At 29.0% G+C, this 72089-nt stretch overlaps 1 protein-coding gene across 1 annotated transcript; it reads right to left on the bottom strand.

Annotated features, from left to right (window-relative positions):
* Positions 1-4100: 4100 nt before the first annotated feature.
* Positions 4101-47429, bottom strand: LOC142332744 (multiple inositol polyphosphate phosphatase 1-like). The gene is made up of 9 exons (XM_075379356.1): positions 47213-47429; positions 30260-30379; positions 25987-26165; positions 20901-21020; positions 15923-16079; positions 12185-12285; positions 10342-10451; positions 8512-8718; positions 4101-5152 (listed from the first exon to the last, which is right to left on the bottom strand). Exons 1-9 carry the CDS (start codon positions 47427-47429, stop codon positions 4834-4836), a joined length of 1530 nt encoding a protein of 509 aa, XP_075235471.1. The 3' UTR covers positions 4101-4833.
* Positions 47430-72089: the final 24660 nt, after the last annotated feature.

Consider the following 72089-nt stretch of genomic DNA (forward strand, 5'->3'; position numbering starts at 1 on the left):
TTTTATAAATATTGATTTCACAGTGATTATCCATTTATTGGTAAATAAATTGTACGGTTTGTCTAAATTGTATGTTTCTAAAAAACGTGACATATTGCACAAATTCTGATAAGTTTTGAATTCAGCACCCCAAAATTAGTTAAAAACACCATGTTTGATTCCAGATACATGATTTTTTTTTTGTTGACTATGTTATCATTATTACAAGAGATTAAATGTTTCAATGTAGAGGCATATGTCAAAAGTAAAAACTAAAGAGTTAGCTAGCTAAAGAGATAGCCTCATCATTTAATTATTGATGTGCATGAATTGATAACAAGATTCTTGCTGCCCCTATCTACTATCTAGCAAAACCACTACCAAAGAAAGGGGCATGGAAAAATTAGTGAGGAAATAAGACCTTGTCGAGTTGATTATATTGCGAAAATTAAAAGCTGGTTGCTTAAATAAAGCCAACAGTGAACCAAATTATGTATGGAATGTAGTTTTAAATGATTAATTATTAGCTATCAACTACTTTATAAGAAGTCAGTTGCAAATTACAATTTGTGATTCAATTCTTCAATGCAATCAATATTCATCATAAATTGACTCATGGCCTGTAAAAGTGAAGTCATACATATGCTGTAAAATAGAGATTCTACAGCATACATTTCTTGTATGCTGTAGAATCTCTATTTCATATTTTTATTTACAAATTTCAAGTAATCTGGTGAATCGCCAACTAAAAAAAAAAATATATATATATATTATTTCAATAGTAATATAATATATAAGGGCAGAATTAGTGATTTCTTATGGTTTTTGACCTGAAAAATTGTATAATGTAAATAAATTCAAATCATTAGCCCAATAAATTTCATAGCTTGTTTTTATTTTACTATATTCTAACAGTAATAAATAAATCTGTATTTAAAAAAAAAGTAGTTTAAGGTGACAAAATAATGTTTATTTGAAATAAATAAGTAAATTATATTTACAATATTAAATTAAATTATACAATAAATGCAAAAATATTATTTAAATATTACTTATTTCTAAATATAAAATATTTAATATCTTTGTTTAATTTATAATTATTTAAAAAATAAATATATATATATATATATATTAATGATAAAGTAATAGGTTTGACAAAAATTAAACAATATTAAGTATAAGAGGAACAAAATACAATTAAACGAGAAAAAAATTACATACAATAATATTAATTTTTAAAACTAATTTAATAAAAGTCATTTACTATAGAAAGAAGTTAGGTTAAAGTAGATTAGATAAGAATAAAATTCTTTTTTTTTTTGTAGAAAAAAAAATTATTTATATTAAATTTTATACTGATATCTGACATACTTAATTTAAAATTTATGCAAGCTCTAGCATGCATACGTGATAATAACGAATAAGGAATGCCGTAGATTAATTATTAACTTTATTTACTTATTTACCTAAAAAGAAAGCACTATAAGGAAAATTCTTACCCAATGGGCTTCTTATTAATTTAATTATAATTAAAAGTGACCTAATTCAAGATAAGACTTATACCCAGACTTCACATAATTATCTCAACAAAAACCATCATCCTTTATAAAAATACAATTAAAGCAGTTATTCAGCCGCTATAAATGATATTTTTTTCTGTTTATGAGAGGGACTGACTTTATAGTGATAATTGATACTATTAGAGAAGTAACTATGATCAGCTCAAGTTACTTGTGTCAAAAATCATTATATTTGATAAACTTTTAAAATAATTCTCAACTGTTGGCAACATCTGCAATAATCAGTAAATGTTGATTGGCAGCCTGATTGTTATGTAAAAATTCCAGTAGCAATTAAAATATATGCAAATATGTCTGCTGTGTGTAGTAGAAACACAGTTTTTCTCTTTACAGTGGTCGTATTTCAACTCACCTTCTCATTATCACAATTCATAAATTAAAAATAGTATCAAGAAAGAATAAGTACCACTGAAATATAAACAAAATATAATAGTAGTCATATTTTTCATATTTTCATTCTTCAAAAATGTTATGGATTGTTTACAAGATGACTTGAAAATTATTTTTTTATTTTATTATGGAAGATAATTCAAATTTAATCATTTTTACTTATGCTAAATAAGAGTCATCTGAACTGAGTTGATCTTGGAACTACAGTTTTCCTAATAATTTATCATTTTTTTCTTCAGTTTTTAAAAAAAAAGATGTAAAGATGTAGCTTATTTATAATTTTCAAGCTGCTGCACTCAGGAATAGAATCCCAACTGTAGACTTTTTTTAATATTACATGAATGCTGGAATGTATCAATTCTTGCTTTTACTGCCTTTCTAGTGAACAATTTTTATAATCCTTAGTGGTGCATTAGAGTACATGCATAGTACAAGCAAGAAGTCAGATTCTGACAGCTGGTGCTGATTAGTTGAGAAATTTCCAGTTTTTAAACGAGAACGCTCTTAACACCAGTGACCAGTGAGTTGATCATCTGTGTCTGATGATTTGTCTAAGTTCCTGGATGATATTGTGGTCACCCGGAGCTTTCTGTAAATTCATCTCCTACCACACGCAACAACTCATTGTTGGATGTCACCTTGTTTGAACGAAATATTAACAATGATATTTTTTATACCTGGTTAACAGAAACTTTACTTCCCCAAAGTAAGCCGTTATCGTGATGGATAAGTTCCTTTGCACTCAGCACTATTTGAAAATATGAAAAATGATTACCATTCTACTGATGTAGTATATCATTCTGGTTTTAGATATCAAAGGGTTTACTTACTCTTAACAATATTTAAAAGGTTAATTTATACATTAAAGATAATTTTTTGAGGTTTTTTTTTGTATTTTTATGACCAATTACTGTTTTTGCATTATACTGTTTTGTGTTTTATTTCTTAATAATGAATACAGAAAATCTTGTATAAAAACATTTATAAAAGCTAAATCTTCAATTGAGAAAAAAAATGGTGTCACTGTAAGAAGACCCTTTAAACTTATCAATATGATGAACACTGCTTCTATTTTTTATTTGTTTTATTTTTTTTTTATTTTATAATTTTAATGTACTTTCTGTAACTATTCATTAAAAATAACTTCATCACTTAACTCCATTACAGATAATAAAGCTATTGATAACCCCATTACTGACAATCTGCCTGCATTATGCAACCTGCAACAACATTCTGCTCTTGTTGACAGTAATGTGACTTCCTGCCTGTACTATGTACATACTCTTAGCCTTTCTAATGGATTTGTTTTCTTTGAGTTGAAATAAATATATCTCAATACAGATGGAGTAATCTACAACCCATCAATCTTTATCATATAACTATTCTAAAAAATATTTCCTTTCTCAGTTTACTTAATTGATACTTGTTTAAGAAAATTTTTTTAAAATTTATTATTTATGTAAGTCTAAAAACAAGTGAGATATTAATAAACGATTACACCCTGATGAGGTAGATGCTTGTTGTAATAGTAAAGATGAATGTACAGAGTAATTCAGATCTTAAATTTTAACAAGAAGAGCTACGTCAATTACAGATCCAAATTTATATTATATTTATAATTTAACAAAAACAAATATTGAAATTTAAAAATTTTCATGGACAAATAAAACTTTAAAAGATGTAACTAAAGAAGTTTAATCCAATAATATTGTAATTATCAAAAAATTGTTATTTACAGTGGAAAACACTTAAGTTTAATTATTCCAGACTGAAAGAAATTTTAAAAGTAAAAAAGTCAGAATGTTTTACATTTGATGGAAACGCTTAATTTAATTAGCGTTAAAGGTGAAAATTACACTAATATATTACACTTGTGAACAAAGAATTTTTAGTTATAAAAAGTTTTATTTTGCTAAGGATGTATAAGACCTGATGAAAAAGTCTAAAAAGTTTTAACCACAAATAAACTGGTAGTAATTTGATAATTTCTAGTAAATCTATGAAAAATTATACAGAATAGAATGTTACTGAATGTGATACAATTTTTTTTTTTACATTTTTTCAATATACTTAAGTAAATTAAAAACTTAAACCATTCTAAAGACAGTGTAGTTTTATCCAAAATACATCTTCTAGATATTATCTTACACATAAGTTTTTTCAAACAATTTTCGTAAACTTTGTATTTTAATTTAAAAAATACTCTATTATGAAAATAAAAAATATATATCTCCATGGGTTAGTGGTTGCTAGAAACTCCCCTGCTGTTTCTCACATATATATGTGTGTGTGAGTGTGAGTGTGTGTGTGTGTGTGTGTGTGTGTGTGTGTGTGTGTGTATGTGTTAATTGTATGAAGTTTGACATGGTTATTGGGCCTAGCAATTGATGCGAACAAAAGGTAAATAATGAAAAACAGGATGCTGGATTAAGGATTTTGGAAAACAAATGTTATAGTTATATAAATATGTAATATTAATTTGATTAAATCTATATTAAAAATTATTATTTTCATTATTTTTAAAGTAGTGGATGGAATCTTTTGTTAAACATTTAGGACAAACTACCTCAGCTGACCATCCACATTATTGATATAACAGTAGATATATGCAACAAAACATGTTGAGAATATTTTCATAATAGTTCAGTAATAAAAATTAAATAATATCAGCATGATTATTTTGAAAATTTTTACAAGAGGAGTCCATAATAAACAGGTATATAAAAAATTACTAAGCAATTGATGGATATTACATTAAATGTAGTTTTAACTAACAATAATACAATAAGACACCCTTTCAGAGAGTTCCTTATAGTGTGTGATACATAATTATATGGCTAAAATTAATTTCTTAATTTAAAAAAAAATTAAATTAATTTTTTAGTTAATAACCAGAAGATATTAAATAAAAATAAATTAAAAAAATAATTATTGATATACTTTTTACATATGATAATGATAAAAATGAATGTGAGATTAAAGAAGTTGAAGACGATTTTAACAAAGATGTATGTGGATGTTTATTTTCTTTCAATTCATCTTCATGGCAGAATTCAGTATTACAATTTTCATATGCTACTTCAGGATTCCATCTTTTTATTAACATATCCCAAGGACAAACACCATTCATTTCACAATAATCAAAATGCCACACTCTTTCGTTAACATAGAAAACAACTTGATATTTATTATTATTATTACATCTGAAACAAAAAAAGGAGGTTGGTTAAAATATTAATAGCGCATCTTGTCATGTATCCTTCAGAGGCTGTCAAAGTATGAAACAATATCCACAGGTTTAACATATATTAACCACTACACGCTTTAAAACAAACACATAAAAATATTAGTTTGAACATTTGTTAAATTTTACAAACGTCTCGATGAAGAATTTAGTAAACGTTTTACTGAATATATTCATAAACAGGCAAAATCTAAAAAAATTGTTCCATAACTGGGATAGTATGTTACATAATTAATCAATTAAATAGACAGATAATTGTATGTTATTATATTACTATTATTATCTTTATTATTATTGTTATATGTATTGTTAGAAACACCCTTAGGAATAGATGGGTACATGTGCTCACTTCATGGATACATAGATGATACAACATACATGATTCCGTAATTCATTTTTACAAATCAAAGGAAATTATAGTAAAATGTTGATCAGAGAATCACAAAATACCCAATTGATTATATTGTAAAAAAACCAATAAAATGTATAAAATTCATAATATACTCATATACAGATAGTAAATATGAGTATATATATATATATATATATATATATATATATATATAATCTTTTACTTATCTATTTATCTATATATATTTAAGAAGAATGTTTGTGTGTCTTTGTCTATTATACAGATCTACAGTTTTATTCCAATCATGATGAGATTTTGCACATGAATTTCAAACAAGACGAAAATGCTTTTCTACATTTCATTTTGGAAAAACAACCCTCCCACCTTTTTTCAGTCACTTGAGTAGCCTCTAACCAACCTCAAATGTTTTAATTTTAAATTTGCCAACACATACCAAGAAAATAGTCGCACAATAAAAATTGATGATTACTGATTTTCAAATACTACGATAGGTAAAAGTGAAAAAATAAAAATATTATGAAAATAATTATGTTGGAAAATTAATAATTTTGGAAATTTTACATTAGAACTTTTGCCTCCATATTCTTTAAAATTATTGAAATCCCACCGAAGAAAAGAAAGAGTATTGGTCAGATAGTTCCTGCAACCAAAAAAAAGCCATCTATACATTGGAAACACTTGAACGATGGAAGCTTAATCTACAGCAAGAATGTATCAAAGCTTTTAAGTTAAGACTCTATTGTAATCATGACATGGATGACATCAAATTCACAAAGTCTTTGGGATAGATATAAATAAGATTTAAGTGAAGATATTCTCAGGGTGCACAAATAGCTAACCCACTATTAACTTAGACTACAGTGCAGAGATATTTAGCAAACACTCATACATCTTGAGGATAATCTCTATCAATGGCAAAACCTCTCCTGCAGCTTAGCCTACAGGCGCCAAATTAGAATGGTCAAGAAGCCCTAGGTAGGGATATTTGGAGGGAAAGGGACTATAAAATTAATGCTCTCAAAATGTTTCTTGAAGATAATAAACCCCTATTGGTCACAGACCAGAGGCAAGCTTATGGCACTGTTCTAAGGTCAGGCTAAAAATGGTGGGCTCTGTTTCCTGGACACTCCTGGGAGAACGAGGAAAACGTTAATTTTGTTGCTAAGATCCATCAAAGAAATGAAATTGCTTTGGCTATGGCATCCTCTGGAATACAATCTATTATGTTAGTTGGTGACTGAAAAGGCGCCTTCACCTCTGAAACTACCATTGAATATGCAGGTTTCAGAACAACCCATTTGCAACATCACCAAAGGATCCAATGAAGCAGTGCAAACTAATCGTTTGGAATGAATGCATAATAGCTCACAAAAGGGCATTAGAAGCGCTTGATTGCATTTTGCAAGATGTACGGAGTAATAAATGAATTATGGGCAGTGTTGTTGTCTGTTCTGTTGTGTGTTCTGGCAGGAGATTTTCAACACACCCTGCCATAATTCTGCACTCTTTGCCAGCTGATTAACTTAACGCGTGTCTTAAGTCATCAGCCTTATAGATATGTGCATAAAATGAATCTCGAGACAAACATGTAGGTTCACTTACGAAGAGAAACAAATGCAGAGCAGTTTGCATAATAATTGCTGTTACTTGGCAATGGAGAATTTCCTGTAGTCTCCACTACAAGTCTAATTTCATTTCCTTCAAATTTCTGCAACATAGTCTCTTCACAACATAACTAAAATGTTTCTGGATATACATGAAAATTACAACTTGCACCAATTGCTGTTCATAAGCACCATTATATTTCCCAAAAAGACAGCATATATTAACGATCTCATACAGAATATGCTTCCCAGCAATTCTACTATCTATTAATCCATTGATACAATAACGAATACTGAACAAGCTGTTTATTACTCTACAGAGTTTTTAAATTCCTGGAACCCCTGGGAATGCCTTACACAAGTTGACTTGAAAAAAGATCCCCTATCATTCTGTTATGCAACACAAATATGCCTTTTGAGTTTAAATGATTGCAGTTTCTCATCCAGCTTGTATTCACTATGAATCATTTTGTGTGGTGGGCATTAACTTGGAAAGTCCGTGTTTTTTGTTCAGCCAGTTATATGTAGCTTGCTCAAGAGTTGGCAGCCTAAATACTTTATTAGCCTGTGCTCAGAACAAATAAAAAAAAATATATAGTGTACTGTCAAGCCTTATAATAGAAGCTTTGAGATAAACAAAACTGTTGTCAGTATAGCATATATTAATCCCCTTTTCCTTTTATGTACACCCAAGAAATAAAAGAGATACACACTATTTTTTTTAAGCCTCCATGACCACTGTTAGGTATAGCTTCAAAGGATGAGATGAAATGTCTATTGTAGCATGTGAAACTGCATTACCTGACTGGGTTTTGAAGCCGGGACCTCCAGATGAAAGCCGAGACACTACTACTCATGTCATGGAGCCTGGCATATATAATAAATAAATTATATATATATATAAAGTTATTACTCAAGGTATTGCACAAAGAAACTGGATGAATTTCAGGAGATGTTATGCAAGTAAAAATAAAGAAAACGTTCACATAAATGTGGGTCCAGAAAAATATAGTTTTCCAGTTATAACTTGTGAAAAATCACCATGATTTCTGCTTCTAGGGTAAAATGAAACCATACATAAATTCTTGAAACTAAAATTAAGGGACAAATTTATTGGTTTACCATAGTTAATGACCTGAAAAATTTAATAAAACAGATATCAGAATTGTATCGAATAATTTTTGAAGAAAGTTATTTAAGAAACAAAAAATTTGTGTTGCAAAACACAGTCATCTACAAAAAAAAAGTTTGATCATAAATAAAACATTTAGTAAAACATAGTAACATAACAGGAAATACTCATTACAGTTCAATTATAATTAAAATTTTATTATTACTTACTTATAAAGGAAAGCAGAAAAACTGGAACCAAATGGATCAATAAATGAAGATCTCCATTTTCTAGTTTTGTTAATGTAGCTAGTTTGAATTATTGGGTATGGATCTTTAAACATTCCTAACTTAGCTGTCATCCTTTGAAACAATCCAGAATGGCTAAAATAAAAGTACGCTTTCTTTTCTGGAATACCGCCTCTATTTACTGTATCACTGTAACATAGAACAAGAAAAACATTCTTTGATTATAACTTTAAAAAATGCATTCTACCTCTGTAATTTCATTAAAATATAGCTGAAAGTGTTTCTAATAATATTGGGTATCCCAAATATTACTAAAACAAATGTATACACTTAAACAAAAGCATCTGGATCTCAATAGGTAAAATATAATTTAACTCATTTCATGATATTATCAGCAGTGAAAAATAGCAGTTCAGAGCTGATTTCCATGTTTGATTATTGATAATTTTACTTCCATAATCATTGAAACCTTTGTTCACTCTTTTATTTTCAGTGAGTGACAATGGTTTAACACTTGAAGTTTGCTCTTTTTATTGAAAATGTGTTTTGTTGTTATGATGAGTACGCAGAATGTGCAAAGAAAATGTTTCATTAAAATTTTCGAGGCATCAGTGTTCTGCATCACAAGCTGTGCAAAATAAGTTGATCAATAAGAAACTGAATTTATCAAAAATGCACCTTGTTTTAAAGAGCATCCAACCGGACAGAGAAAAAGTCAGATGATATTTCTGATCACATAGCACAAAGTCCAAAAAATTTAACAAAAAATTGATGTAACAAGCAGAAGTCTCAAGGAGTAATACACTCAAAAATTAACATTTAAAACTACACCTGTACAAAATAATTGCAGTCCATTAGTTACACAATATTGGTTTTCTGAATCGTCTTGAATACTGTCAGTGGTTTTTGGATTTTATAAATGAAAAGAAGAAAACATTCTTGATGAACAAGTAACATTTTTAAAAAAATGAAATGTGATTTCATTTTCTGAGCCATATCAACAGTCAGGATAATAAAATGTGATCTGTGAGTGGCCCTTATGAGATCTTGAAACAATTACTGCACAATGAAAAAATGAGTGTTTGGGGTGCTGTACATAAGCACATTCAGTTACTCCAGAAGACAGTAAACTAAGTACACGTTATTGGAATGAAATCATTTACCCTTTCTTTGGGCAAATGGGGAAAAAATTAATGGAGTGTACTTCCAAGAAGATAGAGCAATGAGATTCACTGCTGATGTTTCACTAAATTTGCTGTGTGAAGTTTTTGGAGGTAGGCTCATTTCAAAGCAAATTTGGGCAGCAAGATTCCAAGATCTTGCACCTATAAATTTTCCTAAGATTCTTCAAAACATAATCTTAATATGAGCATTACATCCGATGAGCTCAATACTCAACACTTTAAGCAGCAATCTTTAAAGAAACATGATTACCAATGAGAGTTTGCTCAGACTTAAATAAATTTAAACCTATAATTAAAATCTTTTGTACACTTTTTAAACATGTTATGTCATAGATACAAAAGTTAAAAACTTTTAGCATTATTATATTATGAATTAAATGAAAACCATTATGTTTCAAAGAAGCACAGAAGGAGCAAAAAAAGAAGTTGACACTAATCATTTTTAAATTTTTTCATAAATTAATTTGCTTGCTTGTGAATGAATATTGAATGAAAATTTCATTTTTAGCATATAAAAGATGTCATGCCTGACTGGTATTCAAACCTGAGATGCTATCAGTCCACCATTGAGGCTAAACTAAATAAAAAACTTAATTTTATAAGTAGAAATATTAAAAAATAAACTTACTTTAATTTCATAAACATATCACGTATTGGTGGACAACCTAATCTCTGATTCATATCCATTCCGTAGCCAAGTTTATAATAATAATACAAATCTTCACTGAATTCTAGAATCTGGAAGAAAGAAAAAAATAATATTAAATGACAAGAAATTTCATATTTGTAACCATTTTTTAATATAGATTATATTTTATTTTATCACGAGTATCAAATACAATTTTGTTTTGTTACCACCCAAATGACTGATAACAAGCATGAAGGTGATGGCCAAACTTAACTTATTCAGAACATCAAAATAAACAAAAATGTTCATTTGGATAAATACCCTATCTTGCTTCATTTTGTTTTTTCAATAAAAATTTATATCTTAAGAATGAACTGAAATATTTTAATGAAAATTTATTGTAAAGAAAGACACAAGTCCATCTCTTCCAAACAAATCATAAAGACACATTTGGTTTGCTTCATGAGATCTAGCACCATCATGCTGAAACAACAGGTTAAGCCTGGTTTCCAGTAAAATATCCTTGAAACTGTTAGGTGCAACTAATTTTTGCGACTCACTATAACAATTTCAGCTTTTTATCTACTGATTTGAACAAATGAGTTGTCATTTTATTCACAATAAATGCTTAATTTTTTTTTTTTAATAAAATATAATGTAATGAGAAATTATAAAATTATTAATGATTAAAATGTTATAATAAAATGGCTGCAATTTTGGATCTTTCAAAGGTTATACTTCAAACTTATTTATTTTGTAGAAGATGTTGTTGGACACAATGTACACCAAATTTCATTGTCCTTGATCCTGTCTTCCTGATAATTAATTTTGTGGGTATAGATCTGACCCTGATAGATCCTCCGTGCTGAGGTATAACTCAGCCCCTGGACCAATTAAGGTGTCAAGTTTCCATCTGGTGGATGCATAAAGTGACTGTCATGTTAAGACAGATTTCATAACCCTTAAAAAAGGGATTTCATAGTTCCTATTTATTTTATTTTATAAATATGATAGCTAGAAATAAATTTTGATATTACTTCATCTGAAAAAAATCAGGGCTTTGCTTTTAACCACTTAAAAAAAGATAAATAGGATATTTAGTATAGTTTCCTAATTCTTGTGTATTATGTTCCTAACTTGTTTAATATAAATTCAAAACCAGCTGTAAAAAATTTCAGAAATTTCAAATTTTTTTGTAATTTCAAATTTCAGAAATTTCCCATTAAATTATCATTAACTGAATGCATTTATAGGAAGGAGTTTTGTATTTCTATATATTCTAAACGTTTATAAACATTTAAATGAGTAACGATGATTTAAATACTAAGGAATAAATTTATTCTTGGTACAAATCGGAAACCACTTAAAGATTCACTCACCACTAATTTTCCCATTTCTTGAGTAAGAAGAAATGATTCTTAGGAAAACTAAGCAAAATCTAGTTATATTAACGATCCTAAAGGGGTTTCAAAGCTTACAAACTATAAAATTATAAATATACTTTTAAAGTAATGAAACTATTTTTTAAAGATTTTTTTAGTTAATTATTGGCACCTTCTCAATGGAATTTCTGGTAGGATATATTTTGTACATAAAGAACTATGCTATCAGGAACTTTCTTGAGAAAGGTAGGAAAATTAATTATTTATAAATTTTAATAATTGTAAAATATTATCATATTTCATCATGCTGTTTAATAAACTTAAAATTTTAATGTTTATCCATGTAAAGAACAGGTACTTCAGCTAATATTACAGTAAAAATTTAAAAAAATGGGTTTGCTACTCACAATTATATAACGGTAAAATAATTTTTAACAACTTTTAAATGAAAAACAACATACCTTAAGATGTTCTTTTGTAAAGACTGCACACCATGGAGAAATTTTATCAACTGTCCATGAATTGTCATAAGCACACATAAAATATATATACTGTAGAATAGCTGAAATTAATGAACATTAATAATAAATAGTTTGTTATTAAATTAAATCTTTATTTCAGAAAAAGTAATTAAATAAAAAGAAAGTTATAAAGTTATGGCTGTTGAGGGTTCACTCTCAAACAGTTTACTATTTAAGAAAAAAATTAAAAATAACATCAAAGTATGCACAAGTAGTATGCTATTAAAGAATTATTTAGACAAATTATTCTACATTTTAAGTAACATTTTGAGGTATGGGACACTTGGTGACAAAATCTCCCCGGCCCTTTAACTAATTATAAAAAATAAATAAATAGCACCAAGGATTTAAATTCAGAAATAACTCTCAAAAATTTCAAAAAGTATGGTTTATTCAGTATGAAGTTATAAAGTAAAATAATAAATGATGAAAAAAGCAAAAGATAGGCTTATTTCACCTCACACCTGAATGAAATTAATCAAATATATGAGGGACATTCAACAATTAAAGAGACAAATTGATGTAGAAAAAAATTGTGTATTTTTACGAAATGAGACTTTTCTACTTCTCAACATAATCCCCACCAATATTATTAATACACTTGTCCCAACAATGAATTAGTTTTTTTATACCTGATGCAAAGAAGTTTTTGTCTTGTTGTTTGAGCCACTTTCCTACAAATTCTTTGACCTCCTTGTTGTTGCTGAACTTTTTCCATATAATGCCTCCTTGAGTGGACCAAACAAATGAAAATCCAAGGGACCCAAATCTGGAATGTAGGGAGGATGTAATAGTATCTTCCAAACCATTTTTCCAATGACTTCTTGGGTCAGCTGGGCAGTGTGAGGGTGAGCATTGTCATGTAGCAATATCATGCCTTTTCTTTGAGATCCGCAGTGTTTTTCTCTCATTGCTGGCTTAACTTTTTTCATCAGTATGTCTGACAAGAAGACACTGTTTCTTGCATTCTGATTTTCCAAATAATCACAAAAGACGACATGCTTGCATTCTGAATTTCTTTCGGACTGGTGAGCTGGTGTTCCATTCCATGCTTTGTCTTTTGGACTCTGGTTCAAAATGGTGAACCCAAGTTTCATCACACGTTAAAATCTTGTTTAGAAAACCTTCCCCCCCTTTCATAGCATTCTTTCAAGCGTGTACACAATTTGAGTCTTATTTTGGAGTTATTTTACCCTTTTATTAATAAAATTCCGGGCGATGATAACGCCCAGGTGTTTTGCGCCCACAAGAAAAAAAAACCAATTTGAGTCTTGTTTCCTTGTGTTGTTGCATTAACTCTTTCGGGACCCACCTTGCACATGTTTTGCTGTACTTGATCTTGTTATTGATAATGTTATGAACTGTGCCAACACTTACTGCAACTCTTTTTTCTATATGTTCAACTGTAATACATCAGTCTTCATGAATAATGTTGTCAATGCTGGTTTCAAATGAAGGAATTGACATTTCAACTGGCCGGCCAGGACATTGCTCGTCAGTCACTGAGGTTCAACCGTTTTTAAACTGTTCTACCCACTTATAAAAATATCTATAGTTCATACAACTTTCACCATACTGTAAAATCATTCGAGAAAAGATTTTAGCCGGATTTTCACTGAACGTTGTTCAACTGATGTGGAAACTTCAAGCGAACACGCTATTGTCAAATGCAATATTGAGGTTATAAACAACACAATTTTTATCAATCAGCTGTTCTCAGCTCATCCCAGTGATGCTAACCTAAAGTCATGAAAGTACAAAACTCCTACAAACTGTTTCATTTCTACATCAATTTGTCTCTTTAATTATTGAGTGTTCCTTGTACAACCAAACTGACATACTAATGTAAGATAAAAGATCATTCATAATCTTGATTAGAATTATTTAATTAGTATAAGAATTATCTAATTAGTTCAGAAAAAAAGGAAAACGATTTTTTCCTTTTTTCCCAACCCCTTTTACAGGTTTAAATAACAGCTCGAACACCATTAGAAAGTATCTTGGCTACCTTAGGGTTAGTAAATTATTTAAAAAAATTTATCAACCATTTGAGTACAATTTTGAGTTACAATATCAATAAGATCTGTATCTCCATATTATCTTCACTAGTTGTAACCAAAACTAAATGGCATAAATGATTTATATTCAGAAGATACTGTAAAAATTTGGAAAAATCAGTTGATTCAGTCTGAAGATATTAAGTAATATTATAACAAGCAAAAAAATAGGTTTATTATATCTTCACTCCTGAATGGAATTTCCTAAATAAATAACCAAGTTGACATGCTAATGTTGCTGAACCATCTAATTAATACATGAGTGTGACTTCAAGTCCAGAAATTATAAAAAATGAAAAAATTGTTCTTTGTCTCCTTTCATCTATGGGGGTTTGAGTAAAACCAAACACCATCAGAAAGTATCTTAGTTACCTTGGTCACTTAGTATCTTAGTCACTTAAGTAACTAAGTGGCTAAATTGTGCAAAAAAATTTACCTACCCATCAAGTACAATTTTGAGATATAGGATCAAAAAGGTATTTCCACACCCCCTTGACCAATTAAATGACATCAATAGCCCACATTCAGAGATCATCTTACAAAATTTTACAGAAATCATTTTATCCAGTATCAAGCAAAACAACAAATAATAAAAAAGTAACAAAAAAAAATAGTTTTCTTATCCAATCAATCCTGAACGAAATATCCCAAATAAAAATCAAAGGACATACTAATATAACTAGTACAAGAATGTGACTTCAGTCCAGAAACAACAAAAAAAGGTGTATTTTTTGCCCTCTCTTCTTTCTGGGGGTTTTAATAAAACCTAACATCAACAGATATCTTAACTTAAAGGGCATGAAATTATATTAAAAAAATATTAAAATGATGTAAACTTTGAGTAAAATTTCAAGATATAGGACCCATAAGCTCCATATCTCTCTACCTTCTGAGCAATTTTAAACAAAATTAAATGGCATCATTTCCCTTGTATACAGAAATCATTGTACCAAATTTCACCTGATCACTTCATCCAGTAATATAATCCAGTCAATACACACATTCCTGAATGAAATACACAATACTCTGAATAGCAATCCAGTCTAGTTCATATTAAGCAACAACATTCATACACATAGCCTTCTGAAATTTTTAAATGCTAAAATTGTATTTTTTGGTTAGAACTGATCACAAAATGTGAAGAGTTGCAGAAATCCCATTACGCATACTTCAACCCCAGTAGCATAGTCCCCATGTATAGAATACTGTATAATATACAGTATAATTATAGAACTGTTGAAATAAAGACAATAATTCTGTAAAATTTAGTTTTTAAATGCATAAAAAACGCTTTCTATTACAGCAATAATTTGCTCTTGATGAACAGAGACGTTGCTTTCATGTAAAGCACTCTCTATGTTTTACTGAAACACTGTTGTATTTAATATTCTTTGTTCACAGTTGATTAATACATTAAGTTGTGTACAATATTCAAATTGATCCATAAACTAATTCCATTTAAGAATTACTTTCCCTCCATTGTAATAATTAAGGTTTGACTATGGGTTTGGATTAATTCCAACTTTTACCTCATCTTATAACATCATCTAGTAATAGTATTTTTCTTTAAATTTACATTTAATTCGTATTAAATCAAATATTAATACAATATAATACCCACAAAATTCAAGATCATAATGTAATCCAATCCGAACACTGACTTCATGTATTAATTTTTTCATAATATCACTGTTAATAAATTTGACATATTCTTTTTGTGATTCTTTTGGGTTATCATCACTGAATGCTTTTTCAAACTTAGGACAATGTTTATAACCCTAAAATAAAAAAAAAGCAACATATAATTATTGTTTAAAAATATATGTAATATTATTATTGAGTATTGAGTTACGACAATTTAACATGAGATAATACCAGAGATCCTGAAAATAGCATAGCCAATCTCACAAATAACATGTATCCTATTCCAGGCTTACTAGGTAAGCAAGAAGAAAAGTAGTTCCTTGTTCGCTTCTATAACCAATTATTCTGTGGCATATTCCACTCCACAATTGTCACACTCTTTTTATCACAAAGTTTAACAATACAAATAAGATCATAAACATCAATGATAACAATTAAGAATGTGAAAAATGCCAAGCCTAACTGAAATTCAAACCTAGATTGAAGTAATAAGTAGATTGATTTAATTCCATTTCTTTATTCTAACTATAAAATTTAAGCTCAACTCATTGTTATCATAAGTCAATAGTTTTATAATATTAATAAATCTTTAACCACATTTAAAACAAAAAGAGCCACTAATTGGTTTTTATATTTCCCATCGCAGCTTTCCTCGCAAAATACATAATCAGAATTACAAACATAAATTACCACCACAATGTTATAAAACCTAATAAACATTGAGTCAATAGCAAGCGGTAGAATAAAATGGCAAAAATGTAAAAAGTAATTTCTGTTTTATATCTCTTAAAATATAAAAACTCAAATCTGTTTTATATCTCTTAAAATATAAAAACTCAAAAAATCTTTATTTTTAGATATTCACATGAAGGTTACACACACCAAAAATCAAGTTGTATTCATGTTACAGAGAAATTAAAAAAATAGCCGTTTCAAATAAAATTCAAAAATCGATTTTAACCCTTTAAACTCGGAATTTCAAAAATTTGGAAATTGATTTTTAGATATTCATATAAAGATTATACACAAAAAAAATCAAGTTGGTATCTTCATTTGTTACCAAGAAAATAGTAAATTTTATTGTTACTCCAATTTAACTCTTTAAATTCAGAATTTCAAAAAAATCTTTTCTTAATCTGCACTTACAGCATAAGAAGAATGTGTATACAAATTTTCATCAATTTATCTTCAGTAGTTTTTGCTGGGGGGTGATGAATCAGTCAGTCAGTCAGGGCAAGTTGTTTTACAGATGCATATAAATAGATATCTTATTGCTAGTGGTGTTTTTATACAGGTGAGCAACATAAAACTGAACCCATAACGTAACCGCTGCAGAATCGGTAGGTTATGTTGGAATGCAATTTTATGAATGATACGGATAAATTAAATAAGAAATACATAAAACGTTATTTAAATGTAGCATCTATTTATCTTATTGTTATAAAAGATGTCAAAATGACCACCCTGGGCATCGATGCACTTTTGTGCTCGACATCATATGGAGAGTCGTCTAACGCAAAACGTTGTTGTCAATTGCGTTGATTTTTCGTTGAATGTTCACCTTCAGTTAATCAATATTGTGGGGATTAGAAGCATAAATTCTCTCCTTTAAGTAGCCCCAAGTAAAAAATCGCAAGTAGAAACTTTGGTGAACGTGAACGTCACCGTCCTTTGCTGACAGCTCATTCATTTGTGAAAGCTGCATGAACGCGATTCAGTGAAACGTTTGATGTGTGACACGTTGCTCCGTCTTGATGAAAGAAACTGTACTATTTTTCATTATCGTTTAATTGAGCATAGAATTCTTCGAAAATTGTGAGGTTAACTTGGGTATTGATAGTCCGGTCAAAAAATATTGGTCCCACTATACGATTATCGGAAATGGCACACCAAATTTCTCGTAGTGAAGTGGACGCTCGAATATCTCGTGAGAATTCCTCGCCATCCAATACCTGGTATTCGCAGAATACCAGGTATTGATAAATGAAACCATGCCTCGTCGGACATGAAATACGAGATCGGGCCTATCTGTCCACCAACAATGTTTTTGAAAAGCCAGTTGCAATAATCCAGTCCTTTCGGTTTGTCTATCTCCTTCAATTGCACAATTGTAACACGGTACGGTTTAATTTTAATTCATGAAGAATTTAACGACAAGATGTGTATTTAACTCCAGGTTGTTGAGATAACTTTTTGGACTGACAGTAATTTTCCTTTCTATATCGGCAATGGCCTGTGGAGTACTAACGGAAGATTGCTTATTTCGTTTTACATTTGAAATCGAACCTGTTGTACGCTACTGTTTAACTAAATCGTGTATGCTACTCTTCGCGGGGATACAGGCGTTCGGAAACGTTTCTAAAAATATTTGACGTGATTCTTCAAACGATTCAGAAGGAATATAGACCTCAGTTATAGCTATCCTCTCCTGGACTGAATAAGGTATTTTACACAAACACAATTGCACTCACAACACTGCAGTGCAACAAAACGTATACTACACTAATACGAAACAATCAGACAAATTGTAGCAACAATGAGTAGTAACATATACATTCGTTAGTAGCGCTAGTTGTGTGAGAGTCTTTCATAGTGTTGGGTAGCGGTTTCATTATGGGTTTATTTTATGTTGCTCACTCTGTAATAAGGCTATTGTGATTAAAAAAAAAGAAAGTGTATTGGAATTGAATTACGATTACTTAAGTCTATTAAAAACGAAAAATTAATAAAATTTCAATTAAAAGTTATTTAAACAAACCTGGATTCATATTTCCTGGTTGTTTAGAAAGTGAGAATATTAATATGAATTAATCAACTAGTTTTACTGTTGATGTTGAATTTTTAAAAAATATTTTTATTTACTGCCCAGAATCTTAATAAAACTAGTTAAAAGATTTCCTAAAGCTGATGATGATTTGGAGGATAAAATAATTCATAAATGACAGAGTGACATTTTGTATTTATACAATCATTCTTGGACTTTCATCATATCATCATTGAATATTGTGCTCCAGTTAATAATAATAATAATAATAAAGTCCTTTATTTACCATATTTCATTTTTAAATGTTTATAAAACATAGTTACATAAGATAATTCACAATGTATGCACACATTCTACAGATTTTTAATTCTTAATACAGATTCTATGATGATTTTTAATTTAAAAATCATCAGCTGGAAAGTAGGAGTATTAAGATAAGATAAAATAATATACTATCAATGAAACAAGAACACTACTTAGTAGTCTTAGCAGAATGATAAACAGAGAGGTAATACATTATTAAATACAAAATTAATACTATTATTACTGCTAATAATATTACGCTAAAATTATCTTTGTAGGAAGAAAAAATTGCCTTTAATTAAAAAAAGATTAAATTTATTATAAATTACACAATGCAATTTAAAAAAAAAACCAAACAAAATTAGACAAAGTTAAATAAATTTCAAAGAATGACATGATGTATTGTAAAGGTAAATTTACTTAACAGCTATTCATATTTAACATAATTTACTTGGAAATGAGTACATACAAAAAAACTAAGAGATTACATTTAGTTTTGCTTTATGTTTACAATTTATCAATTACATTTACTTTTGAAGTAAATACCTTCAATAAAGCCAAGTTCATCCACCTTAACAAAGTAAAGCAGAACTTGGGCAGAATGTAATGTGAAACTTCAACATTAATATTGAAACTAAAAACTGAAATATTGCTACACTACCATACAAAGCATTAAAATCACTTTAATTTGAACTCCTTATCAGTTAATCATTGAACTCCCTTACCAGTTTCCATCTATAATGCCACTCATCTCTGCAACGCTGCCAGTTTATCCTATTCCTTTCCATTCAAAAAGTCTATAAATAAATCACCTGACAGCTTATTGATCCCAGCCAGCAACCTTTTTACAAGGATAGGATATCAAGAAACAAAATGAAAAATATCCTTTTGCTCTTCTATTTTATGTACGGAACAGTATATTCTTATTTTTTATTTAATTTATTTTTATTGAAAATGATATTGATATAATAATTAAAATTTATATTATTTGCAATTACTCCTGATAAGAATTTATTTACCTGCATAAGATAACTATTTCCCTCCAGGTTCAAATTCAGCGATTTATATTGAGTAAGATACAATGAAGGCCCTGTTAAAAATCAGATCTCCTCTGTACTTTTGTCTAAATGTAGTACATCGTGTACAGAATAATTGAATTATGAAAATTATTAGTGGTAAAAGTTTTTTATATTTCTACAAAACAGCTCTTGGTTCTGGTTTACACACCCCTACCACCCCATTGGAGTCAAAATGCCTGAAAAACTTTGTCAAAAAGATTTCCAAATCAAACTTGCCTATTAATGAAATCAGAAGTAAGCAGATAGGTATTTGATTGAGATATTAGAAAGATGTTTTCAAATGTGTAGCACACTTAGGTGGAAATTAAGTGTAGGAAACTGAACGTAGAAGATAGAGCTGAGCTTGAAACAGTATTTGTTTATTGAAATCCTCTGAGTATTCATTCAGCTACATCAGTAGCAATAGAATGGTTAAAGCATCTTGCTGTTAAGCTTTAGCATAACAATTATAAATTTTGCTAAATGACAGCTGATATTGTCATCATATTAAAATCGGCACATCTAAAAATCATATAATAAATCTGTGAATGTGGCATAACTATCGTAAATCACAATGTAATGGAGCTACATCAATTCTAAAATAATTCTAGTTGGAAAAGGAACTAACATCTGCCCTAAAATTCTTTTTTTATAACATCTCTCCAGTATGTCTATGCTTTATATAGCAAGTACTAGCACCATTAATAACATTAAATCATAAATTACTAAATTTAAATCAATTATAAACTGACTGGAATTAGATTAGAAATAAATTTTCACCAGATAAAATTATTTAAAAAAAAAAAAATTAATTTTAGTCATGTACTTACCGATAACACAGGATCATATTCATCAGGTTGTGGGAAATATATATCCACATCTTCCCCAAACATTCCATCAACAAATGCGTAACCACTATGTACAGCTCTTCTAGCGAGTGATGATGAAAACTAAAATTCAGTATCATTTATACCTTTAATGTAATGAAAGAAATTTTACAGAATACTAAAATGTACATATATTTAGCTGAATAACAAAATCTATTGTATTTTACATCTGTTATTGAAAAAAAAATAAAATTATCTTACTATAATAAATACAGGATAGCCATTCTTGATTCATCTATTTTATGTCTAGTTTATAGAAAAATGAAAACTATTGTTGTTAAAACTATAACATCTCATTTTGGCTAGTCTTTCTTTTTTATTATTTTTTTTTTTTTATATATAATTCTACTTCTGTTTTTGATTTATTTCAGTAATATTTTAACCTTTGAACACTAAATGAAAAATATTATTTTCTTCAATAAAAATTACTGAAATATTTTTTTCTATTATTTTTAAAATGCCTATAACTGTTGAACCCATAATTTTCAAAATTCAAGTTTCGTCCTTTTTATAAGGCTGCTGCACTTGTTCATTATGCAGTTACATTTTTGAATTTTTTATTTTTTAGGGTTTTTAAATTCTGTATAGGGGTATACTGAAATAAAATGACTGATAGTATCTTGGAGAGCTGCATCAAACCAGTCAAGTGACTGAAGACAAAAAAAAACATTTGTATGAGGAAAAAAAGAAGAGATAATGGTTAATTTCTAACTGCTACCTTACCATGCAAAAAAATATATTTTTGTAAGTAAATTTTAAACCATATATCTCTTCAAAATATTATTATCAATTAAGATTTTATTTAATTCTTCAAATTTTCTATCTCAAATATTTCAATAATTACTGTATACATTTTTAAAATCCAAATTTGATTGTCTTCAGAATTTTCTGAAGATTTGTTTGATGTTTTTCTGTTAAGTAATTTTAATCTTTTTAAATGTTATATTATGGTAAATGAAAATGTTTTTTGGATAGAAAGACTATTAATGTATGTTTTAACTTTCACATCAATTTTTATGTCAGTAATTAAGACGTCAGTAAAATACCTGAAAATTCCAAATTTCTGAATTATCAATTAGTATAAAATGTTATATCTTACTATTATTATCATTATAATACTTTAACTTCATCAGTTTTACTAAAAAGTTGACTATCCTTTAACTTTAGATATTGTATTTTCTCTTTATGCAATATAATTTTACTTTTTTGCAAATATATCTAGAATAGCTATATAAATTAAAGGGGAAGTATGGTGATCATGTTAAAAATAAGGTAACAAGTTGTTTTTAAATCTTTACATTTAAGATCCAACTAATTCATCTAGATCAAAAGAAAAACTGCTTTTTGGATTTACATGGTCACACTACTTTTGGCTTTATAACTCAAGATTAACCATAATGATTTTCTTCAAATTTGACTCAAATATTTCTAAATATGAGGCATTGATTGTATTCATTTTTTTAAAAATTTTTTAAGGAGGTAGGGAATACTGCGAAAAAACAAATTTCAGACATTCTTCAGTGTGTGTTTTAGAGAAAAGTTTATCAAAGCAAATTTGTTACCTATAAGATACATATAAATAATTAAAAAAACTTTTTTCAAAAAATCAACTTTCAGCTCTTAAAATTGGAATATATGTTTTTGTTATTTTCCTCAACTCCCTTTGGTTTCAATATTTTTCAAAAAATTGTTGAAAGTTTATACAATATATATGTGTATATTTCTAAAATCAATTTTTTTTTTAAGAATCATTTTCCTGTGTACTGATATACAAGATTATACATACTTAATCAACCTAAGTATATCAAAACAATAAATAAAGTAGGATAACACTTACTTTATTTTATCATATATTCAAAAATGTTTTCGCGAATTTCTTGCATCGTCAGTTGCAATACATTTTTTTTTTCAAATTGTTCACATCAAATTATATACTACACATAAATATTATAAAATATTCTTTTACTTTTTATAAAAAAACAATAAAAACTTTGTTAAAATTTCATTATTAGATTTTTTAAATATTAATAAAAATTAATGATTCAAAGTTAAAAATTGAAAATAAAATTAATAATTAAACATAAAAAGTTAAAATTACATATATAGAAATATATATGTAATTTATATACATATAAATGTATATAAAAAATGTATATACATATAAAATATATATATTTTTATATAATTGACGGTCAGTTGATAAAAATTAAAATAAAAATTAACTAAAAAAATAAATGCTTTAAATAAAATATACATGTGTGGTCTAGCTAGCCATTGTTACATTATTGTACAGACATGAAATAGAATTATGAATTACAATATCTGAATAAGTGCTGCCATCTGCTGCAGCTTTTACAATCATGTCATCCTCATACTATGTTTGAAGATTGATAAAATTAAATCTGCTCTTACATTTATATATATATAGAATCTTTCTAAAATGTCTAAACCCCTATTATTTGTATTCATATTATATTTTTTATTTCTAGTATTTCCAAATCTGTTTGAATATTAGATATTGAATGTGTATTATTAAAAAGATGGTCAGGAACATTAGAGAAAGCCAATTTTCCATTTTTATAATAACTAAAATGTTCAGAGCAGTGGTGGTTTGCATATAGGCACTGTGGAACTGCAGCATCCCATATTTCCACTTGTTTTTATTGATAACATTTGAGTCCTTTTTTCTTTAATTCTTTCTTTATACTTGTACAATATATAATCCTTAAGCTTAATGTCAGTAGCAATCTCCCATTTTATGAAAAAGATACAAAAATCTTTGTATGGAACTGCGGGCTTCACAGTTACAGTGGCATGGTGTTTGGCTGTTATGTGCATGCGCACATAGGAAGCTGCATTAAAGGTTCTGAGGGAGAGAGAGCACTGTTGCTTTCTCAGTGCCAACCCTGGCATGCTGGTGGAAGGTAGGTTTTTACTCTATGTGTGTATGGAATGTTCCTTGTCCATTCCCTTTTTTAGTTTAGTCGGTGGAAGGAATATGAAAGTAGTTTAGTTGTTTTTTCAGTAGTGATTAGAAGATGGAGGAAAGCAAGGATTCTTTGATTGGCAAATCTGTCCAAAAACACACTGGAAGGGCTAAAGAGAAGGTAATTAGTAAAAACTAATTATGTATTTGTTTCTGTGTACAGAGAAATTTAAATTAAGCACCATTGGACTACAGTGTTTTTAAGCAAACATTTTATTAAGTTATTATCTAATAATACTAAAAAATATTATCTGTATTGACATTTTCTTACTTATTTGGTTAAACTGAATATGATTTTTAAGCACAATGAGCTTAAAAACCGTGTACCATATTTTTGAATGTGATAAAATGTATAATTAGATTGTTATCCTGGTTCCAGCTATTCTATTTGATTCATTTTTTTCTGTTCTTTTATTTTACAGAAAACTTTAACCATGGCCTTGTAAAGACCCAGAAAATTTTTTTTTGGAGCAGTATCCGTATTAATTTTAGCTACGAACTACCACTGGTTCAGAGAATCTAGTTTTGAAAGATCTAATGGTTTTGTATATATGTGTGGTCACAATCAAAGTGTAAAATGTTTATAATATGTGAAATCAAAGTATAGTGTTTAGAAAAAAATAGTAGAAAGTGCCAAATTTCTAAAATTGCAAAGAAAATAATGCTACATGTAGTTTGATGCAATCAGTATAACTTAAAGTCTATCATAATAAATAAAATAAATTATATTCTTCCTTTCTGAAATGTATGTTTCTATAGTTAAAATAACTAAATTAAAAATAAAGACAAAAATATCAACACCAACAAATACTGACAAATAGTATTAACACAAAAACAAGTAATAAAAGCGATATGTTTTAAATATATAAAAATCAACTGATTCAAAATACACTAATGTTCAGTTCTCATATTTTTCTAAATAGACATACAAAATTGATTACTTAATCCTTCTAAAATCATGATGTATCGTGTATAAGGAGGATGTGTGTATTAAAATGTAATTGTATATCTGGATATTAATTTTAATATGTTCACCCCACTAGTGTGGTAAATATTTTTAATAATGATGTCGCTTAGGTGGGTAGTCTTCAGCAAGTGCATCATGTCTTTCGGCCGGTGGACCTCAATGGTCTTGCTGTGGGGACATATCTGCACAACATGACTCATCCATTGTACCCTTAGCCCCTTCATAATGTGCACCTCTTTCATATGTTTCCATGAAAGCCTTGGGATCTGGTGGAATGGCAACACTTCCTGCAACAGCAGCAGCTTCCATCGCATCATAATCTCTAATAAGTTTTAATTTTAATTTAAATTTTTAACTTTGAATCATTGGTTTTTATAACTCATATTTAAAAAATCTAATAATGAAATTTAAACAAAGTTTTTATTGTTTTTTACAAAACTTAAAATTTATTTTATAATATTTATGTGTAACGTGTAATTTGATGTGAACAATTTGAAAAAAAAAATTGTAACTGATGATGTGAGAAATTTGTGAAAATGTTTTTGCATATACGATAAAATAAGGTGAGTGTCATCCTACTTTATTTATTGTTCTGTACTTAGGTTGATCAAATAAATATAATTTTATATATATATAAAACTGAAATTCTACATTGAAGGTTGTCATAAACATTTAGCTATAATAAAATAACCTTAGTACACTGACTGTGTTATCAGTTACATGTATTTTGTATGAGCATTTGAATTAAGTTTCAACTCTGTGTGCTTTTTTGTTTAGTAAATAAATATTTATGCCAATAATAGTTTTAGCAACTTTGTTGTAATTATTTTTCTGAATTTTAACTGGTGAATTCCTATCTTTTCCACATAGTAATAAAGTTTGGATATTTTGGTTATTATATTTTAATTTTAATAACTCTTAATCAACCTTATAAAGACATGCTAGAGTATACACTAAAAATAAAATTAGTATTTTATGCCAAATAGCATGACATTTTGCTGACAAATTTTTTATTTTTATAAAGTATAGTATATATTTAACAGCAGATATAATTAAATTTAAGTATATCAGCTTACATGATACTGATCACGACTATAATTCCCATAGTAAAATTCTGAAAATCTCTGACGAAACCGTTGTCCCAATTTTTTAACTTCTTCATAACCCTGTGGCATGAGTATATTATGCATATCAGGAGTACCGTAAAAATCCCACGCTCTTAAATTATCCTGGTCCCTTTTACACATTTTATTACCTGTAAAATAATTAAATTTAGTTTTACAAAAGATGTCACTATTCACTGCAAAATATTAATTTATCTAAAATTAAATTAAAAAATCATTACATTACTGACACTTCTTAAATTTGACTTGTAAGGATTGACGGTTAAATCAAAATTAAGAGCTGTCAGTGAGATTTCCGATTTACTCTTTTTAAGTAAACGAATGAAAATAATGTTCGTAATTGAATAGAAGAAGTTGAACACGATATAATGTTTGATTTTAATATTCGTTATTACATTATATTCGTTATACGACTAGGTGGAAAATTATTAATAGTAACCGACAACAAAAACTTCTGATTTATATAGTACACTAAACATTTCTAAAAAATGTAAATGTAACAGAATTGATTAATAAAACGATAATGTTAATTAAATCATACCCGAGATTTACAATGTGTTTGTAATCAAAAACATTGTTTTATGATTTTTTAAATTGTTATTTATTTATTTGCTACAGTATTGTAATGCAGTTTCATTTAGCTTCTGAAATAATATGAACAAATGAATGAATTGGTTTTCATATTTCAATCATGGAATTAAAAACTGCATTGCATCTATAATTATTGTTTATAAATGTTCAACATGATTGTGAAATGTATCTTATTTGAATGTTGTGATCCAAGCAGTCTTAGATACATTTTTGGGTGAATTAACATTTCTTACTACAGGTTGACAACACTGTTTTCCAAATATAATTGCTCTTGAAAGTTGTTATCAATGCATGCTGATTACGGTTGTGGTACAGGTAGGTAGATTTTTTTATTTATAAATCTGTTCAAGTGATGAGTATTTTTAATTAGTTTATCATTAATCTACCAGATGAAGTAGCACAGAAATGTATGTAAAAATTGTTTATTTCCTACAAGTGGTGATCCGATTTTCTTTTAACATAGGTTACGGAAACCCACCGGGTTGGTATAGTGGTGAACGCATCTTCGCAAATTAGCTGATATCGAAGTCTAGAGTTTCAACGCTTAAATCCTAGTAAAGGCAAGTACTTTTATGCGGATTTGAATACTAGATCGTGGATACCGGTGTTCTTTGGTGGTTGGATTTCAATTAACCACACATCTCTGAAATGGTCTACCTGAGACTGTACAAGACTACACACACTTCACTTACACTCATACATATCATCCTCTAAGTAATTCCCGGAGACTACGGTCTCCCGGAACGGTGATTCTGGAGGCTAAACAGGAAAAAAAAGGTTACGGAAGTCTGGCTATGAAAAGCGGAAAATGTATTACGTCAATCAATAAACAAATCTGCTTCTAAAAATAGCCTATCCTTATTGACGTCTTAAATTACCTGTAACGTTTACTAGACGAGCGAGTCGAGTCTTTAGTAAAATCCATTGATCCTAAGTTTTGTGATTGGTATTTTTCAAAACTACATGGAATTAGATGAAATTTGGGAACCATGGTTGTATCCTAATAAAGATTTATAGAAACTTAATGTTTATGTAACTGGTAATGAGTCTTCTGTTGTTAAAGCGTGATAGTATAGACTTGGTTAAATAGTTCACCAGCAGTTGTCTCAAAGTAGTTTGAATGAACATTGCTTGACAGTGTGTATTCAGAAACATGCTTGGCCCAATTGATAGTATTAAAATGTGTGCAACATTAAATACATCATTGTATAAACCCGTCGGGTTAGTCTACTTGTTAAACTCATCATCACAAAATTATCTTATTTTTGAACATGAGAGTTCTAAGGGTTGAGTCTCTGTAAACGCAGTTGCTTTTATATACACTTGAATGCTAGACTGTGGATACCGGTGTTCTTTGCTTGTTGGGTTTCAATTAACCACATATCTCAGGAGTGGTCGGTCCCTTAGTCTATTCAAGACTACATGTTTACTGGTACATTTACAATTACACACCAGACTGCGCACAGATGCCTTAGCATCTCTGTAGAGTACTGTTGACATAATGTCACTGTACTGTTACTCTTAACCTGATGTACAGTAATAAGTAAATAATATGATAAAAAAATTACCCGTAAATTGTTTGTTACTGTATAAAATACGTGTATGTATATATATATTTTTAATATGTTTATGACAAATCTGTAAAAATAACAAATTAATTAAAATATTTTTGAATATATTTGTTGTTTTTCAATATGTTTTTCAATATATTTTACAAAACTCAGGTTATGTCAACATACATTACTGCACAAAAATTGAGGTACAACTGAGCGAGTTCATTCGAAGCCCAACGTTTTGCTTGTATTTTCTAGTTAATTAAACGCTCATGTCTGTATTTAGTTAGTGTTGTTTAGCTACAATTTTTTATTAAATTGTGAATTACTCTGGTCACTGAAGCGTGCGAACAGTTTTTAGTTGCAGAGCATTGGTTAACTTTGGTAATGTGTAGAAACTGGTTTATTTAATTTTGCTTGCTTCAACTGTTTTAATTTATTTTTTCATCCATAATAATAATAAAAAGATAGTAATAAGCAAACAATTATGCTTGGTGTTATTTAAATTTAATATTTATATTGAAACACAGCTATGGTAAGTTAATAAAAAGGGCTAAGGAAGTTGATGAGAATTTAAGCACTGAAATTGTATGTTACTTTTAGATCTATTAAGAAGAAGTATCTGATATTGCTTGTACTGATTAATATATATGATATTTTTAATAATTAATATTCTCTAAACATGAAATGATTCTAAGCACTCATAAAAAACAAATTACATTAATTTCTCTCTAAGAAAATCTCAAGACTCTTTTAACTTTGTTACTTATAGGTGTTTGCAGTGTCTCATTTCACACAGTGCATTCCAAACATGTTCCCCCATACTTAGATAATTTTCTACGAAATATTTGGTTATTCTCATAGATGAACAAATCTCCTGGAAACTCCACATAGACAGCTTAACAAAAATGTTAAATAAAATCACAAGAATGTTTTACTCCCTAACTAATCTCTGCTCTCAAGAGATCAGTAGAAAGCTCTATTTTTCTTTGGTACAAAGTAGATTAGATTATGGATTAACTTGTTAAGGAGCGGCTTTTGACACAAACCTAATTCCTATTGCTAATATACAAAAAAAGATTATTCGAATAATTGCAAAAAAAACTCAAACTGGGTGTTCGAGAAAATTTTTTTTAATCTAAACATCTTCCCACTACAACATCTGTATGTATATAAAGTTTTAAATTTGTTTTACAAAAGAAGTGGTAGCAAATCAAAAGAAATTAATTTATACCGACAACAGTTGAGGTCTAGGCCAAAATGAAATTTTATTACATTTAATAAATTTTACACATATTTTTCCCCAAGAACCTTTAATAAATTACCTGTATTAATAAAAAAAACTCTAAACATTAAATTATTTAAAGAAATTTGAAAAACTGGTTATCAACACTGTACAGTGTAAAGAGTGTTTACAGTGTTTATCAGTAGTAATATTTGTATTCTAATGTTATGTATTTAATTTTATATTATTTTTGAGTAGCTTTTATCTTTATTATTACTAGTTGTACAATAGGTTTTCTCAAATTCTAGAATTCATGCTGGTAAATCCATTATTATTATTTTTTAAATATTTTTTATTTGTCTTCTCTGCTGTAAATTATTAATTACTAGTTTTAATTTTTTTAACACTAGTTTTAATTTAATAACTTGAGTTTTAGTTCTCCATTAGCTGAATTACTAATTTTTGTGTCATGGTAACCTTGAAACGGGCAGTGCCTAAATAAGGTACCTAGTTCTTTTAAACCATTTGAAGTTAATTTTAATTTTTTTTAATGTACATATTTAATTTTTGCATTTTTTACTGTTTTTTTTTGTGTATGTGTATTTATATATGTACACACACACCCCATATATATATATATATATATATATATATAATTAAGTGCCTAATAAAGTTTACTGTTTGAATAAAAAATGTTATGTACTGTACATTGTAATGGTTGAAAGAATAAAAATGATTTGATTTGATTATTATGCAACAGTAAATTTAATATAGTATTAAAGTTTTATTATATAATTACTTAAATAAATGCAAACATTATGTACTAATAATAAAAAATTATTCATAAATTACTTACTTTTACTTAGAAGCATATTATCTCTTAAAGTTTTAAGATAATACAGATATTTTAGCTCTGGTCTTCCAGCAAAGCGTGTCCCATGTCTAACTAATGTCCAAGTTTGAATAAGAGTGCAATCTACCAACAGAATTAGGTAAAAAAAATGTATTACTGATTAATTATGAATAATTCCTTATAATGTAATTAAGAGGCTGTTAGTAACTTAAATATTTTGATGTTAAATGATTAGCAAGTTCAGAAAGGATAGAAAATAGCACTAAACCGATCAAATTAAGTTATTTTAGTAATTAATATAAAACATAATTAAGAAACAAAACAAATAGAAATAAAAATAAAATAAATAAACAAATATATGTGCTCGTGTAAACAAACCGAATCATCCAGTGTACCTATATATATCAGATCATGTTTATTATTCAGAAATGAACCATCAAAATTCTAATAAATATTTAACAATGGTATAAATGATGCAAGTTGAATTGATAACATTTAATACTGAAACAAGATCCCTATTTTCACCTTACAATTGCAAATTGTGTTAAGAATAAGAAATTAGGCCTCAAGATTTTGTTCAATGCTAACAGTGGTGCACAACCATGTCTGATATCCATAAAAAAATCCACAAGTGTTACACATCTTGCTTAAGTTGGTGAAGTACACTAGAAGTTATATGGTTCTGTAAGTAAGCAAAATTTGAGTTACTGAAGTGATAAACCTACATCAAATTTTTATGCAGTACCTGTATCACTATGTATTATATTTGTAATAGCATCCTTTGTAATTATTTTGTTTCTGAGGATGGTAAAGGTGTGGTTGTAATTTTACCTGTTTGGTATTATTTAAGTATGCTGCAAGATTTCTTCATTTTGTAATTATGGATAATGAATGTGGATGTGGACATTTTTAGGTCCAATAAGATATGGTGACACGAACATGGTCAGAATGTTCATGGATTTTTGCAGCAGACTTTTACGCATAGATTGATTTCTCATGAAAGTGACATCTCTTTTGGCTGGTCTGTGTCGCATAATTCTTAATAAATTAGAGCTCTATTATTATATTGTATAGTTTCATTACGAATAAATTTATCTACTGTCATTTTGAAATTTTTAGATAAGATTAACTATAAATTACTGATATTCCTGAAATAATTGTTTATTCATAAAATATATTAAATTACTCTTTTAGTCCTTTTTCTTATAACTACTAATTTCATATCTGTTATTCAGAAATAAATATAAAATATCTTTTATTTCTTTCTTTATCTTTTAAGATTGCTGTTTATAAAAACTTATTTATAAGACTTAATTATTTAAATTTAATTAACCATATTCTGTTTATTCCTTATAAAACTATTTACAATCTAAGTAGTTAAGTTTGTGCATCTTAAGTCAGCATTTCTCAAGATCCGGGTTGGTCTAGTGGTGAACGCGTCTTCCCAAATCAGCTGATTTGGAAGTCGAGAGTTCCAGCGTTCAAGTCTTAGTAAAGCCAGCTATTTTTACGCGGATTTGAATACTAGATCGTGGATTACCGGTGTTCTTTGGTGGTTGGGTTTCAATTAACCACACATCTCAGGTATGGTCGAACTGAGATTGTACAAGACTACACTTCATTCACACTCATATATATCATCCTCATTCATCCTTTGAAGTATTATCTAAACAGTAGTTACCGGAGGCTAAACAGGAAAAAGAAAAGAAAAAAGTCAGCATTTCTCAACCTGGGATCACGAAATAAGCATACAACTTTACATGTAAGCAATAATGAAATCATTTTATGAGAAAAAAATAATTTATTATAAACATTTTACTTATGTTTATAAGTATACATGTAAAGAAAATAAATTAATGAGATGGTTGTGTTTGTTTTTTATGTAAAAGTTTCTCCATACATGGATCTATGTTAGAAACACACAAAAGCAAATTGTTTTCAACTGATAAAAGACGATTCTTATATTTAGTTTTTAGCACAATCTTAGATGAAAAACCCTTTATACATGAGTAAGATGAAAGGTTTGTGGCGAAAGGGATAAATATTTTCAATGCTTCTGTGACTAAATTTCCATATTTACTTTGATGAGGAAGCCAAAACCTTATTTAGAAAGCTAAATCTTAAGATGTGAATTGTAGTTGTAATGTTTTATTGGTAAACATTTTGATGAACTGGTATGAATGTCAACCAGTAACTTAGCAGCTGCAACAACATTTTCACCAAATGGATCCAATATCCATCTCTTCATGAAATCATTTTTATCTTCTGGGAATTACTCAGACAATGGATTTTTTAGCTCACGCAAATGCATCTTCTTACTATCCAAACACTGGTGAATGATATTGTCTTCTTCATCCAAATTTTTCTCAATATAATTGGAAGTGAGTGGAAATATAACAAAATTTTTGCCTTGTAAGCAAATCATACAAATATCAAGCTTCTTAATGAAAGCTTGAACATTGTCTGTCATTAATAAAAAGTTTTTATTACATCCTTGTAAATTCACTTTTAAGTCGTTTAAATGCGAAAATTCATCATCTAAATTAAGCCAACAGCAATGCATATTCATTATTCTTTAAAAACATTGTGTATGGTGTTTGTTTATCCTAGAAAAATACTCAATACATCTCAGTTCCAATAATTGGGTTAACTTTCCCTTGCAATAAACACCTGATTTTTGTATGGAAAAGAAGAATTTTTTCTTTTTGCCCATTTCATCATATAGTTTAGCAAACAGCCTGTTCTGTAATGGTAAGTTTTTAATAAGATTTACCATTTTTACAACTGTACAAAGAATTTGTTTCAAATTTTTCAGCATATTTTTTGTGGCAAGAACATGTCTGTGAGGGAAGCAGTGCGTCCATTCTGCCCTTGGTATAAGACAATGTTTTAATTTTTTCAGAAATCCATTTTTGTTTCCTGTTATTGCCTTTAAACCACCACTACATATTGCAACACATTTTGTCCAATCTATGTTACAGTTTTTAGTAGCTTCATACATAAAAAAAAAAAAAAAATTGTCCTGTTGCGTGACCAGGTATTGATTTGCAAAATAATATATTTTCTTTGATTGATCTGTCGCTATTGCATTCATATCTCACAAGACTTAAAACCTAAGAAATGTTTGCCACATCTATTGATTCATCAAATTGAATACTAAAAAATTCACTTGCTGAATTATTTGATCATGAACATCAGCAGTCATGTCATTGATTCACCTTGATACTGGGTCATTAGAGAGCGGATTTTTAAAACTTTTTTGCTTCTTCCATGCCTATTAAAACACTGACCATATCAGTTGTGGCAGGCAGTATAAGGTTTTCTGCGATTGTATGGGGTTTGGATTCTTATTTACTCTTCATGCTATGAGATAAGATGCTTCAAGTATACTTTTATCAGTACAACCTGATTTACAAATAAAAGCTTGTTGATTTTTTAAAGTATGTAATTTTCTTTTGAAAAATTCCAAGGGTTTGCTTTTATGATCCGGATGTGTAGTTTCCAAGTGTCAAATTAATTTTGATGGCCTCGTGATTTTACCAGAGAGGACTTGAAAGCAAACAACACACTGTTGCTTTCCATCCAATGAGATAAAACCATAATTATATTTTAACAACTGTCATTGTACAGTCTTATCTTTTTATCAATCGATTCACTGAATGCTCATAGCTTGCTTCGTTTTTCCCAAATTTATCCATTTTGCATAAGAATCTAATTGAAAAAAAAAACAGTTACATCATTTGTCTGCACCCTAAAAAACCAAAACCTCAATTATTATTATTTTTAATGAAACTACGCCTTTAAAAAATTAAAGGCACCAGACGCTTGAGTTCTGCATTCAGAACTAAACTGACATTCAGCAATCCCTTATGGTTCTTTTATACTGCTGAGAGCATGACATGTTCGAACATGTAATATGCGCCAGCCACTATGGTGTGAGTGGTAGCATCTTGGTCTTTCATCTGGAGGTCCCAGGTTTGAATTCCAATCAGGCATGGCATTTTCACACGCTACAAAAATTGTCATTCATCTTATCCTCTGAAGTAATATGTAACGGCGGTCTCAGATGATAAAAAAAAAAACAATATGGGTGTTTGAACATGACGCTTTTTCAGTGAATATTATGCAAGCAGACCAAATTACAAGGAGCATGTACACATTAAATTGGTACTTGTAAATAGCTTATGTTTATACACTTCATATGCGTATGTTCATATCCGTCACTATCAACACTGCTAACTAGGTTTCATTGAGTTAGGGTTGGGTGTTGCAAAATATTCGTTATATATATTTTTTTTACTTTTTGGTGTTCATGGGGCAAAAAGGTTGAGAATCCTTATCCGAAGTAAATCAATTCTGTTGAATTATTGCAGTGGGACTCTGGTTTTCTGGATGTCCTACTATTTGAATTACGTACATCTGCAATAGGCTATTTAAAAAATTAATACAAAAAATAAATCAATCTCTATTCTGATTGCTTCATAAAACTACATTGTATACAGATCATGTTGATAAAAGACAAATTATAAATATACAAACAAATTATAAGATAAAAATTAGATGTATTTAAAGTTTTATGTTTTTATTAATTTTATAAATAAAAGCATATTAAATAATGTTACGGTAAATAATTAATAATAAAAAAAAAAAAATACTACAAAATAGTTCGCAGTTTAGATACTGATATTGAAATTTATTTTGAATTTGAAAAGTTTTAAATATTTATACTTGACTTCAACAAAAAGTGTATTTTTATCAATCTTTGTTTTTACTGGGCTTTTTATTTGACTTTTTTAATTTGTATAGCATAAAACATTTGTAAACTTAGATCTGTGTTAAACTAATTATGAAATTTAACTTCTGAAAAGATCGATGGAAACACATTAATTTGTCAAGCAATGAACTGTGATGTAATAATTAATAATATATATCCACAGTCTTCACTTGAAAAAGTTCATGAATATGTGTCTGTCACTATGGAATGATTGGTGCGACAAAAAGGAATGTGATTCTTTACATATTCTTTGTTTAAAACGATTATGTGATCTTGCAGCTCATAAACAAGATCAATATTAAAACAAGTACAGATTTCAGTTTTTTTTTTTTTTTTTTTAAAGAAGAAATAGTATTTGTAAAGGTATGTTTTGATTATTGATTTTATTTTATTCTATTAAACTCACTTTTATTGACTCTGTTTAAATTTTATTAAATATAATGTAATTTTTTACAAATATTTTTAGAATTGATAATTTTTTAACACTAATTTAATTTAAGTTCTCTTCAATACATTTTTTGAAAGTCTTTTCTTACAAATTTGTTAAATGACATTTTTTACGAAACAGTAGGTAGTAGATCTTAATTTCTTTCAGATAATTTTTTGTAAATTTTTAATTCTTATATTAAAAAATTTCCACTTATTGGATTTTTTGTAATATATTAATTATTACTTAATTGTTTTATATTGCATTGTTTCTGAGTATCCTTTTAATTTTACTGAAATACATCCTTGTTTTTAGATTTTTAATTGTGATACCCATAACATTAGTATGATTTGTCCAGTATGTATGGTAAACCTTTTTTAGTTTTCTACTTATCCTGATTTCTAATTATCTGGTTTGGACCTGCAAAGGCAAATCTGGATAATCAACATTCTTCTGTAGTTGATTTTTTTGTCTTATGATGTACGAGTGTATATTTTGTGTTCTTTGTGGTTATTAATATACATCCTGTCTGCAAATATTTCATTTTAATTAAGTAAAATTTTATCTGTGTTGTTAATTGAAATTGGTTCTATAAGTTTTATTGGACAAGTTTTAGAATTCGTGTTTGTCTGTTGCTATTCTCTTACATTTGCATCAGAAAAATATTTTATTGTTTTAGCCAGTTATTTATAATTCATCTTAAAATGAAAATTAAATGTGTAATATATGTAAATTCATTATAAAAGCTGAAAATTTATGTTGTTTAGTGTCTTATAAGATTATATCAGTTATAAGTTTTCTGTAGATTTTTAATGCGTCATTAATGTTTAATGAAAAGATACATTTTGTCCCTTTCCACATGTCAACTTATGTGGTGACAGAATTTAATTTTTTGACACTGTTCTGCTTGCTCACAGAGACCTCTAAAACAATATTTCACATGACCATATGTCCTGTTCAAAACTTTTCAGTTGCTCTGGCACCCCCCTTGAACTACTAAAGGCCGAATACTCAAAGTTGAGATTTGGAGAAAATTTCCAAAGAGAGAATTGGAGTACTTCAATTAACAAAGAAAAAGGAGAGCATACAACCTTACTTCTATCTATCTGAAACAAACACATTGTTGGCTGCCATTTTGGATTGTGCGATTAATTGTATCATTTTTCATGTCTCATCGAGTTCTTCAAAATGATATATCAAATGACTATTGGTCCTGTTTGAAATTTTTGAGTTGTTCCTCGCTGCCCAAAAATAAAAATGAGTGAAACATACGTTCAATGAAGTAGCTCCTCGGTACAAGGAAGAATGCTACAAATCGTATCCAGTTATCTAATTATCTAATTGTAAAAAAAGTTAGATGGGGGGGGGGGCTGTAAGTTACTTTTCAGCCACCTGTATTTACCTTATATATAATTCCAAAAGTTTGTTTGTTTGTTTGCAGCAGCATCGCGAGAACCAACTGACCAATCCCTGTCAAATTTTCAGGAGTCATTCATGTCATACCAGGGAAGGTTTTAAGGTATAGATCAAGACTGTAACTGCCCTTGGGGGAGGTAAGTGAATTAAAGATATTCATTAAAGAAAAAAAATTAATCCTTTTACTTCATTATTATATTTATTTCACCATGGCAACAGGTTGTGGAATTTTCCTCGTCCAAAATTTGTGTACTTTAGTTACCATAGTTATACTACTCTGTATTTTGTAATTTAGTTTCTTTTTTAGGTTTCTATAAAGCCTGAATATTTTAATTGTTATTTAAGAGTGTTGTTCTCAGAGCCATGAGGATAATGAACAGTGTGGAAGCCCAGGGCCAAAGCTCTCTGACTAGACTAGAATGCTGAGCAAAACAAGCTCTGCAGTGGTCCAGTCAGCCAGATGGGAATGGCGAATGATGTGAGCTCTACAGTCTGAGATTCAGCCCTGCGACCCGTGGAGGCCTTGGAACTTGCTTGAGCCTACCTGAGCCCCAGGGGTCCAGGGGGTGATGCCCTAGCTGGCTAGTGTATATATATTTTTCTAAAGTGAATTCTTTTAAGAATCATATTCTTCTGTACTAATATACAAATTATATTTATTTGGTCTTTGATCAACCTAAGTACAGAATAATAAATCAAGTAGGATGTGACACTTACCTTATTATTCAATTATACATGCAAAAACACTTTTGCAAATTTCTCACATCATCAGTTACATTACATTTCTTTTACAAATTATTTATATCAGATTATATATTAAAATTAAAAACTATTTTTTATACATTATATTTAAAATTAAAATTAAAAATTAAACTTTAGAAGTTAAAAATTAAAAATTACATATGTAGAAATATGTATACTAAAAAATAAATAGTCTAAATAATATAAAATAAAAAAAATATGCATGTGGATTATTTTATTTAAACTATTTATTTTAATTTTAATTTAAGTTTAGTAATTGATGTCATACTTCAAAATATGTAATTTTTAATTTAAGTCCATATAATAAGCTACAAAATGCAATTTGCCGGGTTCTGATAGTATTCTTAGTTCAGAAATTATTAACAATCAAAACTGAAAATCGGTGCACAAGGTTCTTTACCCTGTTGTGAGTTCCTTCTCACCTGTTCACCATCTCACTATCAGTCTTATTTGCTCAGTGTTAGGCTGCAAAAAATCTGCAAGCTGAATTTCAAGCAGCATCCAGAGCTGCAGTAACTGAAGATAAAATGTGCATCAAAGAGCCAAGCTACACATAAAGTACACATGTGAAGCCACAAGTAGCCACTAATATATAAAACGAGAAAAGTAGGGTGATTTTTCCTAAAATCATCTTTCCACTTTTTTTTCTATTTAGGGGATCAAAAAGGTTTTTTTGGTACTATCTCCTTCTTGGAAGTTGGCAATAATCATCTGGTACTCCTTTCTATTCTAAGCTATCATTAGATTATCGAACATGTATATTAATTAAAACACCTAGACAAGATTTCTAAGCTGTCTGCATAATCCCTCACTTTCCTTCAAATTTCTGTTCAATTATCAACTCCATGAGACCATATTTTTTATCACTCCTATAAACAATGAGAAATGTAATCTCTCTCTGTGTGTGTGCGTGTGTATATATATATATTTATTTATTATCTATTTTGGTTAATATTTCATTACTGTGTAGACCAAAAATTTTTATTTCTGGCACAGTGATTCTATATTCAGGGTATTTTAAACCTATTAAAGTTTGGTGATGGGGTCTTAAAGGGATGGGGGTGAAAGAAGAATCAGGAGTTTATATCTTGGAACATTAGGATGTAAGGTTTAGCTATGCCAGTTTTAATAAATATTATTTCATTTATTTTTGAAAAAATAATTTTAGATAATTAATAGTTATTAATTAATTATTTTTAGATCAATTTTAAAATGGTTTTTATTCAATTAAATTAAGTGTCGCTGTTATTAAAAAATAAAAATATAAAAATGGATACGTTTTTTTAAATATTTTTATAAAATATAAAAATATTTTACGTCATTTTTATTCATTAATAATGAAAAACATGCTGTTATAGTTTATACAAATATTAGTTCTTTCACACTGATAAAAAATATACTATTATTATTATTATATTAATCAATGAAGAGATAAATTTTATGACCAAACTATTATAATTTTAAGTACAGTCATTAGGTATTCCATCAATCATTAATACAATGGTAAATGTTACATCATTTAAAAAATGTTTAATTAGATTTTAATTATTTTACATATATTTTTAATTAAATATAATTATTTTTGAACTTTAACATTTTTGAATATTTAAAAAAAAATTATATCTTGTTTATTTAATTGTTTTGAAATTTTGAATGCAAGTTCTGTACTGTTCAGGGAATGCACAATTCGGTTCTAATATTTCTAGATAAATCTGCTCCAGAGTTATATTGACTTTTTTGAAATAATTGATTTTAGTCTATTTAAAAAAAAAAAAAATATTTTCAATATTTTTCCATTATAAAATAAGTTAAGATTCGAAAATATGTTATTTGAATTTTTTAATGTCAGCAATTACTAATTTTTTAATAAAATTTCAAATGTGTAGATATGAAATTTCTGTGTTTTTTCTCAATTTGATTTTTATGATTCAATTCCTTTATTATTATTTTATAAAATATATGTAGGTTATATGAATAATGTTAGTAAAGACACGCTTTAAATATTTCCAAATTAGATTTAAAGTAGTAGTCTCTCTTGTAGTTTGTCTACATGTAGTCTGTCTACATGAGGAGAGGTACATTAAAATAAAATGAGTTAAAAATTTATTGAAAAAAAAAAACCTTTGGAATTTTACTTCTAGATTAAGAGTGAATAATTTATAAGTTGGCATGCCTAGCAGATGAGGTAGTAAAAAATCAACTGACTGATCAATTTTAGAATTATTGAGTAGACACAGTAGATTCAAAAAGGTTATTGCCTCAAGTGGAACACAAAAATATATGTTTGTAGATTCAAGTTCCCTAAACAAATTTAGCAGCACTTCTCTTGGAAAATAATTGAAAAGGATACTGGATGTATGAACTATTTAGGAATGATGTTGTACTTCAAGAGACCGCAAAATAGCACGGTATAAAAATATTCAATTTTTTTTGTCTATGTTTATCAGTAATCAAAAATTGTACAAAATTATTGATTTTTAATTACAAACCTAATCATATCAAATTTATTTTACTATGTTTATTCAGTAAATAGAGATACGAAATGGTTATTTTAAGTGTTAAATTTATAATTGAAGAAAAAAGAAAATTATTTTTTGACATAATCCTTAGTCCCCCAGCTATAGTTATGTACTTCTCCCATTTCTTTAGAAGAATGTTTATGTTTTTAGATACGAGATTGCAGAAGTATATTCTTAAGATATATCTAGAAAATGTCTTATAATAGTTATTCATTCACTGCTCCAATAATTATCTATATGTATGTGTATATATATATGTACTCCATACTTGCCTGAATATACGTCAAGGTTTTTCCTCCAATAAAATGAGGTTGACCTATAATCAGGGGCTGACTTACATTTGTTTTCGACTGGGCTTCTAACTTGTTTCATAGTTTATGAAACAAAATTCTTGTTTTAATATTTATGATAGACACTTATGTTTGTAGTAATAACTACTTTCAGTTATTATTATTAATAAAAGTACCTAATTAAGAATTTCTTATTTTCATAAAGATTATGGTTTTTTTTAAAATTAGAATATAGGTAAATTTAAAATGTAGAATTATATTTCAAACTTTTTAAGAAAAGGGATGACTAAATGAGTTTATGTAGCTGCGAATGTTTTTAATTTTCCCATTTCTTTGAAACCATATTTTTATTCCATTTTTATATTAATTTTTTCCTCAAATAATAGTTAAACATTAAACAAGTATGTATAATAAAATAATTGATAGTCTAGACAAGATTTCATTACTAGACTATTGCGGTAAACCTTTTAGTGCACATTAATTTTCTTGTAAGCATATTGTTATTTTTTATAATATAAATAAAATAAAATATCAGTTTTCATATCAATAAAAATTCTTTTTTTTTTTAATAAATTAAAAATTTAAAATATATGTAAATAATTTATAAATGAATCTTATCAGTGTATTTGTAAAAAAGCTATCTAATATAAATTATATTAGTATAATTATATGTATTCCTTCATTTATAAAATATTAAAAAAAAAAAAAAATTATTTGTTTAATATTATGTTGTAATAAACACTTATAAAAGACCACAATAAAAGATTATGAAGATGACATACGTAGAAAGATAGAGTATACTATGATTTGCTGTAGGCATAATTCTAGAAGCATATAATCAAACAATAAATGATTGTGAAATAAGTATACATTTTTCTTGTAAAAACAGTGAAATATTTTGAAAATTACTAACAGCAATTATTTGATATCAGTTATTGCTTAGTTATATGACATGACAAAGTAAAATACAAGGTGTGGTCAAAAAGTATCTGATCTTTGTTCATAAAAATAAAAATACTTAACTTATTTAGTTCAATGACTTGTCCCCTTCAAAGTAGGTCCTTCTGATGTAACACACTTACCCCTATCGATGATACATTAATCGATTAATACATTTATCATTATTGTAAGGAGTTTGCTGAATTTGTTTAATCCTGTGTTTTGACAAGAATCTCTGGGTAGGTTGTGATGCATGGGCTGAAACATTGTGATGAATTATCGAACTAGTTTGAAGGTCTTGCCAAGTCTTTTTTGATTATCAAGGCACTTGTATGGTCCTCAAAGACAAACTGTTAATAAAGAGTACTGCATAACTGTTATCGATTAATATATACTTCATCAGTCTAAGATGATTAAGAGATGCTGTTTGATGCAAGAGACCACATCTTTGGTAAAGTGGCGATTGGAAAATTCATGGACTAGATCAACCAGATTTAATCTAAATTTTCATTCACACCTTTGGAAATGAGATTTATTTTTAATTTTCTTATTTTTATTATTTTCTTTTTTTAATTTTCACATGTTTAATTTACTATTATTTTTAGTTGTTAATATGGACAACTATATTCCATTGGTTTCCTTTGATCAACCGATGGAAATATTGGAGTAGTTCATTTTTTTTTATTCATAGAGTAGCATACATAATTAATCTTGATATATCATTTTGCATTGTTGTAATTGTTATTATTATCTATTATGACAGCATGGGATCACTTAGTTAGTCCATTATCAAAGTCTATTTGATGGGACTGATTGTGCCTTGCAGTTCTCCCAGTACTTTTTCATACGTTTTGATCTTTGTGCCCTTTCTGTTATTGAAAATGTTCGTGTTGTGAGTTTTTTTCTTGTGAATGTGTAGTGAGTGTTTTAATTCTTATTCTTCTTGTTAATTTTATCTTATCATTGGTGTCTTCTGGTGTAAGGCCAATTTCCTTCAGATCCTCTCTTATTTCTGTCATCCATCTGCATCCTGTTTTGGTGTTTTTCGAGTCGAGATTGTACTGTACTAGTTGTTTCAATAGTCTTGAATCTTGCATCCTCATCATATGTTCAAAGAATCCTAGTCTCCTCTTTCGCATGGTTTCAATGATTGGTTCTAACTCTTTGTACACGACTTTGTTGGCCACAATTCACCACTGCCCGTCCTTGTACTTTTTATTGATACAGATTCTTCAGTTCTTTTGATTTTCTGGAGTCTATCTGTTTTTGATTGTTCGTTCAGGCGGAAGAGTGTTTCTGCTGCATAAGTGGTGTCTGGTTTTATAACTGTGCTGTAGTCTTATTTTTGCATTTATTGATAGGCATTTTTTGCTGTAAGTGAACCAGTAATTTTTGAGCTTTGGTTAGTTCGTTTCTTCTTATTTGGATTGAGGTTTTTTTTGTTTAGGTTGTTTGTTATTATTTTTCAGATGTATTTAAATTGGGTTACTATTTTGTTTTTATTACTGTTTATGTTTATGTTTTTTAATTACGTGTTGGTTTTTGGGGAATAATTTCGGTCTTTTTGAATTATATTTTGAGACCAATCTTATTTGCAATGTTTTGAAGTTCTAATAATTGTGATTTAGCTTTCGATGTCGTTAGCTAGCAGGCCCAAGTCGTCGGTGAAACCAAAACAGTTATTTTGATTTTTCAGCCTATTTTATACTTTTGAGGGCATATTTTGAGCCATTCCCTCATTACCATTACTAGAGCGCAGTTGAATAATAGTGCTGATTTGATCTAAAATGGTTTCAAGAGCTCACCTCTGAACTTTACCTTCAACTTAATGTTTGTGAGGGTCAGTTTTATCACGTTTATTAATTTGGTATATAGTTCGAGATGTTAGAATTTTTAGTAGGGATTCTCTGTGGATGCAGCATAACCTTGAAATCTACAAATGTTATCACCATTGTCGTAGTATCTTTATTTAAAATATAAAAACAAATTAAAGACGTAATAAACAAATCGTGTTTATCAGCCAGCAGCGGCTGGTTAAAAATGCAAAAAAAAATATATATATATAAATAAAGTTTAACAAAACTTTATTTTTGTCAACATCATTTATTTGTTTTAAGTACAACATTTTACATCATCTTACAGTGTATAGAAAAAAAATCACCTTAAAAATAAATACGAACGTTTATAAAAATTATTTCTCAATATTTTCTGGAACGAATTATTTTTTTAGCCTTTTACACTTTTGAAAATTCTCTGTCAATCTAATTCAAAAATACGACGGGGATTTCTGAAATAACTATATGTTGTAGAAATATCGGCCATAAAAAGTTGCCACAAAAAATTACTAGCATTCAGCAAACATTCGGCGTGGTAATAGGCTGACTGAAAACATTGTCAATTTAATATAGGTGATATTTATGAGCAAAAATACATACGATGTTATTTAATTAAAACTAGTTTAGTAACCCAGTTATTATTATTATTTTAAAGTAATTTTAATAATTATTTTTTCTACTCACTTTATTGCTGTAGCTCGCAAATTCCGAAGTCGCTGTCGTCGGCAGATTCTAAAGAGCTGGTATCCGATTCTGAATTCACATTTATCATAAATTGTCGATGTGTACATTATATAAATGTGTATCTTCAAAGTATTTTTTTTTCATTTTGATAACATGCTTGTAGACATTGCCTTAGTCAGCTTCAGATAGTTTATGAAATTCCTCGTCAGCTAACTTAAATAATGCCCGACATGTTAAAAGGTGTATTTCTTTTAGCTACTTGACTCCAAATCATTTAAGTCAGGATGATAAGGTGGCAGCCGTGGAACTGTGTGACCATCATTTCCAAAAATTTCATCTGTTAGAAATTTCTTTGTGTAATCTTAAAATATCGTATAATTCAGTCTTCGTCATGGCAGGAGAACAGTTAATTCGTTTTTCGGTTTACCGTTTTATCATATCGCTTTTTAAAGAGTTAGAATTTGGCCGCTTTTGTAGCAGAACGTTGCGTTACGATACGATGCGTTATCTATTAGGATGACCACCGAGGTGGGAAGTTGGAATTCACTTCTTCCGTAACAATTTCGTGTACTTTTCGGAATTCATTGATTTGTGATAATCTCCTTTCTTATGTGACACATACATAAGTAAAGCATTGTTAATGAATCCTTTATTATAGCCGGTATGAACAATTTTTAATAGTGAGCCCTTGGATATTGGTGTTTTCAGTCCCTCGTGAAGGTTTGTTATGTCTACCGACGATTTTGGTGTCGCATGACTACTGTGAATGTAGGTTTCATCTGTGTATACCTTCCTTCTTTGCGAAACAGGGAAATTTGTCGTAGAAATTTCATTCTTTGGATTTTAAGGTCGTGCCGTTCTATCAGTATTTTCTGGTTGTATTCTTTTTTTTCCATCTAAATACCATTTTACGTAATATTCTCTTTAAAGATCGTTCACTTCCTTTGAAATTAATTTCACTTTCGCGGACCTTTTGCATAATTCTTTTCCACAGTAGGAACGCATTTTTCGGTTACATAAAATTTATTTTTTTAAACACCTCAAAGCATCCGTGTCAAACGAATCTAAATTGCACACAGTACTGGGGCGATTTACTCGTTTTCTCGGCAAAACGAACACGGATGGCTTCTCAGTTTCATTTGATTTCCCTTCAGCTATAATTCTTTGGACCGTTCGTTTTGACTTCAGTTTACCTCACTATTCATTTCAACAGTTCCAGCATTGTTTTTTAAAAGGAAATTGTAAACATTGAATACAATTTCCTTCGTCTGATTACTGTTACTTTTCTTCCTAACTTAGGCATTTTAAAAGAAAATAACTATATTGAAATGTTAAAAACTTAAATGACTGAATTTATGGCAAAGCCTTAAGCTTTAAATGAAAACAACACAACAAATAATAAAAATAAATCACTAACAGCTATTCACTTCATTATGTAAAATATACATTACATCGCAATAAATGTTTCTATAATGACCACTATTAGAACATAGGAAATGGATCACTATTAGAGACAAGTGATGTGTCTCACATAATTCTTCACAACGCAATGTTTAGAGTCGTTTAAAAATAAGTAAATGAAATTCTTAGAATTGCGTGTTGTATTTACAACAGTTCATAAACAGCACATTAGAATGATTACTTGCTACACAACAGAAAGTAAGCCTAGATCACAACATCAATATATAGTTTAGAATAAAATTCAACATTTACATACCCTACAGCAAATTTATGAAACCTGGTTTATATACATATATATACAGGAGGTCTGTAAATTAAGTAATGAGACTAGTTTTTTTTGGCAGCCAAATTGGCAACACTATAATAGTTACTAGTAAACATATGGTTATTTAAACAGCTGATTTATGTTAGGTATTAAGATTTTTAGTCTATTGTAGCTACGTGAGATGTAAACAAACTTTTCGTGACACGAATTTTTGTTCCGTTACAAAAATGAGTATGCTAATTATGAACAACGTTGTGCAATCAAGTTTAAACTCTGTGATAATGCCACTGTAACTTTTTTAAAATCGAAAAAGGCGTATGGAGATGACGCTCTGTCACGAGCCCAAGTTTTTAGGTGGATTAAAATATTTGCAGATGGCCAGGAATCGTTAACGTCAAAAAGTGACGACAGTGTTCAGCGAATGAGAGACTTGATACGGTACGACCAGCGATTAACTGTCAGAATGATTGAAGAACAATTGAATTTGAACCGTACCACAGTCCATCAAATTTTGACAAGCGAAATGGATATGAAAAAAGATTGTACAAAATTGATCTAAAAAAACCTCACTGGTGAACAGAAAAACAACAGGGTGGGAGTGTGCCGCGATCTTCTAGGGCGAATTGAAACTGATCCTGATTTTCTAAAAAAAAAAAAAAACAGTTATTACTGGTGGTGACTCCTGGATATTTGAGTACGACCCAGAAACAAAAACGTCAGAGCATGGAGTGGCACACTTCAACTCACACAAAAAAGCAAAAATGAGCAATCAAAAATCAAAACATGGTAATCTGTTTCTTCGATAGTAATGGCATTGTCCATAAGGAGTTTTTGCTTACAGGACAGACTGTAAATTAATATCTTTACTGAGAAATCTTGAAAGGCTGCGTAAAAGAGTTGCTCGCGTGAGACCATCCATCAAGGAAACTGGATGCTGCATCATGGCAATCTACCTTATCACACTGCACTCGCAATTAATGAGTTTTTGTCAAGAAAAACATTCCTGTAGTTCCTTAACCACCTTATTCTCCCGACTTGAGTCCCTGCGACGTTTTCCTGTTCCCGACTTAAAAAAAAAAAAAACACCTCAAAGGACATCATTGGAACAGTAGAAAGCATTAAAAAAACTTTAACCGACCATCTGGAGATTATTCCGGTTTCTGAGTACCAGAATTGCTATGAAAAGTGGGAAAACCGTTTGAAACGTTGAATGGCTTCCCAAGGGAACTATTTCGAAGGTGAGTCCATGTATAATTGGATTGTAAATAAAACGTTTTTTTGAACCAGTCTCACTACTTTATTTACAGACCTCGTATTACCATACCACAAAAGACATAGAAGATAATAATGTTCAGTTTTCTTGTAACAGAGGCCAATTCATGCAAAATGTTTCTATATGGGCTTTTCAGTCCCTGCGCCAACATACGAGTCAACACATTTACAATGTGAATATCATGCATCCTTTAGATTATGATCATTGACGTCTTCATTTGTTTAGAAAAGATTTTACATACATAATTGTTTCATAAATATAAAAATATAGTGTAATATAATGTTACAAATGAATAAAATAAAATGACTTACTTGGTAAAACTAAAGGTGGTGGTGGATCGGCCATATTTGTTTGATAAGGTGTTTTTGAAGAGAACAACGTGTACGGATGTTTATCTTCTGCATAACAGTACGTTTCGTAGTCTGGTTTCTCTTCTGGCAGTCCATTTGAAGGCGCATTATTTATACCGTTTGTTGAATTTACATTTCCCATCACATCGACAGAAAATGTCAAGAGCACTGCCAACATTTCCGCGAACCTGTGTTTCTATTTCATTTTGAAAATTTTATTATTACAATGATAATTTTTATATATATATATATTTTTTGTTATAAATATTAATTTAAAAAATGTGCTTTTTGTTTAAAGAAAGCTTCAAAAAAATTTTTATTTCTGTTTCTAATGTGCATGGTCAGTCTCCTCTTCAACTTGTCAGTAATAAATAACCCCATGGCCCAATGAGACGAGGATGATTTGTACGTCATGTAAATGAGATGTAGTCTTGTGCAGACTCAGGCTGATCATTCCCGAGATGTGTGGTAATTGAACCCCTACCACCAAATTACACCAGTATCCGCTGTCTAGCATGCAAATTCATAAAAAAGTAATTTATAAATTTACCTTTACTAGCATAAGCAAAAAAATAAAAATACTTTTAAAATAATGTCCTAAAATGTATTTAATTACTTTTATGTCCTTGTAGCTTACTTGGAAAATGTATGAACCCCGTCCTTATTCCTTCGGACAGAAAAGTTTCTGAAGAACGCTAGGGATATACAAGGAAATAAAGGCGAAAACACAGGGATTTGTCATGACATTCCTTCAGGAAGGAAGAAATACTCGATAACCCAAACGTAATACTTTTTTAACCTATTTCAAAAAACGATGTTATGGATTCAACCTGTATATTTTTTTATGTTTTTTCGCGCATAATCCTTATGGGCCTTTACTAACCATTACTAACTGCCATTACTAACGAGGAAACAAATTAACAATGTTTTGATTTCTGATTTGCTCATTTTTGCTTTTTTTGGGACGTGGTGAGTTTGAAACACTCCTTGCTTTGGCGTTTTGTTTGGGTCGTACTCAAATATCCAAGATTCATCACCAGTAATAACATTTTTTAGAAAATCAAGATCAGTTTCAATTCGCCCTAGAGATCGCGCTACACTCCCATCCTGTTGTTGAACAGAGAAACCTCAGTGAGAAACCACTGTTGAGTAGGTTTTTTTTGAGATCAATTTTGTACAATATTTTTTCATGTCCATTTCGTTTGTCAAAATTTGATGGACTGTGGTACCTTTCAAATTAAACTTTTTTGCAATCATTCTGACCATTATTCGCCGGTCGTACCGTATCAAGTCTCTGATTCGCTGAACATTGTCGTCACTTTTTGACGTTAACGGTCTTCCAGAGGGTGGATCATACGGAACTGATTATACCGGTCATCTGAAAATACTTTAAACCACCTAAAAACTTTGGTTCGTGAAAGAGCGCGCCTCCATACGCCCTTTTGAAAAGGATTCAGTAGTCATCGAGTTCTAACACAACTTTATTGCATAACGTTGCTCATATTTAGAATCACTCATTTTTGTAATGGGCAACAAAAACTCGTTTCACGAAAAGTTTGTTTACGTCTCACGTGGCAACAGCAGACTAAAAATATTAATACCTAATATAAATCAGCTGTTTACTAGAAACTTTACAATGTTGCCACTTTGGCTGCCAAGAAAACTAGTCTCTTTAATTTATTCACAGATCACGTAAATAATCATATTTTATTTGCATCTGAGCTATTAATTTTTTATTTATTTGTAGATTTATCCTCTATCCCACTTTATCTTATTCTGGACTCTTCTTAAATTTGCTGTTTTCATTTATGAATAATAATTTTCTGAAGTAGTAGTTTATAATTTTTATGTTGATGTGTACGCATAAATAGTATATTAAATTATTAACCCAGTGAATATCCTAATTATTAGAATTAGTAATTAGAAAATGTGGAGTTTATTATATAAAATAAGTAGGAGAAGAGATTACTTCATTTACGTTACGGGAGGAAAACAAAGGTGACAAAAATTGGTGGATAAATGATTGATTTTGATAAAAAATTGATTTTAAAAAATTTTAAAACAATTTTCCTAAGTAATTCAGTTTTAGAGAAGTATAAAGATTGATTAGATATTTATTTGTAGGACAACTCCTTTATATCACATTTTCAGTAATTTTTGTTATGTGTGGAGAAAAAGAAAGGCATTATTTTATTGGAAAGGGAAGAAGTGCAGTTAATGGAGTGAGGGATGCTAACTATTTTTATTAATTCAATGACTTAGTCTGCTAATAATCAGGTAAAATATTTCTTTACATAATTTCTAAATTTAATTGGATTGGATTTAATCCATATGGAAAATATATTTGAATGTTTACGCACAGTAGTACTAAAATAGTATCACACTACCTTTACATATGGTTGTGTGTACTAACGGATTTTAATTATGAATACTTATTTAGAATAACTTAATTACACTAATATTTCCAGGTAAAAATCTCCTCCGTATAATTTCTTTTAAGTCAAATATTTATTTAAAAATTATTAACTCCATTTTGTATTAAGAAGTACATGCGTTTATTAATATTCTCAATATTATAAAATGTTTTTTTTTTTTTAATGATTATTCTACATAAAAAATCTGATGTGGACACCACATGAGTTCCTTGAACGCCTTTTAAATTACATATACACATTTTTTTAAAGTGAAAAGTACATAAAATTTTATTTCATTAATAACTTCTTTTTCTTATTTCTTTTTTTATTGTTATTGTTATCGTAAATCTTATTTTACAATCAGAGGTTAATAATTATTAATAAATCGATATACAGTACAATACATACAGTACAGTACAATAGCCCCGCTATAACGCGGCTCGATATACCGCAGATACGGATATGACGCGGATTATAACTTGTCCCACAAATATTTGAATATCTGAAAAAATAAAATAGGATTAAGAAATGATAATCGTTTATACTTGTTTCTATATAAGTTCACATTATACTGTTTTAACTTTTTCTATTAAACCATTATTGCCTGAATTTTTGTCAATTTTTTTTAGTTGATCCCTTTTGCGATTTAAAATTTACTTCTCAAAGCTTATAACGCAGGTGTCATGTAAGTTTTCCGATAACCGCGTTATAGCGGGGTTACACTATTTAAATTAAAGGAGATGAAGTCTGAATCCATTTTTTTTTTTGATATTGAGCTTTTTTGGTTCAGTCGTGATTTTTGCAATCAAAAGGGGAGGTGCACAACTAGATGTTACAACAGTCGTAAATCCAAAATTTCAACATCTTACGGCTAATAGTTTTTGAGTTATGCGACATAATGCACATTCGTACAGACCTCACGCCGAAACTAGTCAAAATGGATTCAGGGATGGTCAAAATGGACATTTTCGTTGAAATCTGAATTTTTTCGCGATCACAATAATTCGTACAAGGAAGTAAAAAAGCTGACAACACAGCTGTTTGATTTTTCCATCATTTTTTCCGATGCACAGCTTACACATACACATAATATTTTTCGTCTATTTAATTCAATGATTCTGACTAAAGCACGCGCGCTTAGCGTATTTCATTTATACGGGTGTGGCGGTACTAGCGGTCATTTCAAATACTTTTTTACACTTTAAATATCACGCATTTATTCTACCGCTCTCATCTGTGATGTCACAGAATAGCAGATGACTGCAACAGCTTACGTTAATGCTCCACTAGCGCTCCTGGTGGCGAGTGGTGGTACTATTGAGGCAATATACCAAATTAAACGTTCGTTTATTTAGATCATTTTTTACGGTGGGGGTGGGTGTTTGCTAAATCAAAAATCAAATTTTGCAAAGATTTTTTTAAAAGTATTTTTTAATTGTTAACAGATAGCCTAAGAAAACTGAGAGCTTAATTAGGCGAAATCTCGAAATACTGAGAGTGACCTTGCTGTACAGCCTTGACCTTTTAAGTTGAAAATTTAATGGCATCATTGCACCATATATGGAAGTAATTAAATTTGTCAAAATCGGTCGGATTGTTCTGGATATATAAGGAGTGCAAGACCGAACACACGTTCTTACGAACATCCGGAAAATTTCCATTTGGTTTTTTGGGTTCCTTAGGTGTCGAAACGTCAAGATCCGGTGAAAACCGCGTATGCCTTAATTGGGCCGATTACAATACTTTCCCTTCAAAAGGTATAGCGCTAGACGGGAAAGTCACAGATGATTACTATTGGACTTTAATTCGAGATGAACCTGAGGCTTCTTACTAAAGGAAAGCATCTGCTAAGATGTTTTAATATAAGTGTATGGTATCATTCCGTTAGTTATGTTAACTTTTATAAATCTTTAATGCGTCTTTTCTGTTACATTGAGGGTGATAGATTCTATTTACAGATCTGTAATCTGTGCAAAAAAATGCAGAGATGGTGTTGTAGTTAGAGAAATATTAAAAAAGTTTTATTTTGTCTATAAGTAGTATTAATTTCCAGCAAGGGAAGAAACAAATTAAATAGATAGATTTATCATCAATCATCAGATGGTTTAATCATCATATTGAATAAACCGTTTAAAAATATTATTAATTGCACGGAAAAAACTAATATAAATATTTTTTCTTTTGTAAGAATAACAATCAGTTTTCATTTCTGTTTTTAATTATAACATTCTTTAAAAGCTTTTTTTATTATTTTAAAATAAGTAATTTGATTAGTTTTTCTGTAGTAATTAAAAATTATATATTTATAAAAGTGCTAGGCAAGATGGGAGAATCTTTCCCTCCTCATCAGAGGCAGTCTCCTGTGAGGAAATTATCTCATTTTTTTTTAATGTAATTTATTTCTTCTTTTTTGAATGAGTATTATAAAAATAGAGTTACCAACCACTACGTGTCCATCTACAGTATCACAGTGGCAACTTTTAATACCCAGCAGGACAGCTAATTCTTTATTGGATTCACTGGAACATTAAACCTCTTATTTGTACTTGCATAAATGTACAAGTATTCTTTTTTCATATGTACAGATTTTACCAATAACCAAACTAGTAGCTGAGGTACCTACTAGGTAACGCTAGACTCTTTTATTAGATTCAAATTTAATCTAATATAATGTTGATGTATATTACTGATATGCATCTGCCAGTACATCATTATTCACAACTGAACATGATTACACTAAGTTAAGTGATTACAATTCGGCTTAATATTATATAGGAAAATGAAGTGAAAATTACAATAAACTTCTGAAAGAATGTTGAAGAAGTTATAACTATTCTACTTTTTATTCAAATAGTCATTAAATCTTGTAAACAATCAAAATTACAATCATAACATAAAATTATTATATTGAAACAAATTATAACTGTTGAAAATAAATAATTATTTAAAACTATCTGTAATAAATTTATCCAACCTAAAATTAACTGGAAACTAGAATATATTGAAAAATTAGAATATATATAATGTGAAGTCTGCAGAGATTCTGCAGAATCGCATTACCATTCATATGACTTGAAAAAGAATTTTTAATAATAATTGTAAAAACATAGTATACCTTTTAGTAATTTTGTATTTGGTAAAAAATTCGTTAGCTTTGTTTGCCAGAATCGGAAAGAACAGATGCAAAATAGTGGTGTACAAAAAATATCTGGTATGTAACTTATACATAAATCGGTCAGTTTAAAGGTTTATACAGAGATATTGATAATGTCCACTATTATACATTTCCAGTGATTGTAATTTTCAGTCATTATTATTTTTTATGTTATTTTCTGAACTGAAGTTAAAAGTAGGTAGATTATAAATAAAAGTTCACTTTACTGTTCTTATTGGTATTTTATTTATAAAAATAATGTTTATCTTAATTATTTTTGGATAACAATTTATCGTATATCTCAAGTTCCATCCTTAGGCCCATTGCTTTTCTTATTTTATGTAGATGTTTTGCCGTCTGTTACCTACTGAGATAAGAGTGTTATATTTGCAGATGACATAGCATTGGTGTTTAATAATAAAATAGTACGCCTTTTGTAGATCAATTTAAAAAAAAATTTATTTTAGTCGAATGTACCTTTGTTAAATCCAAACGAAACATAGTTGATAAGTATTATAAATAATTATTTGTTTCCTACAGGTACAGAAGTTTTATTATAATTCAAATTTTTTTAATGTTTAGTTTACATAAATAAATTTTTGGGTACACCGATATAAAGTAATCTAATTTGGAAAACCCAAACTGACTACCATTTAAATAATTAAAATAAAATTTTTTATTATAATTTTGATAAGAATTGTCGGCTTTATTATTTTGAATCAGGTGCAGTTTACTTATGTGCATAACCTTCTGTCAAATGAGGTTATTTTTGAGATAGTTCATTGTATTTTGTTGTACAGACAATTTTTTTTTGGGGGAAAATCGCTGCCTAAAAGACAGATTGTAATATTTAGATTATATTAATAAAACAATTAAAAACGCAAACCCTTTTTAAATTAATTTTGTTTTACTGTGTTTTTTTAGTTCCTGAGTTTGGAATCTGATATAATACGTTTGTTTTATCATTGAAAATAAAGAAATATTAGAAGATAATTATATGATTTAATATACGAGGCATATTCATAAAGTAAGGGCCGTTTGGTCATTAAAAATAATTATTTCGTGAGAAATGTTTTTACTTGCACTTTTAGTTTACTACATATCTACTTCATTTTTCACATCCTCGTTTAGTTCTAAGCACTTTTTGTAACGCTGCACCAGTTTCTTTAACCCCTCTGCATAGAAGTACGCCGCTTGGGAATTGAAACAGTTGACAACGGCTGTTAGGGGTTCCTCGTCGTTTTCAAACCGTTGTCCACCAAGCCACTTTTTCAAATGTAAGAAGAAGAAGTAGTAGCTAGGTGGAAGTTTGGGACTATAAGGAGGGTGGTCAAAAAGTTCTCAACGAAAATCTTGAATCTACTTCTTGATTGAGGCAGCCGTGTGAGGACGAGCAGTTGTCGTGAAGGAGCATCATGCCGGACGACAATTTCCCGCGTCGTCGATTTTGGATCGCACGTCTCAGTTTGGTGAGCGTTTCGCAGTACATGTCAGCTGTGATTTATTGTTGATCCACGTTCCATGAAATCAACCAAAATGACGCCCTTTTCGTCCCAAAAAACGGTAGCCAATGTTTTTCGATTCGAATACGGAGATTGCTTAAACTTCTTCGGTTTAGGGGAAATTGAATGGCGCCATTGCATTGACTGTTGTTTCGATTCTGCGTTGGTGTAGGATATCCACGTCTCGTCGCCCGTAACAATTGGGAAAACAAATCATCTCCATCTTTTCAATAGCGGTCCAAAAATGCTCATCCGCTGCACATACTTTGCTCTTTGTGTTAGTCTTCGGTGAACATTTTCGGTACGCACCTTGCACACAATTTTTGATATCCGAGCTTTTCTGTGACAATCGTGTAGATAGAGGTGGGTCTATGCGGAAATTCATCAGCCAGAGCACTAATCGTCAATCGCCGATCACATCGCAGTTTTCGGTTCACTTGTTCAACGATTTCGTCGGTCTCAATACTGGGCCTACTACTCCGCTCTTCGTCATGCACTTTTGTACAATCTCTTTAAAGTCTCGACACCATTGTCTAGCCTTTTCTTAACTCATTACTGTAGGTTCATACAGTAATAATTCCCGATGAATTTCAACAGCTGAAAATCATCTCTTTGCATACAAAAATCGAATTATAGCGCGCACTTCACAACCGGCGGGTGAAACGATTGTCGCGTTCATTGCGATGTACATTCACCGGCAGGCAAACGACTACTTCTTCAAAACAATTGCAGTGGTTTTGTAAATAGCCGATAGATGGCCCTGTGTGCGTAAAACTGTGTTCCCGCTAATGTTTAAATATAAGTCTACGGCCCTTTATGAATATACCTCGTATAATAAATGAACTTTGGTAAACTGTTATTGGAGTAAAAAGCATTGAGGAAAATGTTTACCCTTTCATGGCGAATGTAGAAAAAATAGCTGTATTGAAGGGAAAGTATGGAGATCATCTCAAAAATTGGGTTCAGGTTTTTTTTGCAAACCTCTACGTTTTAGGGTCCAACTAGTTTACCTTAACAAGAAAAAAAACATACTCATATGTATTACTTGTATGTGTGTTGCACTGCTTTTGGCGTTAATTCAGGGTTGACCAAACCGATTTTCTTCAAATTTGACCAAATATTTCTGTATACGGGCATTGATATTATTTTTTTCAAAATTCATTAAGGAGGGATATCATGAGAAAACTTTAAAACAAATTTGTTACCTACATTGAATATAAAGTAGTTTTTTTCCAAAAGATCAACCCCCACCTCTTAAAATTGAAATATAATTTTTTTTTTGTTCTACCTCCCTTCAGTGTTAATATTTAAAAAAAATAATTGGTTGTTTATACTTCATATATAGAGCTATCAAGAAACCGTCTAAAAATTTGTCAAATTATAGAATCCGGATCTAAAATGCAGAAGATTTTTTTGAAAATTCTCTTTTTTTTATTTCAGCCTTTTGAAGGGGATGTTAGATTACTTAAAGCAAATTTGTTAAGCTTAACCTATATATGAATACTTTTATAAAAATATTTCTTAAAATTTATTCCCCACCTGTAAAAATATATATTCATACTCTGATTTTTGACTTTAACTCTTTTAATTTTTATTATTAATATCTGGGAAAGTCGAGCAATACTTTGCCAACTTTTTTAAAAGGTAAAAAATGTAAAAGTAGTTGCTGATTTCGATTTATATACAGTCATCATCAGTACGTAAAGAGAAATTAATACAAAAATGCTGCTATTTTTAGTGTCGTAGTATTTATATATAATTATACATAATTTCAACAAAAATAGTATAATCAGATTCATATAAAATGTGTACTTACATAATTTAGATCCATATTTACAGATTTTATGACTTATTTTTTTCGGTATACTCGTTTTAAAAATAATTTAAATATACCGTAATTTTATTAACACACACAAAACTACTAATGACGTGGCATAACATAAGAACGGAGTTTCGCGTTGTTTTTTTTAAATGACCTAAGGCTACGCGTTATTAGCTGTCCTATTTCAGAGCGTTTTTTTTGTCCGATTACACACCGTATTAGTCTAGTCCGATTGGCAGAGCTGGACGATAAGAAAAGAGAAAAAAAACATTTAGTGATGTATTTATTCTGTTAAATGAATCGCAACTCGTAAGGGATTAATTTTATCTTTTTTTTAAATAATTATTTATTTTATGGCATCTGATAAGAAAAGAGTGTTTGTAATGACATTTTGATAAAAAGATTTCTTAACTATAACGCACGCGCGCGCCCAAACACAGCATTTATATTAATGACCATGTGTTTATCTGTAATGTTTAAAATGATAATGTTCTTCAGTATAACTTGAGGTTTAATTCTGTATAAAAAAAATATATATATATATATATATATATATATATATATACTCGCACGCACACAAAGACCAAGTATCCAAGTATTTAACTATAATACAATCTCGATCATTCTTTCAATTACCGGTGTTTTTCTTCCTTAAAACCAAGAAATAAACCTTTGGTTAAATTCCAAGAAAAAGCTAGCAACTATGTTTGCTTATTTTTCCCAACATTTTTGTAGAACGTAAAATCTTTTCTTACAAATAAATCTGAAAATTATTCAGATTTATATTTCGTAACCTTTGGATCTTCAAAATTAAATTTTTTATTTATTTTCGTAACTATTGGAAAAATAATAAATTATAATATAAATCTAATAAGAAGTTATATAAATTAGCTTTTTCAATACGGTTGTTACTTCTTTCTTTAAACCTATTTCTATATGAAATTTTCCAAAAGTTTAGAAAATTAACTTTTTAGATTAATTTTTATTTGATTAGCTGGGAAGATTTAGCGAGTTTTTCAAAAATTTTTATGCTTGCTAATTGTGATTTTTTTTAAAAGTAATTAAATTATACCTAGATCGAGGTAGTACGACATAATCCTAAAGAGTCACCATAGAATTTTTATTTTTACTTTTTTGGCATAGCTCTAGAGCTGTGCTGCAAGAAGGATAGTATGGTAATCGGCCAAAAAATGGGGTATGGGTTTGTTTGCATTTCTCAACGTTTCATTATCCAGGAACCCAAAAAATAGAAGAGGAGGTAATGGTTTTATAAACATAGGTAAATGTGTTGGCGTGTTTGAAACTTAACAACTTTTGGCTGGATTAACAACAGATTTTGATGAAATTTTGTACAGAGACTAGTCTATTCAGGGAAATATTTTGGTAACATTTTAGGATCGATATATACAGATGGTTGTGGAAGGGTGGGTTTGGGGTAAATTTTCTCAAAATTTTCTAAACAACCCTACTTTATAAACTTAGTACATCCGTGCATGCTTATCTTACTATTTTCAAAAAATCTGATGTGTACACTACAAGACTTCCTTGTAAAATTCTATTTCACTAATAACGTCTGATTTTTTTCATAATTTTTTTTATTGTTTCAGAAAAAGTCCAACATCCAATTTTTTTGGATTTTGGGCTTTTGGTGCAGTCGATTGCAATCAAAAGGGGAGGTGCACAACTAGATGTTACAACAGTCCTAAATTCAAAATTTCAACATCCTACGGCTAATCTTTTTGAGTTATGTGAGATACGTACGTACGTATCTCACACCGAAACTAGTCAAAATGGATTCAGCGATGGTCAAAATGTATATTTTCGTTGAAATCTGAAAACTGAAATTTTTCGTGTTCATAATACTTCCTTTATTTCTTACAAGGAAGTAAAAAACTTTTGCCCAAAATTTCGCCCCTTCCCAAAAAATCCCCAATAAAAATAACTGTCGTACTTATTGGATATTTTTAAAGGATTTTTAAAAAAAATTCTTCCTAGACAATAGTATTGCAAGTGAGTAAAATAAAAAAAAAATAAAAATACTGTGGGTGCATATTGGAGAGGGAACCGATGAAAGGTTAAAAATATCGATTTTTGAATTTGTTAAAAACTTTTTAATTTGAACTTTTATTATTTAAGTTTAAATAATGGACTTTTAATTTTATATGTAATAAAATTTCATCATTATTCACCCCCACACCCAAAAAAGAAATCTTAGGTAACTTTTTTTGGTTGTACATTTTTTAGTGGATTTTTTTTTTAGTTTCTTCCATTTAAAACAGTAATGTAGAAAAATCAAAAAGTTTGTTTGGAAGGTGATTTTGGAAGTAAGGGAGCAGAGAAAAATTTTTAAAATATCGATTTTTTGAATCTTTAAAACTTTTTTTGTTTATGTAAAGATATAACAATAATTTAAAAATAAAACTATCATAAATTACCCCTCATCCAAAAAAAGAAATCTTAGGTAATTTTTTTTCATATATCATAATTTTTCCACTACGTACGATTAAATAACCAATGCTAGGAAAGTATTATTGATTTTTTGTAAGAAGTTTTTTAGTTTTGAATTTGGAGATAACTTTTTCTTTCTGCATAACTTTTTCGGCTAAACTTTAAAAGTCATGCAACTCTGGTTACCTAGGACTTAGCCCTAAAGAGTAAAATACTTAGGAGGAAAAATTAAGTGCAAAATTGAAGTATGCAAGTAAAGAATTATGTAAAAAAATTATTTTACTTTTTGAGTAAATTTTAAGATATGGGATCCTCTTGACGACATCAAAAATTAAATGACATCAATGACCCGTATTCAAAATTCATAGTAAAAAATTTCATAAGAATAAGTTAATTCAGTCTGAAAATATTAAGCAAAACGATAACTGAAAGAAAAAAGCAAATAATTAGATTTATTATCATCCACTGCTAAATGGATTTATGTGAATACATAACCAGAATATTTGAAAAATTTGTAATACTTATATATGGGGAATAGGCTCCCCCCACTCACAATATTGCTTTCAAAGTTTCTTTTTTTTTTCTTTTTGAGTCGCTTGCACTGCTACTTTGCCTAGGAAGAAAACATTAAAAAAAGCCTTAGTTAAAAAATATATAATAATAGAAATACCTTTTTCAATTTTTGGGGAAGGGAGAATTTTGGGTGAAATTTAAAAAAAAAGGATTAGATAAGCTTGTATACATGTATTGAGCTTAATATAAGATGGGGTTATGGTTGGAAAATTTTGAAAAAATTGACTCAAACTTCTTCCATCAGATATAGACCTTAAAATTTTATCAGGAAATTTCCCTTTGTACAAAGTCACAAAATTTTTTTTGTACAAAATTTCATCAAAATCTGTTTATCCAGTTAAACATTATTAAGCTTCTAACACACCAACACACATAGATACTATGAATGTTACTCCCCACTTTTTTTTTGGTTTTTTAGGTTATGACACATCGAGAAATGCAAAAAATTACGTACCCCATTTTTTGATTGATTACCATATTTTCAGCATAGCTCTATAGTTATGATGCCAGGAAAGTATATGTTAAAATGAAATATCCAATTCTTGCAAAAATTTAAATCCAGAAATGACAAAAAAAGATTATGACTTTTTTGACAACATTCCTTTACGGGGGTTTGTATAAGATCAGTTAATATCAGAAAATATCATAAATAAGGTGCATTAAATTATGTGAAACATTTACTTACCATTTGAATACAATTTTGAAATTGGGACCCATAAGTCTGTACCTCTCCATCCCCCTTTTCACCGTTGATTGCAACTAAAACTAATTGACATCAATGGCCCATTTATAGAAATCTTGTGAAATTTAATTTAAATTGATCATTCCAGTCTGGATTTCAAGTAAAAAACAGGCCAATATAATATGTAATATACAATTATCAGTATTTTTTAATGCTAAAATTAGGTTTTTTTGATTAGATTATACTTATACAGAGTGATTCGCGAAGAACATAATAAACTTTCATGACATGTTATTCTAGTAAAAATAAAGAGGACAGTTCATACAAACTAGTTGTTTGGAAACGCTTTGTTAGCAGGGTTGGCTGGCGAAAGCTTTCGCCCTGATTTCTTTGCTTTCAGTAAAATTAAGCCAAACTGTAATTCTTGGGACCAAAACTAAGGGGTAAATTTAGTAATTTTATATGAAATCTGGACCTATTTTTTTTTAAATAGGTCCAGAAATTATACCTTCATGTAGTGTTTATATTTGATAAATACAACAGTATTGTCTTTAATAATTAAAAATCGATTAAATAATAAATATAGACTTTAATTATATCTATATTTTATTTTATAGTTGATCATGTATTTTGTATTTTGTAATGCTACTTTGATCAAGGTTTTCCCACGGTTTCCCTTGATCCATCTAGGCAAATATTTAGGCTTTTTTTTTTCCATGAAGTAGCGTATACATATATTCCTTTTATGATCTATATAGTACTGGGTGTACAAAAAAAAATATCAGAATTTTAATTTGTTATATCTTTTGGATGATATGTAGAAGTTTTTGGTTTAAGGCTAGAATCAAGCAACAAAGTGGATAGTTTTAGTTGCGTGGTGACCATAGATTGATTCTGTACCCTTTCGCTTGACAGTGCCATTAGCAAAGATGATGATTCTTGAACAGAAAACCTTCTGTTATCTTCTGTTGATTATCTTGTGTATATGCTTCTACTATCTGCTAATCTACCCTATTTGAGTTACAGGATTGAAGCAGCTGTTACTTTCATTACTCCAGGCATAAAGATTGAGATGAACGTATTTATAGATTGAACATTAGCTGTGCAGTGATAGTTGCACGCTTTCATTTTATTTTTGTTTCAGAGTCAAGAGATGTTAAGTATCTGTAAAATCCTGATATTCCTTTTTGTATACCCATTATTATATACTGAGCAGAATAAAAAAGTATTTATTTTTAAATCATTTACTTCATAAATTCATTATACCCTGAATCATAATCAATTTAAAAATAATAAATATATAGTTATGTTAATTTAATGTGATTTATTTACTAAAGATTTTTTTTTAACTTTAATCTTCCGACTTAAAAAAAGCTTAAATTTTATTGGAAATTGATTAATCATTAATTCAAAGAAATTATATTAATAGTCTGCTTACTAATAATAAATATTTTATTAGGTTTAATATTATTATTTTTTTTGTAGAAATAATCAATTTATTATTTATTAAACAACATTGATGAACATCAATTATGGTGAAAACAACAAAAATTATGATAAGATTTGTAAATAAAAATTATCATTTTCTGTTATTTTTTTTCTTAAGACAACAGTATTTAGCGACAAGTGTATTGCTGCTGTTTATTAGATATATTAAAAAAAATTACTTATAATATTTAAAGTACAGTAATTGTATTCTATCTTTACTGATAACTCTGAAACTCTCTTTATAATAATGCTAGTTATTTTTAATACAAGTTTTCAATCTTAATTCGACTTCACAATCATGTGAAACTTATAAAATATTCTGTATTACTGTTTAATAAATCATATTTTGTTTTTTGTTAACCCCTCCCAATTTTGATATTTATGGATCAACAGTTTTTCCATTATAAATAATTTTTTAAGTAAAGAATGATTATTTTCTTAAATTATAAAAACTGTTATCTTTGAGAATTTATTTATAAAAAATAGAGTAAAAAAACCAATCACAATCAGCCATTATTAAATGCCAGTTGAAATAATATTTGAAAAAAAAAATAGAATTTCATTATTTTGTATCAGTACTAGTAATGTAAAATAATTTTCGCATGAAAATGGCTCATCAGTGCCTTTCACTTAAGTAGCAGTTTACAGTTATGATTATGGTATACAGAATGAATCTTTAAGAATGTAACAAACTTTCAGAACATGTTCTACTGGTGAAAATAGAGAAGAAAGTTCATATAAATGTATGTTTTTCCTTTATCAGTCCGCTATATTTTCATAAACCTTTAAGATCACATTTTAAAGGCCTCTATAATATTTTACTGTTGTCCATGACTGATTATAATAAACTGTTTCCACGTAAAAACATTTTTTAAATATTTTCTTTCATATCGCTAGATCTATATATTTTTTATACATGCAGATTTATTTTAGAAGAGACTGAATTGAGACTTTTGAGATGTGAATATGGAGAAGGACGGAGAAAGTAAGATGGGCAAATAAAGTGAGGGATGAGAAAGTAATGAACAGGATTAAAAAAGATAAAGCATTTATGTGGGAAGTACACAAAATAAAAGGGAACTGGTTAGGATATGTGGATAGAGGAAGTGTAATCTTGACAGCTGCATTGGAGGGTCAGTTAAAGGAAAAAGGAATTGAGGAAAAAGAAGGATGAAGTGAAAATTGAGAACTACAAGGGGAAGAATCAGGAGACAGTGGTGACAAAGGGATTTGTTGTTACGTAGAACACAAATGATGATGATTGTGTTTGATTGGCAAATTTGTTTTGTGTTTAATGAGTTGTCTTTTTTTTATTCTGAAAGCTAAATTGTATTTAAAGTTTTTAATTCTTGAGCCATTTTCTTTGATTCCTTAATGAATGTTATTTTTTTGTTTGGTTATCTTTGTTTTTATTTTTTTGTTGGAGTCTCTCAGTAGTGAACTGTTATCCATTAGTATGTTCCAGTATTTTATAATGTTAAGTTCTTCTATTTATTTTTCGGGGGGCATGGATAGTTTTATTTCTATTATTTATTGGATATTTTTATGGAGCACATCTCTAAAAGCAGATAGCTTATGTAACGCTGGGTTTAAGGTGTAGTGAATGAATGTCTGTCAATTTTTTTTTTACTCTTTTTGTAAAATTGAAAATGTACTTTTATTGATTATTTTTTAAGATTATAAATTTAAGAAAATGTATTTTTTTATTTTGTTTACTGTCATGTATAAAATGTAATTTAAATGTTTTTCGTTATGTATGTTTAATTCATATTGTCTTATGTTACCATAATACCACCAGATTATAAAAGTTGTTTTAGACAACAGGCCAAATATAAAAATATTTTCATATATTGTGCACTGTTAAATGTTATTACAGTTCAAATATTTTTAATTGACCGACTTGAAAAACTCATTTATTGGCGTTGTAATAACCAGTGGAATTTATGTTGTGTTAATATGGGGACTACAGAACTTTGGTAATAACCATATACCCTTTCAATAAAATACTGTACATCTACTAAACAAAATTTCCTTCATATTTTGTGTGTATGTGTGTGCTCATGCGTGCATGTGTATGTATATATAAAAATTATAATAGAAACAATTACAATAAAAAATAATAAAACATTTATTATATTCAATAGTTTAATTTAAATTAGTTTTCCATTTTTATATACAAACACAATTTTTATTATTCAGTTTAACAAATCATTCTTCTTTGTAGTTGGTGATTTTTTACTTAGGATGATTGTTTAAAACTTACATTACGTTAAAATAAGATTATGATAACTTAATTATCTGGGTACTTACGTATTAACGCCACCGCAGCTACAGCTTTATTTAAAAACAAAGTAGTCAATCGGATTTCGGTGGAAAATGAACAGTCTCTTTATTAATTTTAATAAATGGTTATTTATATTTATTTATTTTATAAATATAATTTAACCAAATTTAACCTACGCTCTCCTCGCTCGCTAACCTTGACTAATTAACCGTAATTTTTTGAGTATTTATTTAATAAATTCAGTAATTATTGCAATTACTTATTATTTAAATAATCAAAACACTCCTGTTAATTAGTCAAGGTTAGTGAGCGAAGTGAGCGTAGGTTAAGTTTGGTTAAATTATATTTATAGAATAAATAAATATAAATAACCATTTATTAAAATTAATAAAGAGACTGTTTTGAATCTATGTTAAACTCTATATCAGCCCATTTTCCACCGAAATCCGATTGACAACTTTGTTTTTAAATATAGCTGCGATGGCGCTAATACGTAAGTACCATTATCTGTAAATGTAGAAATAGTAAATTAGAACAGTAGAACACAAGTAGGTAGAAAAAAGTTATTAAATAATATTATACGTGAAACTTTTTTTAATCATAGTATACTTATAAACAATGAGTAGTTTTATAACTCTAAGCCTTTTAAAGTGGATTTCTTAATAAATATGGTTGCTGATGACAATTTGAAAAATGATTGGGAAACATCTTGGTAAAAATGATTTTTGTATTTAATTTTCACATATTATAAGAATGTAATATATTGTTGTAGAGTAGACTGTATTACTTGTTTGTGTGTTATATTCCTAGTTATTATGGTAACAGGAATAATTCTTACCACAATGAATTTCTATTTACAAGAAATGTTCACTATGGACACTGTTTACTCCCAAGCATGCCTGAACATGTATGAAAATACAAGTTATAGCATCAAAAGTATGATTGCATTTAAAATTCAGTTATGTTATTTTTCAGTTTATCTTATTCATGATTTAAGGATTTTCTTTTAAATAGATCCTCTCGTCCTTTCCCACAAATAAAAATCTGTATGTGAATGTCTGTATCCAGATGTACTTTGAAATGAGTTTGAAAACTTCACGCAGTAGACTAAAGAAACATTGGCATTATGCATTGCTGCTCCATCTTATTTGAATTACACTCCAGCAGTTTGTTCCTTATTTAGTTGACTGAAAAAAGGATAATTGATTTCATTGGAGTAACATTATGAATATATTGTGTGAATCATTATCTTCTTGCATGATATAGCACATCAAACTTCAATTTTTTCATCGTGTAATGGTAATTCTAAGGTTTCTTGAGGATTTTTCACAGACAACTGACTGTTTTAGCTGTTGACTTGGTATAAAATGTTACATCAAGATTGTCTTCTCCTTTTTCATTTAAATAATTCAAAAACCAATGGCAGTATTTAACATATTTAGGAAAATCAGTGTTGTGTAACTGATGCACTATAATTATTTTGTACGAGTATATTTTTAAATGTTTACTTGGTGCTCTGAGGGTACAACTCCTTGAGATTTTAAAAAATTTTGATAATTTTTTTTTATTTTGAGCTCTGAAATAAGCTATGTGACTGAAACTGAATCATCCAATCTATATCAGGATAGGTGGTCTTTCAAACTTGGGCATGTCTTTGACAGATCTAGAAGATCTGTCAAAATTAACTTGACCTATCGATCAAGTTTTGAACAGCATTATGTTATGGAACATCGATGTCTGGAAACTTTTAATGAAACATTTCCTTCATGTATTCTGTCTACTCACCATCACAATGAAAAAAATGTGAGCTTCAAGTATTAAAATTGTTATCACACTCCGTAAAAAGAAAAGAGTAAACAAAAGCTTTAATGATTAATGGGAATAAAAAGTACTGTCAAGATTGAAACATGAAAATCAGCAGAGAATAAAGTCAATGACTATTAAAAACTACTTTAATTGTATTTTATTGATTATGGTTGAGATGCTTTTGTTTTGATGTGTTTATCACATATGTATACATTTTTTTTTTAGAGCTTTACGTTATACAAGGAACAGTGATAAAAAACTTAAGAAAGAAATAGTTATAATAAAACAAGTAGCAGTATTTAACGGTTTTGATATTGGAGTTATAAAAGTTATAAAAAAGATATACAGAAAGCAGAGAATTAAGTACATGATAATTTTTTCACAATTGCAAGAAGAAAATAATACAAAGATTATTAATAGTTCTTTGTTAGAATACAATTATACAAATAAAATAATAGAAAAAATTACTGATGTTTAAGGAAAAAGTAAATATACTTTACCAGCGTTTTTTATGAAGAGAAATTAGTATTTTAGCATGTGAGAAAATACCAAGCCTGATTGGTTTTTGAATTGACAACCTTACCTGATGAAAAGCATAATGGCTACTATTCTATCCAGGTTGATGGACGATATAATTAATAGAGCATGTTTATATTTATATATATATATATATATATATATCAAAGACAAAAGTATAAAAGCCATTTACCATAAAGAATATAGAATTTGTTAATGCCTCTTACCTTATGCTTATTATTTTTTTCTAATAGCGCTTTCGAGGTTTTCCTCATCAGCATTAAAACCTTTTCTTCCAAATCACACATTAAATTTAAACGATTAAAATTATAACCTATAAAAATTTTAAATTTTATATTTTTTAATATTTATGACCAGATATTTTTATATGTTATAATTTTAATGATTTGAATTTAATGTGTGATTTGGAAGAAAAAGTTTAACTGATGATGACGGAAAACCTTGAAAGCGCTATTAGAAAAAAATAATGAGCATAAGATAAGAAGCATTATTGAATTCTATACTCTTGGTGGTAAACAGTTATTATGCTTTGTCTGTGAGGTAGTACAGAGGGGAATATGGACAAATACAGTAACAAAAGAATTGTTTTTACTAAGTTAATATATATATATATATAAAATGTTGGTCAAATTCTGGGTTACTCAAGCATGTAGAGTACTAGAGATATGGACCAATCAACAGAAAATGGTACTTAGCCCTGAGAAGGCCATTATGATGCTGCTGAAGGACCGTTTGGCCTCTATGCAGTGAGCCTGCTGAGAATTTCAGATTGAAGGAGTACTTTCAGAGTGTCGCTAAGAATGCGTGTGATGCTTTCTTTGGCATTTGAAGGGTGGTCCATCCCGACTGGGGTATAAATTTTAAAACAATGAAAATTTTGTATAAAGGTATGTGTGAGAAGATTTTGCTTTACACAGTACCTGTTTAGGCAAACAGAATGAGGTATAAAAGCCACCACGGTATTCTGTTGAGGGCTCAATGTCTCATGTTACTTATTGTGAGGGGGGCTATAGGGCTATTTCTCATGAGGGAGTTCTAGTTATCACAGGTATTAAACTAATTGAAGTTCTTGTGTTGGAACATCAGTTACATTACTCTGCAAGGAAGTCAGGTGAACTGACTGTGTAGCTTATTCAAGAAATAGAGGAGGAAGGTTTTGGTATTTAGTAGGCCAAGTAGGATGAGATGGTAGACGGGCGCTAAACGCATGGTCTCTTTCCAGACCTGAAAGCATTGGAAGTTGCCTCATAGATCTCCCTGAACTGGCATGTGACTCAGTTCCTTTCAGGGTACAGTGCATTTTGGGACAGGCTGGCTCGATTTGGCTCGACTGACTCAGATCAGTGTCCTCAGTGCTTAGTATCTAATGATGTGTATATCATCTGTTGTATGTCTGCTGAAAATATGAGTTTAGGCGTACAGAGTGGTCAAGGAGTTTGAGGGTATTGATTTGAATCTGGATCTGCAGCCTAACTGGAAAGTTAGAGATGAATGGCGCATTGTTGAAAGATTTTTAAGGCTTTTGGCACTCGAAAGGATTGCATAGGGTGTTTAGCATAGATTAGTAGCTTGGATGGCTAGGGACCTGTTTGGGTGCTTTTTCACCAGAGTAGGTGCATTTGGAACTTTTTCCAGTTGTTGTTTGGTATGTTCATGGGTTGATTTATAGGTAATTTTTCATGCTTTGGTATGATAGGTCAAAATTGCGATGTTGCTAATGCTTTATGAGGGTATGAGATTATTTTGTTATAGCTTGATTGGTAAATTTTTATTGACTCTCAGTTTTTTGATTTGGTTTAGGCGAGTTTGAAAAATATCTTTTGTTAGTTGATGGGTTTTAACACCAATGGAAATGTCTTTCGAAGCATTTGCATCAGTGCCATCCTGATAGTCCGTACTGGTGACTGAAATATGTAATCAGGTATTGAGGATCTGAAGATAACCTCTGGTAAAGTCCATCAGGGCTAGAAATGAAGGGGATGTTGTGGTGTTGAGATTGTCACAAGGTGTCAAAGGGTGTCTTCCCCTATGGAGTCAGGGTGGATGGATTATATATATTTTTTTTGCATGTATATAAGTATAAATTCAAGTTATGTTAAAAAATAATAATTAAAAGAAGGGTCATTAGTTTTTGGAAGAAAAGTTTAATTAGTCAAACGGAATAGAAGAGTGATAACATCTTTATTAGAAGTGTATTTTTTTCTTAACATCTAAGTGTGAATAAACATAAGTTCTTATAGAAAATGGAATGAGACTAAAGATTTTAATATAAGAAACTATTTATTGATAGGGATGCCAGACAAGATCTACAAATAGAAGATAAAACAATCAAAGTATGCAAAGATTATACATATTTAGGAGTTTATTAAGTAAGGAAGATAGTAAAAAAAGAGAGAAATAGGGAAAAGGAATATTATAGAAGAAAGTTTACTCAGATGTTACATTTAATTTTGTGGTCCAAGGAATTTCAGAATAAGCTAACAATAGAATGGAAAATTGGAAATTCCATACAAAAGATATGGAATTTCATTAGAACTGAGATATGGGAGTTAACAGAAATAAATAAAATGATGATTCTAGCTGCCTAAATGAATTTCTTCAGAAGAAGTTGTGTCTCTAATTAGAGTGTGTTACAAACGTAGTAAAAGGATGGATGAAACAGAATATGGTGGCATATTGAAGGAAAAAGGTTAAAAATATTAAGGCTATTTGTGATGTTTGGATGGAGGTAGATGACCTAATAACATGTTCCGCTGGTAAGAATAAGACAAGGGTTACTTGTTAAACAATAGTATTGTTTAGACAATGGGTAAAAAAAGAGGTTTAGATGTTATTTCTTAGCTGTTAACAACTAGCAAAAAAAAGTTTTTTTATGGACAGTTAAATATGTAATTTTAACCTTATAGAATCCTGGTAGGAATGATGAAGCCTGAGGATATGTTCTGTTCATCCAGATCTTTGCAAAGAAGATTGATATTAACCTATACCACTGAATATCATGTAGAAAGATAAACTTTTAGATTTAATTCTAAATTTGCAATGTGTAAAAAGTTTAATGGCAAATTGGCTTCTTTCTATATAATCCTAACTAAATTATTCTGAATAAGAATATTTATAATCCAGAGGAAAAGAGATACCCGTGTTAGCAAATAGCTTTATCTGTACCCCAATCAGCTTACTGTATTTAGCCTAATGGCAGTATTAGTAATCCTCTTTGTTCCTGAAACATATAATCTCCTTTCTTTATAAAGACTATAAGCAGATAGTACTTGAAATTCATCACCATAAGCTGGTAAAAGGAATGGTTCTAGTAAGGATTCTTAACCATGTTTACTATTGGTATCTGGAAACATTAGAATCAAACAGTAAGTTCATTACTTCCTGAAGATTATAGTCGCATCCTCTTTTTCTAATCTATTCATAGATATGATAAACAAAGTTTGCAATGAAAACCAACGTTAACTGAATTGGATTTGCACCCTTGTGAGTTTCACATGTGAATAACACTATAATAGATAACCAGAAAAAAAGTTTATTTGCTCTTTTGATTGGCTGAACTGTATTAAATGACAAAATGTCCAGTAAAATTTGCACCTGCCCTATAGAACTAAGGAAACTATGACGTCTGGTGAATTACTTGCCATAAGCAAACAGTTGTAACTAATTTGATATGAAGCATAATACATTCCAAAAAAAAAAAAGTAGCATACTCTTTCACAAGAATAATAAAAAATATTCCATGCCAAGGTTGTTAGGGAATTAAAGAGAAATTGATTATTTATTCCATTCTTCACTTAGTCATTTAGCTTAGAATAGTATTAGTAGATTAGTATAATAGATTAATAGTATTAGCTTAGATTAGTATAATAGTAGACTTAGAATAGCATTATATTATTAATGGCTTAGAATTGTAATTATAGAATTATGTACTGACTGATGATGAAGGATCCTGTGAAAGTTAACTATTAGTAGTATTTTTGTGGTCTTTTTGTTACTGTGTTTGGTGGTTAAGTGGTTGTTCTATGTGTGTGTATATATATATATATATATATATATATACCAAGCCCACTGATACAAGCAAGTAATAACATATCCCTACAAATGACACTGATACTCTGTGTACAATGACCAAATGAACTATGTTTATTATTACGATTGGGAGTAATAACATCATCATATATCCACTAACTAATTTTAACTAGTACTCAGATACTTTATATAGAGTACAAATTTAAAGTAGAATTAGGATTGATTAGTTTAAGAGAATGAATTGATGTACTGCATTCTGTAGAAAATATTGTCTTGTATATTTATGTACTATTTCCAATTTGGAAACCATACATAAAAGTAGGGAGTAGAGTTGAAGAAAAAATAGTACAGTATAGTATAGAATAGAAAATACAATGGAAAGTACAGTAGGAGAACTTTTAAAATAAATATTCGATTGGGGAAAACGTTTCTTTGATTTCTTGTGGTAGATTGCTTTAGGATCTCATAATTTTGGTAATATTAATCAAATCTAGCAACACTCAAATGCTGTTGAAAGGTGACATGTCACTGAGTGTTTTTATAAAGGTATATTAGTTTAATTTATTTAAAAGTTATTTTCTTGAAAATGAGGGAAAATGTAGAAGAATTTGGTATACTTTGAAATTTTATTACATTCTCTCTCAAGGAGAAAATGTGACTCAGACTGTTAAAAATATTTATGATCTTTGAACATGATGCAGTATCAATACATATGGGACATATTGGGTATCAATACATATGGTTCAAGTGTTTTCAATCTGAAAATTTTTATGTCGTGATGCACCTCGTTTTGGTCAGCCAATGATTAAAAAAGTCGATGAAAACATGGAAAAAATTGAATAAGGCTGGCACATTAGCAGTCATGATATTAGTAATCAATTAAACATTCACCACAAATCAGTTACACTGTCAGATTTTGGTCCTCGCAGAACTCTCATAATATTATGAAGTTGGCTTTAAAAGAGGCCTATAACAATCGCTTATCACAGTTTTTCATCCAGAAAACACAGAAGTTATACAGAAATGGAATTATTATTTTACCTCAAAAGTGGTCATTCAAAACGGTACATATTTAGTTTAATGAACTTCATTGGAAATATTAAAAAAAAAAAATTTTTACTTTTACATTAAAATAAAAATAGGTTTTCTCCTCCATCCGATTAGAATTAAAATATATATATATTTTTTTTTTTCATTTTGAGAAATAAACCTGATATTTTATCTATTAGATTAATCTAAGTACAATGAATTATTAATACCTGTTAAAGAAAAATAATTTGTTAAATAATACAAGGTTGCATTTATAATATGATATTCCTATTAAGAAGGTTGCTTATATCCCAAAGCACTTAATGTCATTTATTTTTATTTTTTTCCATAGTAGAAAGTAAAGTTCTTAATAAAATATGTAGATGAAATCTGTATTGCACTAAATTTTTTTTTATTTAATCTGAGATAAAAGAAAAAAAATCGTGTCATTATTCATAAATATTGTTGATTATTATTATATTTTACGATTTAAATCCAGTACTGATAAAAGTAATATCTTGATGTTTTACCATAACAGGCTGCACTATCTAGTGTATATATTATAAACTATATTACAAGCAGTTTTTCTAAACACAGTACAACTATAACTTACAGAAATAATGTTTCTTTTTTTGTAAATATAAAAGTAAATAATTTACAATTATTTAAAAAGTATTTTTTTATTGTAGTAGATTTCTTTAGTTATGGTTACTGATTAATTTACTTAAGTAATGATAATATCCATCTAAACGGCTAATATATTAACCAATAATGGAGTGAATTCAGTGCAAATAAATTAAGTTTTTAATAGGAAACAACATATAATTATACTATCATGACTTTAATATATAAAAAAAAAAATATATATATATATATATATATACTTTTTGTGGTGTGAAGACAATAAGGGTTGATTCGTTTTTGGTATAACAAGGAATAACTCTTACACTTCTTATTTTACTGTTTTTATTTTCTTCAAGAATTTTATCATTATCTCATTCTATTCTTTCTTATAGTCAGGTGAATACAGATTTCTTTTGAGTTTTCTTTCGGAATCTCTCAAAATTATA

The sequence above is a fragment of the Lycorma delicatula genome, chromosome 12 (assembly GCF_047948215.1).
Source record: "Lycorma delicatula isolate Av1 chromosome 12, ASM4794821v1, whole genome shotgun sequence".
Classification (NCBI taxonomy): domain Eukaryota; kingdom Metazoa; phylum Arthropoda; class Insecta; order Hemiptera; family Fulgoridae; genus Lycorma; species Lycorma delicatula.

Bases quoted from the DNA above. Each gene is read 5' to 3' on its own strand.
- LOC142332744 (XM_075379356.1), bottom strand. From the start codon at position 47,429: ATGTTGGCAGTGCTCTTGACATTTTCTGTCGATGTGATGGGAAATGTA. The intron at 30,380-47,212 runs GTAAGTCATTTT...TTCTGTTGGTAG, and splicing joins ACCACCTTTAGTTTTACCAA to ATTGCACTCTTATTCAAACT. The intron at 26,166-30,259 runs GTAAGTAATTTA...ATTATTTTACAG, and splicing joins TAATATGCTTCTAAGTAAAA to GTAATAAAATGTGTAAAAGG.